This window comes from Vipera ursinii (genome assembly GCF_947247035.1).
Source record: "Vipera ursinii genome assembly, chromosome: 1".
NCBI classification, from domain to species: domain Eukaryota; kingdom Metazoa; phylum Chordata; class Lepidosauria; order Squamata; family Viperidae; genus Vipera; species Vipera ursinii.
The window spans coordinates 70602505-70666904 of record NC_139512.1 but is presented as its reverse complement, the minus strand read 5'-3'; the positions used below and the strand labels follow the sequence as shown (position 1 = coordinate 70666904).

General features: G+C 42.0%; 2 pseudogenes across 2 annotated transcripts; both read right to left on the bottom strand.

Moving 5' to 3' along the window:
* Nucleotides 1-35741: 35741 nt before the first annotated feature.
* On the bottom strand, nt 35742-44236 carry LOC310632458 (disintegrin and metalloproteinase domain-containing protein 20-like; annotated as a pseudogene). The gene is made up of 4 exons: nt 42080-44236; nt 40033-40215; nt 38926-39747; nt 35742-36049 (listed from the first exon to the last, which is right to left on the bottom strand). The product of its transcript is annotated as a disintegrin and metalloproteinase domain-containing protein 20-like (transcript).
* Nucleotides 44237-53152: 8916 nt separating this feature from the next.
* Nucleotides 53153-63753, bottom strand: LOC310632457 (disintegrin and metalloproteinase domain-containing protein 20-like; annotated as a pseudogene). The gene is made up of 4 exons: nt 61597-63753; nt 59556-59738; nt 58449-59270; nt 53153-53460 (listed from the first exon to the last, which is right to left on the bottom strand). The product of its transcript is annotated as a disintegrin and metalloproteinase domain-containing protein 20-like (transcript).
* Nucleotides 63754-64400: the final 647 nt, after the last annotated feature.

The following is a 64400-nucleotide window of genomic DNA, read 5'->3' as shown; positions in this document are numbered from 1 at the left end:
CCTGGTGTGCCAGTTGCAACCCTATCTGGACCAAAATGCCCTATGCACAGTCACTCATGTGCTCGTGACCTCCCGTTTAGACTACTGCAACGCTCTCTACATGGGGCTGCCCTTGAGGACCACCTGGAGGCTTCAGCTGGTGCAGAATGCGGCCGCATGAGTTGTGATGGGGGTTTCCCGATACTCCCATGTAACACCTCTACTCCGCGAGCTGCATTGGCTTCCGGTTGCCCTTCGGGTGAGATTCAAGGTGCTGGTGATGACCTACAAAGCCCTAAATGGCGAGGGTCCGGGATATCTGAGGGAACACCTGCTGCTAACATCAAGCTCCCTTCGTCCAGTGCGCTCCCACAGGGAGGGTCTTCTCAGGGTGCCGCTGGTTAAAGATTGCCGGCGGACAATACCCAGGGGGAGGGCCTTCTCTGTGGGTGCGCCGGCCCTTTGGAACCAGCTGCCTGTAGAGCTTAGGACTGCCCTTGACCTTCGCTCATTCCGCCGGGACCTGAAGACCTGGCTCTTCGAGCTTTCTGGCCCAGGCTGAGAATTTTTTAACTTTAACTGGAGTTTTTATTTTTTCTCAGGGAATGATGTAATCTTTTAAAATTGTTTTTAGCTTTTGTATTGATTTTCTTTTAAATATCCTGTAAACCGCCCTGAATCCTTCGGGAAAGGGCGGTATATAAATCTAAATAAATAAATAAAATAAAATAAACAAATTACTCAGCAATTTTTCATTGGTAAGATTTACCATTAGCATCACTGATGAAAAAGCCAAACTGAAGAATTTCCTGTAATGCCTTCTCTTGAGAGCCAAGGTCGGGAAACACAAGTGGTTGCAGCCTGCTGAATATATGATTATGCAATGAAACTGAAAGAAAACAGAATGAGAGAGAACAAAAACACATGAGGAAAAAAATTCTATACCCCTCTTTACCTTGTATGGAACAAAGTTCTGGACTGGTATCACATTGCCCAGAGTTCAGTATCTTTGGACACTTCCTGAATTTCACTTCATGCCATGGTCATCCTGAAAAAGTTTGGCAGATAGAAAAATGTGGCAAATTCTCTTGGCTGCGGACTAATCAGGGAATTCTAGAAAAAAAAAGGTACTGTGTTTTGAAACGTTTTCATATTCACTGCAACAAGAATGTTGAGTTTAAAAAAAATGGAAAGGAAAAGCAGGAAAATTGGTGCATGAACAAAGGGAATAAAAGTAATCTTGTTTAATATGAATTTTAGTTCACAGTAACTATTGAAACACAACCAAAACTGAGTGGTAGGACTTTAAAACTGCAATCAACACTGATATTTTCAGTTTTTATACACACACACACACACACACACACACACACGTGTGTGTGTGTGTGTGTGTGTGTGTAAATTTTAGATTGCTAACAAAGAATTAAAGGGAGACTGATATGCATTTCAAACTTATTTGTTTTCATCAGTCAACCATACCCTTCTGAGATTCGAACCTGGGCTGATTGCACATTAGGCAGTTCTTTTAACCTCTAGGCAACAAGCTCTATCTTACTTTTGGAACAATTTTTCTATGTTTAAATCCTTATTTACATCTTTTAAATATGATTAAATTAGTAGCTTCCTAGATCAATGAGCTTAGGAGTCCTAATGAAGTATTTAGTGCCAATGAACTATTTTACCTGTTACTGTCCCTCCTGTTCTATGTCTAGGTTTCCAGGCAAACAGTGGCTGCCAAAAGTAATTGAAAGACTGGATATGTGCTTTGGTAGAAAGCTACAAACAACTGTGCTAAGATTGACCAAATTCATTTTATTCATTGGTCTTTATTAAGCCATACAATTGACTGAATCTCCAGAGCTGAAAGCTTTAAACTGTACTTTTTAGAGCAAGAAGAACAATTTTGGATCCACTTGGCTTCTTGTAAATGAGGTTTCAGTTTGATGTGGATCAGTCTGGACAATGGGATTTCTCAAAATGCCAGCTACCCCTGAACAGCATTTGCAACGATAAATACAAAAAAACAAAAATGCCTTACTCTCCTTCACAACACCAATTGTTCATTTCAGTGAATATTGTTAGGGATTTTAGTAAAACAAATGTGCTTCTTGGAAAAAGAAAATTTATTGGATTGATAAAGTCTTGCATTTAAGTGTCTAGGTGTCTGGACAATTGCTAGAATTTGTGTTCTACAATATCTTGTTTTTATATTTTGCCTTATTTGCCACTGACTTTATTTATTTATTTATTTTTTGCTTCCTCCCAATCCATAGCACTTACGCTGTTTTCTTGACATAAAACAATGATGTTTTATTTAATATTATAAGCCGCTCTGAGTCATCTTGTGACAAGATGGGCAGCAAACAAATTGAATAAATAAATAAATAATCAATTTTATAAGTCATATTTCTATACATATTTGTTATCAGTTCAATTCATAATATTTAACGTGAAGAAATTCTTGCAGAATTTCCTACTTTGGGAATGTGTCGTTTATATGAGTTTATATTTGCAGTTAGCAAGTTCCCGTATTCCTTGAAAGCAGAAGTTGCAAATAATCATGGAAAGTCACCTCCAGCATGTCTTGTTTTTGCTTGATCAAATTGAACATTGAAGTGAAGTATTGCTGTAAGATAGCAAATCCAAGTATGTTTTTACAAGTATGAGTAAGTATTCCTGAGTATGTAGGACATATGGCAGCTGACAAGGATTTTAGTCAAGTTCTAATCATGGGCAAATACATAGGGACAACAAAATAAGCAATAATGCTTTCGAGTGTGTCAGTAGGAAGAAAGAGGCATTCACTTAACACAGCAGATGCTTAGAAATTGGAATTCAGCTTTCTGCTATAGAGCCCTCTAACTGTACCAACTAATTTATTCCCCTCCAGTTTGGTGTAGCAGTTAAGGGACCAAGCTAGAAATCAGGAAACCGTCAGATCTAGTATTACTTCAGGCACAAAGCCAGCAGGTTGACTTTGACCCAACATCTCTCTGCCACTCTTAGAATTAAAAAGGTAAAGGTTCCCCCACACATGCGTGCTAGTCGTTTCCAACTAGGGGCCGGTGCTCATCTCCGTTTCAAAGCCGAAGAGCCAGTGCTTGTCCGAGGATGTCTCCATGGTCATGTGGCCGGCATGACTAGATGCCAAAGGCTCACGGAACGCTGTTACCTTCCCACCATAGTGGTCCCTATTTTTCTACTTGCATTTTTATGTGCTTTCGAACTGCTAGGTTGGCAGAAGCTGGGACGAGTAACAGGCGCTCACTCTGTTACGCAGCACTTGGGATTTGACCCACCAAACTGCTGACCTTCTGATCAACAAGCTCAGCATCCTAACCCACTGAGCCACCGCGTCCCTACTCCTAGAATTAGGCAATAGCAAATCCCTTGAAAAATTCTTACAAAGAAAGCTGCAAGGACTAGTCCTTACAATTGCCAGGAGTCACCCATAGAAAATAGTGATAATATTATTCCATTTTCAGGATTGAAATCGTCTGGATGGATTCTATGTCTGCAACAGAGCAGACAAGGGAATAAGAGTTCTAGCCCCTGCCATTGGCCTGCCTGCTGCTACCAATGAAATTATTTTGGTTACAGGTTACATTGCAATTTTGAGCACTATTTCACCTTCTCTGGAGTAGGAGTATATACATTGGTGGCTGTGCTTCATTCTTCATCATTTTCTCTAATTCTTCATTATAATTCTAATCTAACAGATTAGATGTGAATGGCCATTATTTTTCATAGCAATGAGAATGTGTACCACAAGGAACATTAACTTCCTTATCGGCTAAAAGAGGAATAGGCAGCTTTGGTATTCAGAGCTCCAGTCTACAATTTGGCAGTTGTGTCAAGAAATCTACCAAGCTTTTGTTTTTATAAGCACTACCTTTAGTGTTCCAATCAGTAACAATTTGTTGAAAAGAAAATGCTGTTGAATTTGTTCTTGACTTGGTAAGAATACCATTGCAATATAGTAGAAAATTCTACTGCATTCTTGCATTTAATTACACCAATTAAATATTGATTCAGTTCTTCATGACAACTAATCATACAAGGAAAACTCCTTATTCAAAGAGGAGAGTTTCTTTATTAATTCACATCTGGAAAGATGTTGTTCCAAGAATAAAAGAAAAAACATATTTTTTTTCACCAACCTTTGATTATACCTACCCCATGACATTCTTTTTTACAAGAGATCAAACTAAATATGTTCTACTCAAGCTTAAGTCAAAGTTCATACTATCCAAGGCTGGGCAAGGTCTTTAAAATCTAACATCTTATTATGGTTGATTTTCAATCAAGAGGGCTTCCAATCTCAATAAAGTATTTAAATCAAATGTTTTAACTTTTTCCAGAATTTAAGCTACTTGGTAAATAGACACCAAATGCTCTAAGGATAATACGTTGTACACTTCCAACTTATTTTCATGGCATTTCATGATTATGTGAATTCTTATGAAAAAGTAATATTGTACATTAAAATGTCTGTTCTAAAATCAGCTGTAGATTATGTTTTTTATTTTGCAATTTTCACATTAGCTCTTCCTACATTATTTAAACCTAAATGTCCAAAGTACAGAACTGATATTCCATCCATAATAGATGGGTGGGAGTAAAATGTGTCCAATGTAGATGATTGCATAGCTTTATCCAATTCACCAATATGAGGAGAATGTATGCCAAGTATTTCAAGCTTCAGATTTTCTCTGCTAAAAATGGTAATTACTTAATTCATAACCTCTATTTCTTTTTCTTCCCTAATGTCACTCTCACATGGTTTTCTTCAAAAGTACCTTTTTATTTAAACCTAATATTATTTCCACAACTTGAAAGGAAGATTTATTATCTTTCCATTGATTCTCTCTCTGATCTGTGAAATTTGTACTCTTGATCTCCTTTGATACTCTCTCTCTTTCTCAATAAACATTAATAAATGTTGATGTATTCATTTGCTTCTTTAGATCTGTGCTTCCTTGAATTTGTAACTCATCATATTTATATCCTTTGAAAGCATTTATATTTGCATTCATTTTGTTCCCCTTGCTTTTGTATTCTTACAAGTCATAGGTCCTTATCCCTGATGCTGCTTTAAATAAAGACTGGAAGTTTATAAATACTTTTGTTCCACTTTATTATTCCATTGTCTTGTCATTTCAAAAAGATACTGAGTTAGCTATGGGTTCTTCTGGAGGGCTTCACACACACACCCAAGAGTCATCCTAAAGAAAGAATAAGTGAAGTCAGATTGGATGATACCAAAGACATGTAGGACACCACTTTACAGATATGCACACATATTCAAGCATCCCATTTACATACCATTTTGTTGCTTTGTCCTGATTCCAGTGAAGTGGTGATAAAAGCATAAATGTAATGCTGTGCCACTAGCAAACAGATGACTGGAGTGTGAGGCATTGTGACTCACTTCTAGTCCCAAATGGCTCACAAAATTCCAGAAAATGTAACAATCAACTCTCACAAGTTAGCTCTAGCATGCCACTTCTTATTCTACACAATACATATATATTCATATTTACTCACTTTTGCAATAAGCAATATCATTCATAGTGCAGAAAAGTAGTAAGAAATTGGAAGACACAATTAAAACACAGGATAAAAAATAAGAAAGATTGTTATTGCACATCATCACTAGTCATTATTTTCCATTATATTATACATTTTATTCTTTAAGCTTCTGTTTTCTCTTTTGTGGGATATCATCCATTTCATTCAAGTATTGATTGCATTTTCAATCTTATCCTTTCACTTGGGATGAACCCACCCACCCACACACTTTCTACACATTTGTTTTGAAATTGACTTTTCATATGTTTATTTTTGCAATTCAAAAGTTATTATTCTCATTCATTTTTACACAACTGCTTCTCTGCATTCCGCTGTGTCATTCCCACTCTTCCATTCAGATAACAGAATAATTCCGCCATTTCTCCATTTGAATTGTGCGTTGCATATTTTCCCAAAATCTCGTATGTTTTCCCCCATTATTTTTATTCAATAGACTCTATTATCCATCTATTACTATTATATTTTCATATGAGGTCATAATTTCTAGCATACATTTAACTGCTCTTTTCCATAATGCAATTTACAGCTTCAGTTCCCTATAGGTATTCATCAATTTTACTCCACAGCTTTCAGATTTATTCAGATATATTACATCCTTTAGTTTTTGTCTCTGTAGTTTCCTGTAACACATCAAGGTATTTGTCTTTCATTTTATATGCTAATTTATTGTGGGCACTTGAGGGCACTCCTTTTACCTTAACCTTTTAGCCTTCTGAATTTTTTTAACTTTGATTTTCACTTTTAAATTATACGTTTGTCCATAACTCTGTGTTTTTTACCCATGAGTTTATATTGTTTCATTATGTCCTTGTAAACCACCCAGAGTCACTTAGGTGGTTTGGTCAATCAGGTTTTTTATGAAGCACTTCTTGATAACTTGAAAAATGGACCGTTTAAATTATCTTAATTGCCTCTTGGCATATGCAGCGTTCTTTATAAACAGAAAAGAATATTCCCCACCAATTTAGATACATTCTGCTCAGTATGTCTTACCTGCAAGCAAACCTTGTTTATCCCAAGCAAGTTCCTGCTATGCCATGCAAATTAATCTCTAACCCAAAGACTACCTTAGAAGTTATAAGTTAGTTGTTATTCAATCAACACAGTCCATATACTATATACTCATGATGCCTCTTTTCCAGTTTAACAATATACTCAAATCATTCGAGAAGTCATTTTAGATTTGCATACAAATAATTATTTCCATATGCATAGCTCATGCAGCATTAATTGGTGCATATAGCTCATTAATCATTTCTATTTTACCCACATTAAGCATAGAAAAGTGATATTTTGGAAAGTTGAACTTTTGTAAACATTAGAAATATTTTCTTGGGAGGAAAAATAATGGGTGTTTTTTTTTTTCCTTCCAGGCTTCCTAGTCAAATCATACAGTTTTTTTTACAAAGATTAACAAGCAAGGCATGTTTTAAAAATGCTTGTAAAATAATAGTGGTGCCAGATATATTAAAAAAAACAGAAACATCTTTTGTACTTTGCATTAAAGAAGTTATTTTGTATAGATGTTCTAGCCTTAAATTGATTTGATTGATTTATTGTGTGCCATCTAGTGACTGCATAGATAGAATTTGTCCATGACAATCTATCCCGAACCTGCTATTTCAAGTCTTCCAATGGTGCACTCATTGCCACCATAAATGAACCCATGCAGCTTGCTGCTACTTGTCCTCTTTCCCTCTTTCCTCCCATCTTTCCCAGTATTAGGGCTTTCTCCTGAAAAGGAGAAAAGTCCTTGCATAAAATGTCTGAAGTAGGATAATATGGGTTTGGTAATTTATTCCTCAAATGAAAATTGGATTGATTTTTTCAATAAACTATTAGTTTGTTTTCTTGGCTTTCTACAGTTTGCTCAGAAGTTTTATAAGAAGTCTTATTATAATTTGCAAATATGAATATAACAGAGTAATAAAAATTATGAAAATTTTAAAAAATAAAAAGTGCAACAAAAAAGAAAATTAAAGAGATCGCTCCTCTCTCCTTCTCATACAGCTATTGTTGTTGTTGTTGTTAGCTGCGAAGTCGTGTCCGACCGATCGCGACCCTATGGACAACGTTTCTCCAGGCCTTCTTGTCCTCTACCATCTTCTGGAGTCCATTTAAGCTCACGCCTACTGCTTCAGTGACTCCATCCAGCCACCTCATTCTCTGTCGTCCCCTTCTTCTAGTGCCCTCAATCTTTCCCAGCATTAGGCTCTTCTCCAGTGAGTCATTCCTTCTCATTAGGTGGCCAAAGTATTTGAGTTTTAGTTTCAGGATCTTGCCTTCTAAAGAGCAGTCAGGGTTGATCTCCTCTAGGACTGACCGGTTTGATTGCCTTGTAGTCCAAGGGACTCGCAGGAGTCTTCTCCAGCACCAGAGTTCAAAGGCCTCAATTCTTTGGCGCTCAGCCTTTTTTATGGTCCAACTTTCACTGCCATTCATTGCAACTGGGAAGACCATAGCCTTGACTATACGCACTTTTGTTGACAGGGTGATGTCTCTGCTTTTTAGTGTGCTGTCTGGATTTGACATGGCTTTCCTCCCGAGGAGCAAGCATCTTTTAATTTCTTGGCTACAGTCCCCATCTGCAGTGATCTTGGAGCCCAGGAAAATAAAATCTGTCACTACCTCCATCTCTTCCCCATCTATTTGCCAGGAATTGAGAGGGCCGGAAGCCATGATCTTGGTTTTCTTAATGTTTAGTTTCAACCCAACTTTTGCACTCTCCTTCTTCACTCGCAACAAGAGACTCTTCAGTTCCTCTTCACTTTCTGCCATTAGAGTGGTATCATCTGCATATCTTAGGTTGTTGATATTTCTTCCAGCAATCTTAATTCCAACTTTTGATTCATCTAGCCCTGCCTTTCTCATGATGTGCTCTGCATATAATTTAAATAGGCAGGGCGACAGTATACAGCCTTGCCGGACTCCTTTCCCAATTTTGAACCAATCAGTTGTTCCGTGCACAGTTCTCACTGTTGCTTCTTGGCCTGCATATAGGTTTCTCAAGAGACAAATAAGATGGTCTGGTACGCCCATCTCTTTAAGAACTTGCCACGGTTTGTTATGATCCACACAATCAAAGGCTTTAACATAATCAATGAAGCTTCTTGTTGCAAAGTTTAGGCTTAAACTGAAGAAAGTAGGGAAAAGCACTAGGCCAGTCAGGTATGAATTAAATCATATCCCTGTTGAATATACAGTAGAGGTGACAAATTATTATTATTATTATTTATTAAATTTATATACCGCCCTTCTCCCGAGGGACTCAGGGAGGTGAACAGGGCATATATAAATAGCAAATACAAAAATTAAAAAGAGAATTAAATAATCGCCCAGTAAAACAATACAGTATAAAAACCCATTAAAAGCCCTAAAATCCCCCCATCAGGCCAGGCCAGCCAAATAGATTTAAGGAATTAGATCTGATAGACAGAGTGCCTGAAGAACTATGGATGGAGGTTCGCAACATTGTACAACAGGTAGCAACCAAAACCATCCCAAAGAAAAAGAAATGCAAGAAAGCAAAATGGCTGTCTGAGGAAGCTTTGCAAATAGCTGAGGAAAGGAGGGAAGCGAAAGGCAAGGGAGAAAAAGAAAGATATGCCCAATTGAATGCAGAATTCCAGAGAATAGCTAGAAGACATAAGAATGCCTTCTTAAATGAACAGTGCAAAGAAATAGAAGAAAACAATAGAATAGGGAGGACCAGAGAGCTTTTCAAGAAAATTGGAGAGATGAAGGGAACGTTCAATGCAAAAATGGGCATGATAAAGGACCAAAATGGCAGGGACCTAACAGAGGCAGAAGAGATTAAGAAGAGGTGGCAAAATTACACAGAAGAACTATACAAGAATGAGCTTAACGTCCCTGATAATCACAATGAGGTGGTCACTGACCTTGAGCCAGACATCCTAGAATGTGAAGTGAAGTGGGCCTTAGATAAGCTGAGCAACAACAAAGCTAGTGGAGGTGACAGTATTCCAGCTGAGCTATTCAAAATCTTAAAAGACGATGCAGTAAAAGTGCTACACTCAATTTGCCAGCAAATTTGGAAAACTCAACAGTGGCCACAGGATTGGAAAAGATCAGTTTACATTCCAATTCCAAAGAAAGGCAGTGCCAAAGAATGTTCAAACTATTGCACCATTACACTCATTTCTCATGCTAGTAAAGTTATGCTTAAAATCCTACAAGCTAGACTCCAGCAGTATGTGGATCGAGAACTACCAGAAGTACAGGCAGGATTTCAAAGAGGCAGAGGAACTAGAGATCAAATTGCCAACATACGCTGGATCATGGAGAAAGCTAGAGAGTTCCAGAAAAACATCTACTTCTGCTTCATTGACTATGCTAAAGCCTTTGATTGTGTGGATCATAACAAACTGTGGCAAGTCCTTAAAGAGATGGGAGTACCAGACCATCTTATTTGTCTCTTGAGAAACCTATATGCAGGCCAAGAAGCAACAGTGAGAACTGGACACGGAACCACTGATTGGTTCAAAATTGGGAAAGGAGTCCGGCAAGGCTGTATACTGTCGCCTTGCCTATTTAACTTATACGCAGAGCACATCATGAGAAAGGCAGGGCTAGATGAATCAAAAGTTGGAATTAAGATTGCTGGAAGAAATATCAACAACCTAAGATATGCAGATGATACCACTCTAATGGCAAAAAGTGAAGAGGAACTGAAGAGTCTCTTGTTGCGAGTGAAGAAGGAGAGTGCAAAAGTTGGGTTGAAACTAAACATTAAGAAAACCAAGATCATGGCTTCCGGCCCTCTCAATTCCTGGCAAATAGATGGGGAAGAGATGGAGGTAGTGACAGATTTTATTTTCCTGGGCTCCAAGATCACTGCAGATGGGGACTGTAGCCAAGAAATTAAAAGACGCTTGCTCCTCGGGAGGAAAGCCATGGCAAATCTAGACAGCACACTAAAAAGCAGAGACATCACCCTGTCAACAAAAGTGCGTATAGTCAAGGCTATGGTCTTCCCAGTTGCAATGTATGACAGTGAAAGTTGGACCATAAGAAAGGCTGAGCGCCAAAGAATTGAGGCCTTTGAACTCTGGTGCTGGAGAAGACTCCTGCGAGTTCCTTGGACTGCAAGGCGATCAAACCGGTCAGTCCTAGAGGAGATCAACCCTGACTGCTCTTTAGAAGGCCAGATCCTGAAGCTAAAACTCAAATACTTTGGCCACCTAATGAGAAGGAAGGACTCACTGGAGAAGAGCCTAATGCTGGGAAAGATTGAGGGCAAGAGAAGAATGGGACGACAGAGAATGAGGTGGCTGGATGGAGTTACTGAAGCAGTAGGCATGAGCTTAAATGGACTGCAGAAGATGGTAGAGGACAGGAAAGCCTGGAGGAACGTTGTCCGTAGGGTCGCGATGGGTTGGACACGACTTCGCAACTAACAACAACAACAATCAAGAAATAAAGCAAAAGAAATCTCTCCCCTCTTATATACAAATCTTTAAACAGTTATCATCCAGTCCTGTTTTTTTTAAAAAAACCTTCCATTGGTAGCTATCAAAAACCACAATTTATATATTTTTTCCTTCCATATATCTTTTCAAAGTCCATCAATTAATCTCATCAAATTATGTCTCGTGTGTTAATTTCTTATCATTTTCTCTTTGCCTCCTCTCAGGAATATCTTCACTACGTTCCTTTTATAAATCCAATATAAGAAAGCTTTCAAAGTTATTCTTCTGATTTATTATTTTTATGTCCCTCTTAGTTATTAAGACAGCTGGTTTCATTTGTGAATCCATTGTGGCATCTTTTTCCCTCATAATCTGGCATTTTCAAAACCACAGCATATTTTCCCCTATCTCTCTTGTATTCTGGCTTTTTTTTAAAAAAAATCCCATTTTCAAATTCACATTGAAGTCATCCTCAGTCTCTATTTTGTCCAATAAAATCTGTCTACTTCTATAGCTTCTGTTAATTCCATTGTTATAGTGGCAGACAATCTTGAAAGAAATTTCTGAGTACATTGTTCTCAGTCAGTCTTAATTTATTCTATAGTCAAATAATATTGTTCCATTTTATTAATAGCTTTCTTGTCCTCTAATTGTTTGATAGTTCTGTCTGGTTCCTCTGGTTAACCTTCAAAGTTCCCTCTTATCTTATGCTTATTTTCCAACCAGCAAAACTTTCCCACTGGGGGATTTCTTACAATTAATTTCAAAATCTTCATACACACTTTTATAAAATATTCCAATATCTAAGAGGCTGCCACAAAGAAGAGAGGATCAATCTATTCTCCAAAGATAAGGAGCAACGGATGGAAACTAATCAAAGAGAGAAGCAACCTGTCAGGAGAAATTTCCTGACAGATAGAACAATTAATCAGTGCAACGACCTGCCTCCAGAAGTAGCTCCAACACTGGAGATTTTTAAGAAGAGACTGGACAGCCATTTGTTTGAAATGGTATAGGGTTTCCTGCTTAGCAAGGGATTGGACCAGAAGACCTCCAAGGTCCCCTCCAAATATTTTTTCAAGTCCCATCTGGCTCCCAAATTGAGGCTAGAATCAACATTTTAGTCTCCCCTTTGCTGATTTCAAAAATCAAAAATGTTCTTATTAATCTGTAAATATAAACTTTAGAAATTTCTTAATGTTTAAAAAATCGGGAACAAAACATTTCCTAAGGTGCTTAAGAAAGGAAGTGGATGAATCCAGTGTCCAAATGAAGGCACTGAACTGTAGCTGAGGCAGAATAATTTTCCTCCAGCTCCCAGAGCAAACATGTGCACAATCCTAATTTTCTCCTTGAGGAGAGGAGTTCTGAGGAGATGATCCCTTCACCGGCACCTCTTTTCACTACAGCCATTGGATCTGTTCTCAAGGGTCTTTTGAGAACCACACTATAAAAATGCTTTCAAAAGCAGTTTGATATTAGATCTAAGGCATAAGTGCATGCTTTGTTTATTCTGGGTGTGAGTGGTTTCAAAGGATTGTGCATGTAATTTAACACAGTCATTAATCCCCAGCATTAATTAACTGCAGCTAATGCAATATATGTAATATTCATTTTTTATTGATTATAGTTATTTCAGATCCCCCTTTAAAATAATTTGCTACTCCTCCCATCTGTAAAAAATCTGTGATTTTTTCACCTGCAGAAGATACAGCCTCTTCCTCTTATTTTACCAACTAACCAACCACATTCCCTGAATGCAAAAGTCAGAGTGCTTGTACTGGAAGGATCTGCGGAGATTTCTGGAAGTGGATGCTTTGTCGTCTTTTCTCAGAAAAAGTCAGGAAATTGGACCTAAAAATTAGAGAAAATAAGAATTAGGAAAAGTGGGGGAAGCAACCACTAATGGTGTGGGGGGAAAACTGAAGGCTGTAGTATAAAGAAGGACAGAAGGAAGAAATAGAACACCAATGCCTGAGCAAATATGTCAAGCACAAACCTTCACATCCAGAAACTGAAACTAAGCAGGATCTGTTTATATCAGGGGTGTCAAACTCAATTTAATTGAGGGCTGCATCAGCATTGCGGTTGCCCTCAGCATGGCCTACTGGGTGGGCGTGGCTAAAGTGTGTATGGCCTACTGGGTGGGCATGGCCAGCTCTACATCGTTCGCATCAAGGGTGCCTATGGGGCCCTGGGCAGGAGTGGGACATATCTGAGGGTCTCTGGCAGAAGAAGGGTCTCTGGGCCAGGGCCAAGGCAGTGGGGGCCGTTCCCTCACTCTTTTCAGGATGGCTTCACGGGCCACATGAAACCACTTTGTGGGCCGGATCCGGCCCCCGGGCCTTGTGTTTGACATGTCTGGTTTATATCTTTCTCACACAAAAATAATATATGTCCTTAATCAAAATATATGTCTGAAAAGTAGTGACTAGACTCATTCTGATTTTTGGCTACCATGCAGACTAACATTCTTCCCTTCCACAATACATGATACGCCAGTAAAAAGGTAAAATCTTGTTGATAATATATTTCTGAACTTCTATTTTTCAAATAGCTTTAAACTATGGAACCTGAGGTACTGTAAAAACCATTTGAATAAATGAGCTTGTTCTATATATGATTATAGATGCTTTATTAGACAAATATGTCATATGGTGTTTGCAAGAAGCATTTAGGAACTTTGAGCAACTAAACAGAGAGTTGAATGAAACCACCAAACATCTATATTATATTCAGAATTCAGTTAAGTGTGTGGATAAAATGCATTTTATTTGCTTAGTTATTTACATACTTATACATTTTTAATGCCACCTATTTCAGTGCTGCTCCTATGAACATTGTAATTTTAATGGTTATCGCATATTGTGTCAGCATAAAACAGAATTTGTTAATTATTCTATGTTTAAGTTTATAGCAGAGTTTAATCCTGGAAATCATGTTAATGAAAGCTGCAAATAGGGGTGACTATATTCCCCGAGATGCTAGAGAATATAGTATGATCTAGAACAGATCTAACTTTTCTGAACTCCACTTTTCTTTGCTCAGAATGAATTCAGATTCAGACTAATACAGAAACTTGATCTGTAGATGTATACTACACATTTTTGCTAACTTGGTTCAACAAGATTACAGGATAGAAATTGGCACTCATCTTTTTATTTCTCTTCAAGACTGGAATTTTTAATAGGAATAAAGTCCATTCATTGATATATACATTTGCAATTTACCTTTATCAACTGCTATGCATTCAGTCTCAACCTGCAAGTGTTTATTTGCTTATTTGGTTTTTTATGTTGCTCATTTCACTGTTCAAAACAATGTTGGCATGATTTGAACTATTGATTTTTTTTAAAACAACAACAACAAAAACATTCTCTTACTATCTCCCTTTCTCCCAATTCAAAATGAACAAAAATATAGCACAGGATTTTATAATTTTACAAAATATAAAATATTTTTATTCTATGAAAGGAGTATTACTTTAAAAGGGGGAAAGATAGCCATATCTTGACTTGCAAAATATATATTATACACTGGAACTGTATTTAAAAATGTACATATCTGGGTTTGTGTGTGATACATTCTGTAATGGCTTCTATGTTTTTTGTAATCGTTATTGTTTCTGGCTATTTTCTCTATTTCTCTATTTTGGTTCATCCTTCTATTATGAATTTTGTGATTTTTTTTTAAAGATTCTCTTGATGTTTCAAGCTAATCTGGGATATGGCAATAAGTATAATAACATTTTTATTTTATCCAGCTAAATGTTTTAAATCTATAGCTATGGTCTGAAAGAAAGTGAATCCAATCTAGATAAGAACTTTGCAACAAGAGATCCTTTGTTCCAATTTAGAACTGTTTTTGCCAGCTTCAGTCAAATCATAACCAAACTGGCCAGATAATGGGATTCATTGTTGGCTTTGTTCTGTAACTGAAAAAAAAATGCCTCTAAGGAAGCACTTTTAAGTGTCTTCCTTCCAATGAAAGGATAGAAGTAACCCACTGTATTAAAAACTCTTTTTGCATTTGTGCATTCTTTGCTTTGGATTTTTGAGCAATGGGTTGTCAGCCCTGCATGCCTTTAATGGCCTTGCTGCCTAAAGCTTTCCTTGTCGCTCTTAGCAGCAGGCATTCTGCTCATGTAGCAGCCACTAGTTTTATTCCTTTGTTCTTTCCTGTTGGATGTTACTATTCTTTGGGCTGCTTAATGGCAATTTTACTACAACACTCTATAGGGAAACATATCTCCCAACATTTCTTTAGCCTTGTGCAGGGGGAAAAAAAACAAATTTAAGGGTGTTTTTTTCCCCTCCACGTTTGCCCAGTAGGAGTTTCCTGCTTGCTTTGTATGTCCCAGCTAATTCCCACATATTCAGGGTATGACTTGATTTCCAGGAGTCTACCTAATGAGCCATCACATGGAGAAGCTAATAGCAAAGCAGCCTTATGGCCTTTGCCTGTTGGTGTGCTCTCACTTTTGTACTTGCCGGCCTTGGACTGGGACGGAATAGGATAGCTTTCTTCAAAGAGTTGAAAGGAGGTTATGGAGAGAGAGAGAGAGATGGAGACATATTTACTATTTTTCCACATAGCAGGAAATGGAACAATAGATTTAAACTACAGCAAGACAGAGTCCGATTCAGTGTCGAGGGAAAACCCTTTCCAAATAGTGAGAACCATTCAGTAATGGAACCAATTACAACTACTTACTCAAAAGACTGGGTTTGTTAATTATTGGACAACTATGTATTACATACTACGTATTATGTACATTATGTATTTTGTATTATGTAAGTGTTAATTTGGATGTTTGTAGCAAGCAGGGAGTGAAACTGAGTGGTTTTAATGGCTCCTCCCCACTTTACGAATCTGTGATTCCAGCTTTGATTTTACATAACTAAAGTGCATGTTTAGCCATCTGTCAGAACTTGTCTGCCTCTCTTTCATCTATCATTTCTCCCTGCTTGAGCATCGGCTAACAGCTGGAACAATAGCCCGCAGCTCAAACTTACATATAGCATTATATTGTGTGGTTAGTTCATTTTTAAGTGGAGTGCTAAATTCATTGTCTTTGGGATATCCTAGTCAATGTTGGAAAGAAGCCCAAAGCAGACCTGAGAAGCAGTGCACGTGTGTGTGTGTGAGAGGGTGTGCAACTGAGCCCGAGAGAGAGATGTTACTCTGTCTGCTCTAGGCTATTCAGGATGATTCAGATCTTCAAATAGGGTTTGAGTTTGGTGGTTGGCTCAAAAAATCTGGTGGATACATGGCAAGAATCTGCTTGAAAGATCACAATTCTGTCCCTCTGTCCCAAAGAGAATGTCCCTGAAGGACAGTATCCAGTGACTGGAGGATAAGGGGCCTCTCCGCCCCAACCTAAAATAATCAATAGGCTGACCACACTCCCTAGGGATTATTTCACTGTGACACAGAACAAATAGTTAATGAATTGTAACACTTAGTGGCAGCAAAACCATGTTAGAATCCCAACATTTTTAAAATATTTGTCCAGATTTTGGTATCACAAGTATCATAAACTAGTCTCGTGACTGTTTCTTTGCCACCGTAGAAATAGGTGAGAGGCCCATGAGAATCTCCTCACCAATTCCTCAGTCTTCCCAGCAACACTAAAATAGCTTTCTACCATTGTGACTGTGTAATAAACACACATTGTTATGTAAACCAACATAGTTTTGTTCTACCTCAATTTTTATTGTGACTGCTGTATCAGATAACACAGGGGTGTCAAACTCAATTTCATTGAGGGCCGCATCAGCATTGCGGTTGCCCGCAGGGGGCGGGGTGGGTATGGCCAGGGTGGGCGTGGCCTACTGGGTGGGGATGGCTAGAGTGCATATGGCCTACCAGGTGAGCATGGCCAGCTCTACATCATTCGCATCAAGGGTGCCTATGGGGGCCTGGGCAGGAGTGGGACAGATCTGAGGGTCTCTGGTGGAAGGAGGGTCTCTGGGCCAGGGCCAAGGCAGTGGGGGCCGTTCCCTCACTGTTTCCAGGATGGCTTCGCGGGCCACATGAAACCACTTCGCGGGCTGGATCCGGCCCCCGGGCCTTGTGTTTGACATGTCTGAGATAACAGCACAGTTAACTACTTTTCTTGTTCTGTGTGACTTCATCAACATTCATAAATGAAAAGTATTCATAACTTATTCAGGAATCTCTGCCCATAATAGCCAGTCAGGGAATGCCATAAGCAGGACAAAATTTAACCGGACTTCCTACTCATGTATTCAGAATTACAAGAATTTGTGGAGATGAAATCATTATGACTAGGGGCTGGTCATTTCTTTATTCTCTGGATTTTCCATTATGTAAACTGATCTGACATCATACTGCAAAATCCTGTTTCTTTGACAGCATTCTATAAGTTCTTAAATCTCAAAGTAATTAGATTCATGATGGTAACCAATCTGAAAAATGGAAGAAAATATCTACAACACCTTTCAGAAAAACTTAGAAATAAAATTTGAATTGAAATCACATACATTTTCCTTAGTAACAACTCCAGAAAATGTCCAGCAGAAATGGCTTCTCTATGTAGGATACATCAAACAACAGGGCATGTTTATATATTTGGAATAGAATTCCTAAACCAAAGAATTAAGACACTAATGAAAAACAATAGACAAATCTATTAGAGAGAAGCCATAATCTCCAATATTTAAAAAGTACAAATACTTAAAGCAGTTAGTCATTGTGAACAGTGGAGGAAAAGTGTCTGCAGAGATTATTAATCATCCAAATCACGGTTGTCCCAAAGGTACTTTTTTCAAAAGGCAACTGGATTTTCTTGGGTTTTTTTTCTTTGAAAATATTTTGCTTCTCACCCTAGAAGCTTCTTCAAGTCTCCATTCAAACTTCTTGGATGCAAAACATTTTCAAAAGGAAAGAAAAACGAAAAAAAAGTCCAGTTGCCTTTTGAAAAAGCACCTTTGGGACACTGCAAGGGAAGAAGAAAATGTGTTGTTGAAAGTTTCTCCTAATGATGTTTTAATGTTTTGTTGTTGTGGCTTTTAGCATTGTATTCTTTTCTATCAATATTATTTATCTTTTATCATTGGCTTAAAGCAGATTTTCCCAACCTTTCCAGGTTGGCGGCCTGGGGGTGCGGGAGTGGTAGAAAAAAGGGGATGGTTTTGTGGGAGGGGCAGGCATGTATGCGTGTGCACAAGAGAAGCCTCATGCAAGAGAAGCCGTGAACAGCCACAAAAGTGGGGCCCCGAGCCCCCATGATGCTGGTGCAAATGAGGCCCTGAGTGCCTGTGGCGCTCACAAGTGGGGCTGCACACTTGCACACACCAGCCAGTCATTCATGCAGCCCAGCTGTGGACCAGTAGTGGGCCACGTCCCACAGGTTGGGGACCCCTGGCTGAAAGAATGTACACTGGCTATATGCTTGTCATAAAGATTTTTCAACACCAACAATGAAATACAATTGGACTTACTTTCATTCCTTTTTCACAATATTCTCCTTACCTGGAGAGACTGTGTGTTCTTGGATTCATACTCAAGCATATTTGAAGATGTGTAGCATCTGTAAATACAATTTAATAAACTACATTGAAGCAGTTACTTGGAACTGTATAGTGTAATTCATTATTAATTGCTTAAAGCTGAGTTCTATAAAATTGCAAAAGTTTTTGAGATAATTTATTTTCTGTAATGGTGATTTGTCATGTTTTATCACACATATTTTGGTGTCACTCTGTTGCACATTATCTATAAGTCTGAACATGAATACACATAAAATATAAGTCCAGGTTCTAAAGGTTTATATAATGGGTTTTATTTTTCTTTCTCCTTTTCTACCTAGTCAAATTATCCTTCTACTAAGAACTCCAAATTATGTAACAGACTAATTTTAAAATTGAAATTGGCTTTCTCAAGAATGCACACAAACTATTGCAAGATCTTTAATTTGCTGAGCACCATTATGTCTAATGCAAGCTGGCTAGTTTTCTTTAATATTAACAAGAGTCAAAGGTGGCTAGAAAAGCAAAATAATACCAAATAATAATACAAAACCCAACCAAATGAATTCCATTTTATAGTTGTGTAATATCAATGTGTAATATTTTCCTTAAAATTAAAAAATACACTAATTGTAGTCTGAATTACAATATTTAAATTGTTCTCAGAAAATATGTAGACTAAAAACTCCAATAAGTGTAAGCAATACTCCAGATTTCAGGTCAACATCTCTTTCTGTAATTATTATGACAATATTCTAAATAGGTTTTCAGATTTAGGGAATTTTAAAAAGCAACTCTTCAGTTAAGTGAGTAAGGATGTTTGAAGAAAAACTGATAGAAGTGCCTTTTGGGCATTGTAGACACAAATATATACAAGAAATAATGAGAGAAGGAACATTTAGTTACTATAATTCAAGAAACGCTGCTTGGATACCTTTAAGTATTATTTCCAATGGGTTTTGCATAGACCAAGAATGTCCTATCAAGGGCTCTATTTAACACAATTCTAAATCCATTAAAACTGTAAAATTTCTATTCTATGGAACTTTAGCATAAAAACTCAATAAAATAACCATAGTATGTCTCATGCATTGTCTTAATTAAATCTAGAGTTTCTCCTTTGCTTATTAATGTCGCCATGTAACGCCCATATATACACAAGTTCTTGCTTTCTATGTACTTTCTATATAGTTTTATAGAATGTGAACCTTGAAAGCTTTACATCCAAAATGTCCCAGTCCCAAAGGCCCAGATGATCTTTCCTGGAAACTTCATGTAGACATCTCAAAATACATGACAATTTTCCCCTTAAGTTCTAGACAGAGCACTACGGCCTCAGCAAGCTGTTGGTGATGGTTTGTTCCCCAAGCTTTACTATTTGGCTTCCAAACATTTTGGCACCAGGCTAGGTAACATCTTCAGCAGAACATCTGTTGAAGTGTCTTGTTTCAGTTCTCCTTTGCCACCCCAGCTCCAAATATTTTCCATAACCTCAGCAAGCTCTCCTGTGAACGTTTCATGTAATTTTCACTCAACTCATAATAAAAGAGTGTCTTCAAACCTTATGTTAGCTAAGTGTCAGCATCATGGTGTATCTGATCAAGAATTTTGAAAGGATGGGTCAGATTGAGAATATGAAGTTTTATGGTGGATAAAAATTCAGATTTTCTCAGAGAAAACTAGTAAAAGAGCTTGAATGCCTTTGGTTCAAAATGAGGGATGAGGCAGAGTATGAACAAGAACTGAGAAACTGAGACCCACAGAACGGATGGATGGAGTCATGAAGAAAACAAAGACAGAGTCACTTGCAAGACTTAATTGCAACTCTTTCCGTACGTGTGGTTTTCCTTTGATAATTCATGTCAGAATGCAGTTCTTCAGTCCATTTTGAAAATGATGTCTATCCTTCTTAAAAATAACATTAATCCAATCCAATAAAACGTTGGAGTACAATTATGCAATGGACTACATTTGTCTGTGATAGGACCTGAAATTCTTCCAGTACACATCTTTCTTTCTCCCTTTAATTTGGATAAATATGGAGATATCTTCTACTTACAGCAACCTTAGAACAATCCTTTTTTTTTAAAAAAAGCATCATTATAATCCAATTTTCCATCTCATGATAAAGAAAACAACAACAACACACACACACACACACACACACATACACACACACACACACACACACAAATATAAATAAATAATTAAACATGGCTTCTGGTATGAGTTGGCCTAAATGAAGAATCTGAATGTTTTCCACTGCTTACTAATCAAGCTGAATCTTCATTCCCCTTGATGAAGACAATCTCATGGACCCAGTTAAATGATACACTGTTCTTATGTAGCTGTGTTTTGATTAGGCACAGATCCATTTAATTAACAGTTTGTTTGATCAATTAGAAAATGAACCCTAAAGTCACCTACTTTCTTAGATCTGCTTTGAACAAGGATTTTAATCTTAGTGATGGCTCTTAAAGAAATGAAGAGGAAAGAATGTAATTAAACCATTAATGGATGAGGGAGGGGAAAAGTACTAGCTAGGTATGAAACAAGGCAAGCAAAGTAGACTTACAACCTAAATATATAGATTTCTAAATAAAGCAGAGATCCAAATGGCTCATGAGGTTTGAGCCTCTAAACTGAACCTCTACTATTAGTCTTCCAGTAACTATTTTTACAATTACAAAGAATTGATTGTTTCCTTTTAATGAAATCACTGGTGAAACTCCCATTGACTTCATCATTGGAGCAGAGTTAGTTGCTAATGAAAAACATTATGCAAACTTTATTCTTGACCCCAAATATTTTCACTCTCTGTGACCTCTCTCTCTCTCTCCCTCTCTCCCTCCCTCCCTCTCTCTCTCTCTCTCTCTCTCTCTCTCTCTCTCTCTCTCTCTCTCTCTCTCTCTCTCTCTCTCTCTCTCTCTGTCTCTCTCTCTTCATGTGTGTGGTGCATTTTTAACTTAGGCATTGAGATAAAATAATTTTGTTTTCTTCCCTGAATATGTACCAATACATGTACTAAACGTTGTCTCAAGCCATGCTTTCTTTTTTATTAAAAAAATAAAATCAAGAGAAGCAGTGTGTGATTCCAATTAACTTCAGTATGAAATGTGTGGTAATGAAGCACTGAAAAAGAAAAGGGAAGAACTATAAACTTTTCTAAATCAAGCAGATTTTATCTTTTATTTAGTCCAATGTACACAAGGCTTCATTCCGGAAAGGCACAAAAAATGTTCTTAGGCACTTGCAGCAAATATCTCCTTTGAGTGCAAAAAACCTGTGTAATTAGTTGTCATGCTTAAGGTTTTTTTTACCACTTGCATTCTATATTTACTTAATTCAACGCATTGTCTGGGTCAGGTTCTAGCTTGCTAAAGGTTTTGGATGCTCATACTGTGAAAAAGAAAGCCCGTGATGAAGACAGAAGTTCTTGATGGCAATTTTCCACTTGTGAAATCTCGAGTTATGATTGTAATGGAGCCTGCCCATTCCATTCATAAGTCAAAAACTCATGGGAGTGAATCTCGTACCTCGAACGAGATTACTCCCTGTTCGTTAAGATGCATGTGGCTCGTTAAGTGCACATGAGGTGGGGAAGGCCATGGAGGGCCTAATGTTGGAACACTAACACACTAACACACACACCACACACACACACACATATACATATACATACATACATACATACATACATACATATATAGTTATATATAATATACATATATAGTTATATATAATATAACTTTGTACCCTTTTGAATGTTTGGAGGTTCTGATCTTTGCTACTAAAGCTTATCAAAGCTTCATGTGGGCCCTACAGGAGTCTACATGAATAAATAACACAGATGTGTTGTTTATTTCATATACATATACAAATGAGTAGTGAATACCATGCAATTTCATTTTCAAAGCAATGTACAGATAATGCAGTTTCCATTAAAGTGCAATGAAATTGTACAATGTTGCATAGGATTTTAATCTAAGAACTACGTGTATTTTCTTTGAAAGCATCACTGAAGAGTTTATACTCATTTGCCATCTTCGAGTTATGGAGTTATTACTATGGCACATGTAACAGGAATGTCGAAAGACTATATCAGCTATTTTAAAGCTACACCAAAAATCTTGTTGAAAAATTGAGAATGATCCATTTTAGAAGCAGAAGAAAATAATTTGTACCTGAAAATTCCTTGCTGAGGTGTATTCACACTCTTTTTATAGGATGCATGTACAGTATATCTGGAAACACACTTTTTTTTCTCCCCAACTTATTGTGGCCTTGACACTGATACAACCAATCTTTTTTTTAAGGAGTCCAGTGTAATATTGCCTACTGTTTGCCTGTAGTGTTGGAGCATTTTATTAAGCTGGTATTTTTATTTTCCCGGAAAGTGATATTGGCAGGTTCTAGAATTCCCTTCCCACAGGCTATCTGCAAAGAATGCTCTTTGCTGTGCCTGAAACTATGTCTTGAATAAGTGCTTCTTTATGCACCGCTGGGAAGGGCTTCCTGTTACCAAGCTGAGACAGGAGAAGCACTCAGCTCAGAGTCAAAATTAAAGGCATGAAAGGAAACACCATTTTGACTTTGAAACATTGGGGCCTCCGGACAACCATTTTGAGTATTTTGATCATGCAACAAAACACGTTGGCTAGGAGAGTGTAAATTAGAGATGAACAAAGAAATGGATATGTTCCTAGAATTTTGTCTCAAGGCCAGATACTGTTTTATTCCAGGTGTGAATCAAATTTTGTGGGTGTTTTTTTTTAAGACATAAGGTTTCTAAGTCTGACTATTCTGACTTTCTATTCTGTTGTCAGGGGCCACTTCAAGGTTTCTAAGAAAAACTGGTTACATACAACCAAAGGTAATTGTCTAGAAGTGTTTTATCTGTACATCACTACAGCCTACAGCAATTAGTATTACTAATTGGAAGTAATATTAATCAGAGAGTAACCCCTGACTCTGTTATGCTAGCTATGGTCATTTTTTTCAAGACATGAGGCTTCTAAGTCTGACTGTTCTGAGTATTGTAATTGGGCTGTTGTCTTCTGGCTTATGATTGGATTGCTTTCCCTTCCTTCCCTGTCCCCAATCTTACCTAATAAATATTTTTGTTCCTAATGCCATTTGTTTAGATGGGATGGTATTGGTAGCAGAGGTATCTAGTAGAGTGGAGTGAAGAGGGGAAAAAAGTTGGCAGTCACAGCCACGTGATTGAAACCTCAACCTTTTTCTCAAAACACTTAAGAAGTGGGACTTCAACTGTCATAGCCACCATGTTGATTTTTTTTTTAATCCTCCCATTTGGAAAATCTTGTGTGGGAGTGGGGCGTGCAGATAAAAGCTGTCATGACCAGACAAAAAAAGAAGACGTCAGTTACTGCCTTTTAAAACATTGTTTTGGGATAGTTAGATTTCATGAGAGTAGATTCCATATGTGTTGCAAAAGAAGCACTAGTCTAATTGCATTTTGTTGTACTGTTTGGCTTTTATATGTGTTCTGTTTGGTCCTGTTAATATTGAATTTCAGGCTACATGTAAAAAATGCAAAACTTCTCATTTGTGAATATTTGTTGGGCTTTAATATGTTTTCGCAAATCCTTGTGTTTTGATATTCTTTTGATATTCTTGTGTTCTGTGCATGTGTCTTGATGTCACACCAGCCTTTTTTTTTCCTGACAGTAGACACTTCTGTATGCAAGCCAAGCCATCAGCAAAGAGCAACATAGCTGTTTTGCTGCATTGTGCTTAGTAGACAGGCTGCAACACCAACACAGAGATATCAAATCTGTTGCTTTAATCTTGCTAAGTAAGTGAGGTGTCAGTGCCTACAGAAAAATTGGCCAAGGAGGTTATATTTATTTTTATTTAATTTATAGCACTGGAAAATATCACGAGAACAGGAGAAAGTACAATTTGTGTCTGCCTGCTTGCTAGCCTGGCTTTTTTTTCCCCCCAAGCCAGAACTTGTTTCTCTTCAGATCAGGATATGTTCTGATTAAAATAAAACTTTAAAAGATTAGCTAGTTTCTTTGAATCTTAATCTGTTGAATGAACAGTGCAGAAGGTTTATTTAAAGGATTTTAGAAGACCTCTGTTTTCTTTTGAAAAGAGGAGGAGATTTCTGATCATAGGCTCCAATCGAAAGAGTAGACACATTTTTCACCAGTTAAGAAGAACGTTATGTGTTCCATTGTAGCTTATGGTGATTTATTTTAATGTTTTAAAGAATGCTTTTAAATAATTCCATTAGACATGATAATCGGGGTAATGAGTACACTATATGGCCAGCAAGCATTTTGAGTGTGATTTCAACTCATTTTGAGTAATTAATTAGAGTTGACCATATATATAAAAGTTGGGATAATTATTACTATTATTGGCATGATACACAGTCATCCAGATGTTCAAAATGGATTTAGCATTTTTATCCACCTATCCAGTGCTTCCCAAGGACCTGGGATAGTCAAATGTGAATCTTTGAGGATTTTAAAGGTTTTGCCATAGGATGTAAGCTATTCCGAGTAAAGCACCTATTAGTATTGGTACCATCTTTGCTTTCTTTTGAAACAGTGATTCGATTTCTATTTGAAAGTCTTGCATTTTGTTCTCTTTTCTTCTATTCTGCTTTCTTCGGGTATTAAAATATTTCAGCACTAAGAATTAGCTTATTTTATTCTAACCTAATAACAAATGTTTCCTAATTTTTGTGCATCCTTACTGTATACCTTAACTGGGCAGGGCCACATTTGAGAATATCTTTGGATAAGGCTTAATCTTAACAGACGTACAACAGGCTTTAAGAGATGAATGCAAATAAGTATTATAAATAGCTTTTTTTCAAAACAATCTCTCATTTTCCACACCTGTGTATAACTTGCAATTTAATCTTTACATGATATTAACTGCTTGACAGCATAAATGTTATAATTATATGGTATTACTGCAAATAAAATGCATTACCACTGTTACTTTTGTAACTACTGTAGTAGACAGGATTTTGAGATGTACCTTTGCTGGGCTGGTCTTTTTAAAACTACAATAAAACTGACTGATTGACAGGAAAAAAAAATCAAAATTAACCTCCTTATCTTATATATCTTCAGTGCACAGCATGTTCACTCACTTTAGCATTTGTCAGGGGCCATCTCAAGGTTTCTAAGAAAAACTGATTACATACAACCAAACTCTACAAAACCATTATACACTAATGAAATCCTGTTATCAAACAGTACAGATGGGAAACTTCTGGACAGCTCTAGAAACCTTGAATAAAAACAAAGAAATGAAGCTGAAATGTTATATTCACGGAGAGGCCAAGATATTTGCTCTTATATTTTTTTCATTGCCTACGTAGTTTCAATGCCCTACACTGAAATCTCTGATGGCCATATAGGTTTTTTTAAAGCAGCTTTGGAAAGCCTACCATTCTCATTTGTTTCTGAGAAATAAATATTCAAGCAAGCAAACAAACAAGCTTACATCTCCCGATTATTCCACCAGAGTTGCAAAATCAGGAAAAGAACTTAAAACTGTTCCTATCAGAATGTTAAAAATCTTTGCCAGCGTAATGAGGGGATTTGCATAATCAGGCACCTCTACATGCTTTTAGGATTATAGAATGCTCAATATTCATGGTTGCTTTGAATGAATTTCACATATATTGAATTTCCAAGAACCTGTTCCTTCTTTCTTTCTCCTATTTCTGTTAACTTTATTGTGAAATAAAATAACAATATAGACAAGAATTCAGATAATTCAGTAAATCTTCTCCAGGTCCTTTGTGTAAATACTGTATAACCAATATATAAAATATTTATTCTGTCTGTCTTTCTACTTAGCTATCTTAAAATGCCTGTGCTATATTATCTATATAAATGTCCTCTCCAGGTCCATTATAAATCTAATGCCCTTTGATATTATCTCCATCTAATAATGTCTGTATTATGCTATCTATATAAGTTTAGGTCATTTATTTTTAGTAACACCCAATACAATTAGCAACCTGTTTTAGAAGCATCAGAAGTAAGAACAGAAGTAGATGGATTTAGAATGGGGGAAAAATCATGTAATTTTAAGCGAAAGTAAGAGGTTAGAGTAAATATGTTGTTTAGAGATGGAATAAAAAATGCTTTGCATCTTCATGAACAACATACAAATTTTAGAGTGCTAAATTATTTAAAATTTCTACCTTTCCAAATATTGTAACATAATTTCAGATAAAAAATTCATACAGAAAACAATACATTAAGGCACAAAGATCAAAACTATCATCAGGGTGGGAAATTGTGATAGAGCAAACACCTCCCCCAAAATATCCAAAACAAAACAAAAAACTAACAATCTAAATCCCCCAAAACCCCACCCCCCAAAAAACCCAAATTGAGAAATTTTCCCATGCATATGCTGATGTATAAGTCTTCAGAGTGTATTATTTTAAACATTGAATGCAACATTTTCCTCAGGTGTGCAGCTTACCAATCAGAAAAGAGTCACAAGGCTTATTTTCATAATTCCTCAAGAGAAATTTGGCTTCATCAATAAATGAAGTAAATGTAATTATGTCTATTATGACCAAGGCCTACAAGCTGCAACTGGCAAAAAAAGAGTAGCTTCTATCCTATTAGATCCCACTGGTGATCCCACTAGCTCCACAATCTATCCCACCAGACATTTGGCTTGTTTCCAAACCAGCCACTCAGCTACCCAATCTTTCCACAAAAGATACTGCTGCATGGGGGCCTGTTGCAGCTTGTAGGCCTTGGTCCACTCCCCATTCAGCCACCCAAGGGTTTTGTGGGACTCAGCCCACAAACTCCATAAAAAAAGGTGACTCCTTAAAAAAAGCAGTGCACTTACAGGCTAGTGACAATAGTAGCTGCTTGCAGAACAACACAAGGTTTCCATGAGGTAGCCTCTGTAGGAAAGCTGAGCCTCCTATTGCATTGTATTAGCCAGGCCTCTCTACCAAAAATAAAAAATAAAAAAAATTGGGTACTGCTGTGCTCTAGTACTAGGGAGTACTTGTGGTGAGTGCTGCAAGTCCCAACCTGTAACAGGACCTTGCCCGCTGGTAGCTTCTGGGTAGAGATAGATAGATACAGTGATGGGACTCAAATATGTGAAGAACCGGTTCAAAAAATTAGCTACTGGTTCTGGCAAAGTGGTGCAAACTGGCTGAATCCCATCACTGGGTGGACAAATAGACGGACAGATGGATGGATGATGGATGGACAGCAGACAGACACATGACAGATAACAGATACAATTTTGTTATTCTGTGTATGAGAATGTTCGTATGTACACACATATGACACAATGTACTTGGAATCATACCCTGAATTAGGGCATAAATAAATGATAATTGATCGCCTTGCAGGACAGCCTTGCGAGCTTGAAGCTTACGAGTATCTTGCAAATTAAGGACCCTCAGGATTGCTGCAGCAGTTTTGAAGATAATGGAACACTTTTGTTTTTTAATGCTCAGCATCTACCGTTGTTTTGTTTTTTTTACATTGGCTTCTGTTAGACTATGTCAGCTGGAAAAACACTGCAAAACACAGAAGCATCATAAATAACTAGTGTAACCGCTTCAGGGTCTATGTTAGGAATGTTGCTTCATTTCTCATAAGAATAACAGATCTTGTTACAATAGAAAGAAAACACAGAAGTGTTCAGTAAAGGTAAAGAGATGAAGAATGGACATAGTATTTCTGACAACAACTATAATTTTGCCTTCTAAGTAGAGATCTCTATACTAATACTTCATAGGAAAACAGTGATAAAAAAACCCCTCTGTTTAACTTTGCTGTTTAATACATGTTCAGTAATGCATCAGCAAAAGCCTTATTCATTTAATGCAGAATCATATTTCTTCTTCCCCAGGGGGCTAAGAGTAGGATGTTAAATATTAAGTAAGATGGTTTTGAGATGAAAACATTGTCTACTAACTCAAAATTCATCCCGAACTTAATCTTACTCAATCTGAACTTGCAGCTATATCAAGACTGGCTAACATTATTTCTGTGTAAAATAGGGAAAAAACCCACACATGTCTGTTAAATATTCTGTTCCATAGGTTCTCATGTCATGTAGAAGCAAACACAGGTTGTGTATAACCTTTCATAGTAAATGGCAATGAATTCTCATGTTGTGTATGTAGGCAAAGGTTTGCTGTTATTTTGTTTTGTTTTGTTTTTTATTTTGCAACTGAAAAATATCCCTATGAGAACCTGAATGAAAGAGCATATTGTACAAATAAATGACTTCCTTTACCAATCAGGGATCTGCAGAACCTTCTGCACTCTCCTTTGAATGAAAGCAATTTCACTGCATAATAAAATTCATGCAGCTTCAAACAATCTTTATATAAATATCTTGCATAGGAGCAATCTTGTGCCTGGAAAAAAGGAAGACTGTGAATTAGCCTTATGACTTCTGCTTATTTTGCTCCTCGGTTATATTGTCATAACAATCCTGTGATTAGGAAAATGTGTGTATCTCTGATATTTCCTAAATAGTAATGTTTCCATGCCAAAGTCTAAGCTTTTTATAAACGATACAGATAGGTGTCCCCATTCTGAATGACCTCAGCCTAGAATGCATTTTTCCCTTGCTTGCTTGATCTACCAATTTATTATTTTCATTATTTCTTGCATCACAGAAATATCCTTTGACACACAGGAGAAATTAATAGTTTGTGACTGCTCTTTTAATGTCCTTTCATCACCACTCAGAGTAGTTTTATTGTCCTTGCTGTAAAAAGAAAGGGATCACGCAAGGTATGGATTGGCAGATAGCCAGCTTTCCTTCCTTCCATCTTGCCGAGTGGGGATTTCCAGCCTTTTGAACATGTATGCATCCCAACTGATCTGTTATCATCTTCAGTACATACCATAAATCCCTGAATCAGTTGTATCATTACACAGAATACAATTTGCACTGCAGCAACTGGTAACAACACATAAAGATTTTACTGGATTTTGCATAGGAGGCTAAATTTTCTTGCATTGGATCAGTCCAGTGTACCATTAAGTCTTACTGTATAAATTGTCTTTGGCCGTAGCCAAACATTGTTGGTTTGAACGAATAAATACAAATACATAGCTTATATGCAACATTTAGGGAACTACTTCTAACACCATTAATACACAGCTTCTAATAAAATTGGAATTATACACAGCATAAATGTAAGTATGCATGAGTGACTGGATGAGAACTGACAGTGTCTATGAAGATTCTCAGTCATCCAGATCATAGTTGGCTTTTTTCAAAAGGCAACTGGACTTTCTTTGTTTTTCCTTGAAGACGTTTTGCTTCTCATCAAAGAAGCTTCTTCCGTTCTGACAGAAGCATATGGCTGAGTGTTAGGAATGTGACATGTGTTGTATGCATATTTTCCAAGTACATATTGGTGTTTAATCTGCAAACAGCAGTCTCTTATTATTTAAAAATCTTTGAAATCAACAGTTCTTTTCTCTCTCTCCAATCTTACTATGTCTGATTAAAGAGTCCTCCTCAAATGAGAAAGACCTCCAATCATGTAATTATCACAGATAGTCTCAGCCATAGCAACATTTATGCGGCATCCAAATCTGATACAGCTGACTCTGGCACTTTGAACCAGATTCATGTTTATCCAGAGCATAGGAGATCACTAACTCCATGTCAAAAGGAAGGAACTAGAGGAATATTGTTACAAAAGGAAGCATCTAACCCAGGCCACTTTCTTGAAAGCTTGAGACTGAAGCTGGAAATTTGGATTAATCAGTGCCACTTGTACTCAAGCAGAAGATAAAGACTTCCTCTAGTCAAGTTGCCACTTAGATGCAGCCAGATGTTAGAATCACTCTTTGAACAATCCAATCTTCTATTTTGTTTTAAACTACCATGCAGGTTGTTATAAAGTTTTCTTGTCCCTGGAGATTTAATCCCTTCGAAGTAAATAGATGTTCTTGGATCAGTCTTACCTCTTCATCCTTCTCCTGGGTCAATACCTCTCCTCTTACCTAAGCTACAGTGGGAGATGAATAGTCAACCATTCACAATAATTTGTATGCTATCTACTCATCAGCCTTAAGGCCAAAACATATTTCAAAGACCCTACCAAAGACAGCTGTTTTTACTCTCCTTTTGAAAGATAAATGAGTGTACAGGTGAAACTCGAAAAATTAGAATATCGTGCAAAAGTTCATTTATTTCAGTAATGCAACTTAAAAGGGGAAACTAATATATGAGATAGACTCATTACATGCAAAGCAAGATAGTTCAAGCCGTGATTTGTCATAATTGTGATGATTATGGCTTACAGCTCATGAAAATCCCAAATCCACAATCTCAGAAAATTAGAATATTACAGTACATGCAATCAATAAAACAAGGAGTGTACATAGAACAATATTGGACCTCCGAAAAGTATAAACATGCATATGTACTCAGTACTTGGTTTGGGCCCCTTTTGCAGCAATTACTGCCTCAATGCAGCGTGGCATGGAAGCCATCAGCCTGTGGCACTGCTGAGGTGTTATGGAAGACCAGGATGCTTCAATAGCGGCCTTCAGCTCTTCTGCATTGTACAGTCTCATGTCTCTCATCTTTCTCTTGGCAATGCCCCATAGATTCTCTATGGCAGGGGTGTCAAACTGCCGGCCCATGGGCCGGAGCATCACAGAGAAACTGCGCCCATGCCATTTTCGGCAATTTTTTAAAAAAATCCCATTTATATCCCGCCCTTCTCCGAAGACTCAGGGCGGCTTACAATCTAAGCACAAATCAATGTGCTTAGCAATAGGAAAAAGCAATGGGAAAAAGTTCTGATACATCGCGTGACGTCACGTGACATCGCGAGTTTGACATGCCTGCTCTATGGGGTTCAGGTCAGGTGAGTTTGCTGGCCAATCAAGCACAGTAATCCCACGGTCATTGAACCAGGTTTTGGTGCTTTTGGCAGGGTTGGCAGGTGCCAGGTCCTGCTGGAAAATGAAGTCAGCATCCCCATAAAGCTCGTCTGCAAAAGGAAGCATGAAGTGCTCCAAAATCTCCTGGTAGACGGCTGCGTTGACCCTGGACTTAATGAAGCACAGTGGACCAACACCAGCAGATAACATGGCTCCCCAAATCAACACAGACTGTGGAAACTTCACACTGGACTTCAAGCATCTTGCAGTGTGTGCCTCTCCATTCTTCCTCCAGACTCTGGGTCCTTGGTTTCCAAATGAGATGCAAAAGTTGCTCTCATCAGAAAAGAGGACTTTGGACCACTGAGCAACAGACCAGGTCTGTTTTTCTTTAGCCCAGGTAAGACGCTTCTGACGTTGTTGTTCAGAAGCAGCTTGACAAGAGGAATACGACATTTGAAGCCCATGTCCAGGATCTCTCTCTGTGTGGTGGCTCTTGATGCACTGACTCCAGCCTCAGTCCACTCCCTGTGAAAGTCCCCAACACTTTTGAATGGCCTTTTCCTGACAATCCTCTCCAGGCTGCGGTCATCCCTGCTGCTTGTGCACCTTTTTCTTCCACACTTTTCCCTTCCACATAACTTTCTATTAATGTGCTTTGATACAGCACTTTGGGAACATCCAACTTCTTTTGCAATTACCTTTTGAGGCTTTCCCTCCTTATGGACGGTATCAATGATGGTTTCCGGCACAACTATCAGGTCAGCAGTCTTCCCCATGATTGTGATTCCTACTGAACCAGACTGAGAGACCATTTAAAGGCTCAGGAACCTTTTGCAGGTGTTATGGCTTAATTAGCTGATTAGAGTGGGACACTTTGAGCCTAGAATATTGCACCTTTTCACAATATTCTAATTTTCTGAGATTGTGGATTTGGGGCTTTCATGAGCTGTAAGCCATAAACATCAGAATTATGACAAATCACGGCTTGAACTATCTTGCTTTGCATGTAATGAGTCTATCTCATATATTAGTTTCCCCTTTTAAGTTGCATTACTGAAATAAATGAACTTTTGCACGATATTCTAATTTTTTGAGTTTCACCTGTATGTAAGAATTTACAGGTATGTTATACTAGTGATTTGAATTAGGCCTTGAAGCTTGCCAGCAACCAATGCAGCTCCTGAAAGACAGGTGTTATTGTGCTATACAGGCTGAAGCTGATCAACAAGCCACATTCTGTGCTCACCTTATTCTAGAAAAGGAATCTCAGCAAGGGCAGGCACAGGGGAAAGAGAGACAGAAAAGTTAAAATATTTGAAAATGAGGATTCTATACTGTACATAGCAACAGAAAACGCAATAGATTTTGGAATGTAGGCGGAGTTTAAAGAATCAAATATAGACCACAAAAGCAAAGCAAAATTTATGAAATGTTATTATGATGACTCCTTATCCTGCAAGTTCCCAGGATAACTCCAAACAGCTTGATTACTGTTTTTATCCTATTGTTGTCTAGTTTATCTACAGCAGACATGTCAAACACAAGGCCCAGGGGCCGGATCCGGCCCGCGAAGTGGTTTCATGCGGCCCGCGAAGCCATCCTGGAAACAGTGAGGGACTGGCCCCCACTGCCTTGGCCCTGGCCCAGAGACTCTCCTTCTACCAGACACCCCCAGATCTGTCCCACTCCTGCCCAGGCCCCTATAGGCACCCTTGATGCGAATGATGTAGAGCTGGCCACGCCCACCCAGTAGGCCATACGCACTCTAGCCACGCCCACCCAGTAGGCCACACCCACCCTGGCCATACCCACACGGCCCCTTGAGGACAACCGCAATGCTGATGTGGCCCTCAATGAAATTTAGTTTGACACCCCTGATCTACAGGACTGAACTATGTATTTTTTTTCTGGTTAGCTGAAGGTGTGAATTGAAATGAATTAGTTCATAATTTGAGTGGGCAGTGAAGTAACCTATCACACCCGGAGAGGTCTGGATTTGTGAGAGCTCAAAACCAATAACCTGCTGAATCTTCAAATTGTAATTCAAGGTCATTTGATTTTTCTTCCATGCACAAGGTCATTTTAGCTACAAAAGGTATTGAGGCTTTTAACATACCAAATGATCTAGCCTTTGCCTTAATAGTTTTCACCCTTATTGAATTGAGGAGACAGACACACAGACACACACACACACACACAGAGACAGACTGACAGACAGACAAAGAGAAGCATGTCAGTCTGATCTTCAAATCCAGGGGGGCACCACAATCTACCAAAACATCAAATCTATAGGTTAGTTTTGGTATTTAGCTCTGAACACCTGGTATGAAGGATCATTAAACAATTGAAATTTTATTCACGTTTTCAGAGCTTTAAAAAGAAGCTCTTCATAGGGGAAGATATATGAATTTAATTGCCTAATCGGTTGATTTCACAATAGGAAGGAATGATGGTAGGAACGACTGACAGTAACTACGAGAAGATTTGGGAATGGAAGTCGTACGGTGACTACAGAAAATAATTCCTATACTTAAAATACTATTGTTTTTCAGATATTTTTTCCCAAAGCTTATATCTGATGAAATTTACAAGCATTGTGGGCTGAAAATGTAAACTTGTATTCTTTGCACAAGAACCCCTCTTGAAAAGCTGATAGGACTGAATTCTTTTTCATTTTTGAAAGGGTAGAGCAAGATACAAGGAAGAGCAAGAAAAATAGCAGAAGATCTTTTACATATATGTCATGTATAAAATAATATGTTTTTAATCTACATGAAACAACAAGAAGAATTATTATCTTGTTCAAAAAGACTGCATTGCCTATTACAGATTCAGTATATCACATATTGAGTGGGGTCAAAAACCTACTAAAATTAGATTCCAAAAATGAATGTTTGGGCCTCTTTGCTTCCTTTTTAACTTCTCTATGTGTCTGCTGATGGCTGACTTGTCTGAAAACCAGGTTTGCAAGAATTTCCTTGCACTTTGGGATATAACTTGGTCGAGGATGCTGACCATTTCCCCATTCAAATTATGGTCGAGTCTATCCATGTGTTTATAGGATTGAGGAGTTTTATTGTGTCATCTCACTGCTAGTTGGTGTTCATGGATGTGGTCTGCTAGTCTTCTGCTGTCTCTCCTTCATAGTGGCTGTCACAGTCATTCTACGTAGTAATTCCACACAGTATCAGTTTATGTTTGGCAGCCATAGGATATAACATTAAAACAGAAAGAAATCATCTTCTGTGTCACTTACTTCCATTTCATTTACATAGTGTGACATGTTTTGGATGTGACACCATTTCCCCATAATTTAAAAATGCATCAGTAGAGCACAAGGCAGCTCGCTATTAAACCTAGTAATATGGGGATCTTTGTCACCAAAGAGTCAAGACATGGCTTTTTCATGATGATAATGCGGGTGCTTACCGCAAGGAGGTTGAGGGTTTGGTGAACTAGTGTAAGGAAAACAGCCTAGTTTTAAATACTGGGGAAAAAACCAAAGAGATCATTGTCGATTTCAGCAAAGGCAGGCACAGCCATACTTCTCTGTGCATTAATGATTTACCTGTGGAGATGGTTACCAACATCAAATTTCTCTGTGTGCAGTTAACAAGTAGACTGGCTTGGTCTCTCAACAGTGTGACACTGGTGAAGAGGGCACAGCAGTGCCTGCATTTTCTGCGTTGCATGAGAAAATCACATCTTCCTTCCCCTGTGCTTTCCAATTTCTACAGAGGAATGATCGAGAGCATCCTGTCATACAACATCACAGTCTGGTTTGGAAGCATCACTGCTTCAGACAGGAAGGCAGTGCAGAGTGGTGAGGATGGCAGAAAAGATCACTGGCAGTTCCCTCCCTTCCATCCAGGACATAGCACATAAGCATTGCTTGAGTAGGGTCCGCACGTCTGTCTGGGACATTACACATCCTGTTTGAAGTGGCTTGGGTGTAAGGATCACACAGAGACAGCAGGCTTAAGTTGAATGTTTATTATGGTACCCAAGTGTCGGCTTCGCCGACTTCTGCTCTTTTTATAGCCAGCTGTTGGCCCGCTGGGCCAATCAGTCCTTTGTTTTCCTCCCGCCGGAAAGCTGGTCCAATCGGCTGCATCTGGTTTTGACAGCTTAGGAATCCTCATGGCGGCTGCGCTTGCGTAGTAGGTGGCCGGGCTGACAGCTGGGAGCTGTCAGCTGCTGCGCCTGCGCAATCGCCAGCAGCAGCTTTGACAGCTGTCAAACTGCCGCGTGTATTCCTGTCAGCCGTTATTTACCTCATACAACTGTTGTTAACATGAACTAGTAACAATAATACATTTAACATTAATATATAACACCCCTTACCCTTCCCCCGAACTGGTGTCTGCCCTGCCCCTCGGTTGCTGTTTGTTGCCTGCCCATTCATAGTCCTGTAGGTAGGCTGGTGGTTGCTTTGTTCGGCCGGAGCAATGAAGAGGTGTTTCTCTGCCCGGCTCCCCTTCCCCCTGTTCTGGCTGGAGAAATGGTGCCCGGTTGGTGATTTCAAGTTCAGGTCGTTGTGGAGCCCCTTCTCCTTCTGCTGCCGGACCTGTGAGTTCAGATAGGTTTCGGGGGCTCCGCTTCCTCAGCTGGTCGGTGTGTCGTCGGATGTGACCGTTGCGACCCGTGTCTATAAGATAAGACAAGGGTCCTGTTTGGTCTATGACAACCCCCTGGAGCCACTTAGGTCTGTCTGAATAGTTCCTTGCCCATACAGTTTGTCTGTTTGTAAAAGATCTTTGCAGGAGGGGTTGTTCTTCATCGGCGTTTGTTCTGTCAGGGTGCATCCTGTCGAGTCTGGTGATGAGCTGTCGTCCCCAATGCAGTTCTGCCGGTGATTTCCCTGTGGTTGTGCATGGGGTGGTGTGTTGGGCTAGTAAGAACTGGGCTAGCTGCCGGTGCCAGTTCCCTTTGATAATTTTCCAAAGGGCATCTTTAGTAGACCTCACCATAATTTCAGCCAGACCGTTAGACGAGGGATGGAACGGGGCCGACGTGACGTGCCTAATAGAGTTCCCCCTGGTGAATATCTGAAATTCACAAGAAGTAAATTGGGGCCCATTATCAGAGACCAAAACATCGGGGAGGCCATGTGTGGCAAAAAAGCCCCCTAAGCACCTGTACTGTGGCGGTCGTTGTGATGCTGTTGACCGGAACGACTTCCAGCCACCTGGAATAGCTATCCACCGCTATTAGGAATGTCTGTCCCTGAAAGGGCCCTGCGAAGTCTAAGTGCACCCAGGACCATGGATTCTTGGTTGTTTCCCATCTATGGATTGGGCTTTGAGGTAGGGCTGGCCTCGTTAACTGGCAGGGATAGCATCCTGCTACATAGTCCTCAATGTTTTTATCAATGTTTGGCCACCAAACATAGCTTCTGGCTAAGGCTTTCATCTTTACAATTCCTGGGTGTCTCTCGTGTAGTGTGCGTAAAGTTTGGGCTCTGTGCTTTTCTGGAATCACTACCCTGTTGCCCCATAGGATGCATCCCAAATGGGATGACAGTTCCTGTCTTCTCGTGAAATATGCCTGGAACTCTTGTCCCGGGCATGTGGCTGGCCATCCTGCAGTAACCCACTGCAGTACCCTGCAAATGGTCTTTTCTTTGGCTGTGGCCGAGGCAATATCTTTTGCTGATAAGGGGCATTCAGGTAGTTGTGAAATCGCCAGGATGTTTCCAGCAGGGGCTGGGACGGGGTCTTTGTCCGGCAAGGGAAGCCTACTGAGTCAGCGTGGCCCAATTCTTTCCCCGGCTTGTGAACTAGTTTGTATGTGTATGCTGATAAAAAGGTCGACCATCTTAATATTCTAGGTGACAGGATTTGGGGCGTTAATTTGTCCCATGTGAAAATGCCTTATAGGGGTTTATGGTCAGTGAAGATGGTGAATTGTCTGCCATACAAGTAATCGTGAAACTTCTTCACGCCTCCCTGTTAACGCCTCCCTGTCTATTTGGGCATAATTCCTTTCAGCCTTAGTCAGAGTCCTGGAATAGAATGCTATCAGCTTCTGTATTCCATTTCCCTTTAAGTGACTCAGGACTGCACCTATTCCGTACGGGGATGCATCGCAAGCGATGCATAGGGGCAGATCCTCTCTGAACAGTGTGACCGTGGAACTGTTACACAGGATGTTTTTTAGGTTTTGAAAACTGGTGTCATGCTGTGACGTCCAGATCCATGGGCTTCCCTTATCCAGCAGTCTATGTAGGGGTTCGGCTATGGTCGCTTTATGGGGCAGAAATGCATGGTAGACGTTTAACAGTCCGAGGAAGGCTTGCAACTCCTGTTTGTTTTTGGGTGTGGGGGCTGCTTTGATGGCCCTGATCTTGGAGTTGGTCGGATGAATCCCCTGGGCATCTATTCTGTAGCCGAGAAATTCCGTGGAGGAAACCCCTATTGAGCACTTTTCCTTTTGAAGTTTGAGACCCACTGTTCTAAATCTGCTCAGAACAGCTGTCAGTCGGTCTGCCAAATTTTGTTCTGATTCTCCAGTGATGAGGACATCGTCGAAATAGGGGCAAACCCCAGGGATTCCCTTTAAGTTTTTCTCCATTATTTCTTGGAATATCCCTGGGGCTGCCGATATGCCGAATTGTAGCCGCTTTACTTTAAAAGCCCCATGGTGAGTGACTATGGTCTGCGCATCTGCGGTTTCCTGGGTTACAGGGAGTTGCAAATACGCCTGTGCCAAGTCTAACTTGGCAAAGATGGCGCCGGAATGGACGGAAGAGAGGACGTCTTTTACCGCGGGGACTGGGTAAGCGTGTGTGTTTAAAGCTCGGTTAAGGGTAGCCTTATAGTCGGTGCAGAGCCAAATTTGGCCGTTCGGTTTGATTGGGGTAACTATTGGAGTTTCCCAGCTTCCCCCGTCCATAGGCTCTAGGACTCCTAAATTGACCAGGCGGTCCAGTACGTCCTCAATTTTCTTTTTGAGGGCGAATGGAACTCTCCTGGCCCTGATTCTTATGGGTGGAACCTTGGGGTTTAGTTTTAGGGAAATTGGGGGGCCCGTATATTTCCCCAGTGAACAGTCGAAGACATCTGCAAATTGATTGCAGACAGCATCGAGGCTTGCGGCCTGTGTGGTGTTAATTCCTGTTAAGCTGATGCCTAAGGCTTTGAACCAGTCCAGCCCGATTAAGCTGGATCGGTCCCCTTGAGTGACTAAAATGTTAAGGGGTCCTCAGAATTGTTTAAATTCAATGAAAATTCAGGCTCTCCCTTTCAATGGGTTTTTTTGGTAGTCCACCAGGTAAATCTGGGGGTGTTTTAATGGAATTTGCCTCCGGTTGTGTTGGCAAATTTTCCTGAATGTTTTCCTTGAAATTAGGGAAACCGAGGAGCTGGAATCTACTTCCATCTCGCAGGGGACCCCTTGTATGCGGGCTTTAATTTTTACTTTTGGGTTAAGTTGATGGCCCTCTTGCAAACTCTTGTCCCTGTCTACCACCTGTACTAGGAACCTGGGGGGGCTTTTTCCTAGAGGCTGGTGGGGGTCTCATACCTGGGGAGGTCGCCTCAAGCTCATGGAGGTTCTTGCAGTTCCGGCTTCGGTATACGGTTCTGATGTGCCCAGTTTTACCGCAGTTATGGCATTTGGCATTGCGGAACCGATAGGAGGTTCTGGGGTGGCTTCTCCCGCAGCTGGCACAGGTGGCTCGCAGTTCTTTAGGGTTGTTCTTCGGGTAGTTGTTCTTCTTGGTTCTTGCCCCTTCCCCACGATTGTTTTGGTGTGTTTGAAGTCTTTCGAATCGCCGTTGAATGGCGTCCACGTCGGTCAGATCCTCTAATTCCCCGACGTAACTGTGGGCTATTTCATCCTGATGCACTGATCCGTGTTGACCGTTCCCCGCTTGTGCGAGGTCTCCTTGGTGGCTGTCCTCGTACGCCAGAATTTCCCTAGTGACTTCGGCTAAGTTTAGGGAGGGCTTCACAATGATTTTCTTTTTGAGGCGTTCGTCCTTAAGCCTGATAACCAATTGGTCCCTGATCCGGTCTTCCAGATCCGGAAATTGGCACCTTCGGGCGGCATGCTGGACTCCTGCGATGAAGTCGGTCGTGGATTCGTCTGGCAGCTGGCGCCGATGTGCAAATTGGACCCTCCAGTATATCTCCGAGTGTGTTGGCATAAAATGCTTGCTGAGTTTTTCTGTCAGCTCCGCGTAGGCCACTTCCGCGACCAGCTCCGGACTGAAGAGTCCGACAGCCACGTCATATACGGCCGGGCCACTCAGGTACAGGAGGGCTGCCGCCTTGGACCGGTCCTCTGTGATCTTGCTGACCAGCAGGAACCCTTCGACTTGGCCCAGATGCGATTCCCAACGTTCTGGGTGTCAGATGTCAAATTCTCGGATATGTCTGAGGTTGGCCATGCTGTCTCGGTCCTTATTACTGCTTCGCCTTGATGTGGGAAGTTATAACTTCCTAGTCAGTGACTTCAACCGTGACTTGCTCTGAGCCGCTGGAAAGTTCCCCTTCCTTGGCTAGTGACTTCAGCTCAGTGAAGCGAATCCCACCTTCATCGCCAGTGAAGTGGCTTGGGTGTAAGGATCACGCGGAGACAGCAGGCTTAAGTTGAATGTTTATTATGGTACCCAAGTGTCAGCTTCGCCGGCTTCTGCTCTTTTTATAGCCAGCTGGTGGCTGGCTGGGCCAATCAGCCCTTTGTTTTCCTCCCGCCGGAAAGCTGGTCCAATCGGCTGCATCTGGTTTTGACAGCTTAGGAATCCTCGTGGCGGCTGCGCTTGCGTGGTAGGTGGCTGGGCTGACAGCTGGGAGCTGTCAGCTGCTGCACCTGCGCAATCGCCAACGGCAGCTTTGACAGCTGTCAAACTGCCGCGTGTATTCCTGTCAGCCGTTATTTACCTCATACAACTGTTGTTAACGTGAACTAGTAACAATAATACATTTAACATTAACATTAACATTTAACACAATCTGTTTTCCTTGTTACCTTCTGGGAGGAAGCTCCGTGATATCCGAAGCAGAACATCCAGAATTCAGTCACAGCTTTGTTCCATACAATATTAACCTTGTGAACTCTGAAGCTTCTTCCTTCCATTATGTATTCAAGATGGACAGTGAATAATATTTATATTACTTATATGTAAGGGTGTAGGTCTATACATATGTTGTATATAGTATGTTTTAAATGTGTGTTATGTAAGCGCACACTAAGCAACTAAATTTCATTTTTAATGTGTGCCATTGTGCCCATAGGAAAAAATGACAAGAAAGGTTATCTATGTATCTATTTTTGAAGAAGAAAAACCACAAGCTGAGTTGTATAGCGATGGATCAAGGAAGGAACAGATCTTTGTGCAAGAACATCCACTACATTCAGAGCTGGTGGGTTTTCTTCTTTGTTAATAGTCTGGATCTCTGATGAACATAAGCACAAATGTCCAACCTTGGAAGCAAAAGGGTGGTTTGTCCAGTTAAGATTGCCATTAAGGTAGAGAAGGGAGAGGGGATGTCCTCATGACTGTTTGTGTGGTGTATTTGAACTTGCTTTGGGAATAACTCATCTGGGGAAAGTGCCTTATAGGGGTCCTGAGGAGGAAAGAAAAAGGAAGGAAGGAGCAATTCAGTTCTTTTTTTGTTGTTGAGTTACCTTTATAAATAGATTGATTCTTCCTTCTGGGTGAGGGCTAGAGGAGGAGTTGGTGGTATTTATTTATTTATTTTTATTTTATTGCATTTATATACCGCCCTTTCCCTGAGGACTCAGGGCGGTTTACAGGGAGTTAAAAATCAACCATACAAAAGTTAAAAATCAATTAAAAATATTAGATCAACCCTGTACTATTAAAAACCCCAATTAAAATAGTAATAGTAAAATGGTAGATGAATGAAAGGCTCCTCTACCAGATGAAGAGAAGCAGGGCAGAGCGTCTTTGAAATTTGTTTATATGAAGGTGTTGTACTCTCTCTCTCTCTCTCTCTCTCTGTGTGTGTGTGTGTGTGTGTGTGTGTTTGTGTTGCAGTATGAAGGAGGTGGTAGATGGGTACACTGATGACACTGAAAGTGTTAATAAATGTGTTTACCTGGCTACAGAGTAAGCCCCCTTCAATCTATCTGTAGCAGATTTTTCAGGCAATGTCTTTGGTGAGACATGAGGAAAGCCTTCTTCGGTTTTTCATCAATCCTGGAAAGAAATGTTCTGACTTTCAGCAAGAGAGACAACAGGTTTAATCTATTACGATGACTGACTGGACTAATTCTTAGTGAGAATAAAATATTCTAGCAGAAAATGAAGAAAGAGTAAAGGGGCTAATGGATTTTAATTCTGCTTTCTTGCTACTACAATTTCCTGCATGTTGATAGGAACTAGGAACCACCACACTGGGACAAGCAGCCTCTGGATTATCTCTTCCTTCCAATTTGAACATGGTGTTTTAAGATACAAAACGAAAACAATTTATTTGACTTCACAAATGAGAGATTTCCTTGACTTATTCTTGGTGAACTTTACTTTACATAGATAGGGGTGATGCTGGTGGTTCTTCCTCTTCGAAGAAGGCAATTTCCAAAAAGAAATGTGTCTGAGAGATATCTTTAAAATAATAAAATTTGGAATGTCTTTGTTTTTCAAATTGACTGTTAAATCCCATGATTATATTGGATGTGTTGTTCATTTTTACCGAAGATGAGTTACACTGGTGTTCCTTCATCTTTTGATTTCCAAATTGTTTTCTCAGCCCATCCTTGAACCAGATAACAAAGGCAGCACAAATAATTGTGAGAAAAATGCACACAGTATTGCAGTTATAGCTGACATTTTCATATTAGCTTTACCCTGTACCGTAACTGGAGGTGGCCCACTGTCTATGCTACCCCCATAGCCCTTATTGCTACAGTCTGGAGGGGCCCATCCAACATCACAATGACAGTGTTTCAAAGTGTTACAAACTCCCTGATTGTGGCACATTGTGACATTACAGTCATATTTCAGAATGGAAACATTGACACAACTACCCTCAATACACATCATGTTATTGCCGCAAGGAACACCATCTCTCACTGCTCCAATATCATCCACCTTCATCCCAGGGTGGTAGTCAGTGCCCCAGCATTGATTCATTCCGGTGGAAGTATGAATTATTGTACTGTGATCCTCCAGAGAAGGCATTTGTATATTTTTACACTGGATACGGCCACACAGGCTATCCTCAGGATTACATTTCTTGTAAATTCCATGTTTAAGCCCACAGTTGCCAAAGCGATCACCCTTATTATTCACTTCTCGGAAACATACTTCAGAAGCGACTGTTGCTCCACTACCGAATATCATTTTGCACTGCATATCGTGAGTTGTGCAGTTCCCATGATAGCAATACACACCTTCATTGCACACGGCACCATCTTGCACATGCACATCTTCTGGACAGTGCTCTGAAGTCCCATTGCAATATTCAGGAAGATCACAACTACTAATCTTCTCTCTGCAAACAGTTCCTTGTGGACAATATTGGCAGTTACCACAGCACATACCGAAGGCACAAACAGCAGCAGGGCGCAACATACAATTAGCTTGACAGCAGGGATCTGAATAGCATTGTGTTTCTGACCCACAGTCACACTGCTCTCCATTTTCCACTATTTTGTTACCACAGAATTCAAATTTAAAAGTTGTGTTAGTGTCTGGTGGGACAAATAAACAGTCAGTGTTTCTACGGTGGAAATAATCCTTATAACTGCAGTTACTAAATTTATCAGTCTCTGATGCATATGGTGCCATAATGCAATTTAGCTTTCCACAGTGACATAATTGACCATCATGTCTCATTCCAAGAACGTGTCCCAGTTCATGGGCAAATATTTCAGAAATCAAGAACAAACTGCGCATTTTATAGGTTTCGATGGCACTTGCCCAATGACTGCTACATATAGTTCCAACGTATGCAACGCCTACGGTTTTCCCAAAACGCTTATATGCAAATAAGTAACCAACATCATTTTTTAAAATTTTAAGCAGATGGTTTCTTCTCCAATTATTAAACAATGACAGTGTTCTACTTGATTCAGAGGTAATGTTTATGGGGTTGTTTTGTGACCAGATCACTAATCCTGCTATTGACAAATGAACAGAAAGGGAGTCATAGAATGTATTTGCAGTGTGGACAATATCTAGAACTTGCATAATAATTAAATATTCATTTCTGTGAAAATGCAAATATAGTTCATGATCAATCACAATTGCCACTTTAACATATCTCGTATGTGGCCACCAGGATTTTCCAAAAATATTTTTGTTTCCAAGATTCTCTGTTTCAGGAATTATGTCCTCTTGATGGCTCTGCTCTTCCTGCCCTACTCCACAAGGCATCCGTACAGCCCCTTCCTCTACTTCTAACCGAAACACCACATGTTGAAAGGTAGAAGATTGCTGGACTGGTTCAATTTCATAGGTCTTATTTTCGATTTGCAAGAGACCTCTCAGTCCTCCTGAACATGTACTGAGGGTGACTCGAGAAGAGGACTTTCTCTGTATAAATCCATGGTAGAAACAATCGTCCTTGATAAAAGGGTGATCCACCTGGAGATCTCCTGCTGTATCATAGGTGAAGACAGGAAAGACCTTAGGGATGAAGTTCCTTCTTTGCCTGAGGAATACCACATGGGGATTCCCTTCAATGGGCAGGAGGTAGCTGACATCCTGGGGTTCCTCTTGCCCATACTTGGGAGACAGCTTCCTTGGGATGATCACGTCGTAAGAGGCATATCGGAAGCCCTGAGGAGGTGCCTGTCTAGAAGCTGCATGTTGGATGATCTTAAGCAATATCACAATTAAAAATGACAGACAGGTCCTCATTTTCGTAGCACAAGGATAGTACCTCACCTTATTCTAGAAAAGGAATCTCAGCAAGGGCAGGCACAGGGGAAAGAGAGAGAGACAGAAAAGTTTAAATATTTGAAAATGAGGATTCTATACTGTACATAGCAACAGAAAACGCAATAGATTTTGGAATGTAGGCGGAGTTTAAAGAATCAAATACAGACCATGAATTATCTCGGTAATGAAGAGGGAGACGATGGCTTCAATTCAAACATTTATTTGATTCAGCCCGGATGGGGCAAAACTGTACAACAAGCCTTTATATAGGCAACTGTCAAACGAGTTAACAAATCAGGGACAGGCGTTTTCCTGCTGAGGGGGCCGTGCCCAATAATCAGCTGGCAGCTTTTGACATTCCCCGAGTGATAGCGCATGCGCCGCTGAGCTGGGGAACCCTGTCAGCTGGTTGATGCTTCAGCTGGGAACTCGGGTAAACCTAGCCGGCGTTTTGACAGCTAGCGGCTGTCAGTTGGCTGGTGAATCTGCGCCTGCGTGACTTTGACAGCTCGCGGCTGCTGCCGCTTTGACAGCTTGCATCTGCTGCCATTTTGAGAGCTCGCGGCTGTTACTGCGCATGCACGGCTTTTGACAGCTGTCAGTGTCAAACAGAGGGGTGTGCATGTGTGTTGGGGCTCGCGGCCTTTTGACAGCTGTCAGTGCGGCCACCTGGAGCGGCCTTTGACAGCTGTCATTCCTGTGAGGGATACACTACACCCCTTTCCCCCCCTTGAAGAAAATAGTGGAACTGGAACAGTTTTAACTATGGCCGAATGTATGTCAGTGTGCCCCCGGCCCACTCAAAGTCCGCCCGGTAGGCAGGGGGTCGTCTGGATCTTGTGCAGTGACAGAGTGGTGGCTCTTCGTCTGCCGCGGGATTCTCCTTGGGGGGCAGGGTTTGTGGATCGGGGGTGTTTGGGGGTTAACAGGGTGATCGGTGCTGGGTCGGTCGGTATCTTCTGGCGTTGGGCCTGGAGGGTTGTTGAGGGGTGCCCTGGGGCGCAGTTGGTCTGTGTGCCTCCGAAGGGTGAGCCCTCCGCCGATGTTTATAGTGTAAGAAAGGGGGCCGGTTTATTCAAGGATAACCTCCTGAGTCCATTTATCCCTTCCCCCATAGTTGCGGGCCCAGACATTTTGTCCCTGTGTGAAGGTCCTTGACGGCGGGGTGATGGTTTTTTTCGCTGCAGGTCTGTCAGGGTGGAGCCTGTTGAGTCGAGTCACCAGCCGGCGACCCCAGCGGAGTTTTACCCAGGGGATTTACCGGTGGTAGATACAGGTGTGGTGTCTTGGGCGAGGAGGAATCGGGCGAGTCGGAGGTGCCAGTCCCCGGTGGCGAGTCTGCGGAGGGAGTCTTTGGTAGTCTTCACCATGACCTCTGCAAGGCCATTGGTCGACGGGTGAAAAGGGGCTGATGTGGCGTGTCTAATACAATTGCTCGACGTGAAGATCTGAAATTCACGGGAGGTAAATTGAGGCCCGTTGTCAGTGATTATCATGTCGGGAAGACCGTGCGTTGTGCAAACCCCCCTTAGAGCCTGGATGGTGGCACTTTTGGTGGTGCTAGAAACCGGGAGAACCTCCAACCACTTAGAGAAACTATCTACCGTATATACTTGAGTATAAGCCGACTCGAGTATAAGCCAAGACCCCCAATTTCACCCCCAAAAACTGGGAAAAGTTGTTGACTCGAGTATACGCCGATCCACCGTTCTGCAAGCCTCCGCCGCCGGCGGAGGCTGGATCCGCGCTCTGCAAGCCTCTGCCGCCAGCAGAGGCTCGATCCGCCATTTTGCAAGCCTGAATACACAGGAATACTCTGTGTGGCCGCGGCTCTCGGGGAAGCCCTGGCTGTCCGCTTCCTCGCTCCACGCTGCCATTCGGGGCCCGCGCGTTCCCCGGGCAAATCGCAGCGCCCAGCAGGCGAGGAAACACGCCCGCTCCAGTCGCCCCCCCTTCCCTCAGGAGACGCAAAGCAAGTGACCGCCCGGAGCTTACCGAGGACTTGCACGTGGCCGAGGCTTCGGTGCTTCCAGGATCGCGCGCACCTCTCCCAAGCCGCCGCCGTCCGGAGACCTGCTGAAGTTTGGGGAGGTTTGGGGAGGTGCGCACGCACCTCCCCAAACCTCCCCAAACATCGGCAGGTCTCCAGACCTCCGCGCCCTGCCTGCCTGCTTCTTTCCGCTGCGGAAAGAAGCAGGCAGGCAGGGCGCGGAGGAACGGAGACCTGCCGATGTTTGGGGAGGTTTGGGGAGGTGCGCGCGCACCTCCCCAAACCTCCCCAAACATCGGCAGGTCTCGGACGGCGGTGGCTTGGGAGAGGTGCGCGCGATCCCGGAAGCACCAAAGCCTCGGCTGCGCACAAGTCCTCGGTAAGTTTTTTTGTTGACTGGAGTATAAGCCGAAGTGAAATTTTTCAGCCCAAAAAGTGGGCTGAAAAATTCGGCTTATACTCAAGTATATACGGTACAATGATAAGAAAGATTTGTCCCTGGAAGGGGCCAGCGAAGTCGACGTGGATGCGGGATCAGGGGTTTTTTGTAGTTTCCCATTTGTGAATAGGGGAATGGGGGGGGCGCTGGCCTGGTTTGCTGGCACAGGTAGCAGCCAGCTACGTGTGCCTCGATGTCTTTGTCAATTGAAGGCCACCAAACGTAGCTGCATGCCAAGGCTTTCATTTTTATGACACCCGGGTGACCGTTGTGCAATGTTTGGAGTACCTTGGGTCTGTGACATGGGGGAACTATCACCCTGCAACCCCATAGAATGCAGCCTAAATGGGTGGTGAGCTCGTGGCATTTTACAAAATACGGCTGGATGGTGGAGCTGGGGCAGGTAGATTGCCAGCCTGACGATACCCAGGCTAGGATTCTGCTGAGCATCGGGTCTCTGCTGCTGGCGGACACAATGTCCTTGGCTGTCACTGGGCATTCTGAGAGCTCCTGCATGGCTAGTATGCGACCTGCTGGGGCTGGGGCTGGGTTTATTTGAGGCAGGGGCAGCCTGCTGAGGCCGTCTGCATTGGACATCTCTTTTCCAGGTTTATAGATTAACTGGTAAGAATATGTGGAGAGGAAGGTAGTCCATCGCAGCATGCGAGGGGACAATATTTGGGGGGGTTTGATGGTCCCATGTGAACAACCCAAGGAGAGGCTTGTGGTCCGTGTAAATGGTGAAGGGTCTGCCGTAGAGATAATCATGGAACTTTTTAATTCCAGCTACTATGGCCAGTGCCTCTTTATCTATTTGGGCATAGTTGCATTCAGCCCTCGAGAGGGTCCTAGAGTAATACGCTACTGGGGCTTGAGTGCCATTGCCAAATGTATGGCTTAGGACCGCTCCGATTCCATAAGGGGATGCATCGCAAGCGATGCATAGGGGTTTGGATTCATTGTAGTGCAAAATGGTGGTATTGCTAGACAGTAATTGTTTAAGTTTTATAAAACTGTTGTTGTGAGCGGCGGTCCACTGCCAGGGTGCTCCTTTGTCCAGCAATCTATGGAGGGGCTCTGCTATTGTCGCTTTGCCAGGTAGGAAAGCGTGATAAAAATTCAGGAGCCCCAGGAATGCCTGGAGCTCTGTTTTATTCTTGGGTGCTGGGGCGGACCTGATGGCTTGGATTTTCGAATTGGTAGGGTGAATGCCTTTTCAGTCTATCCTGTACACTAAGAATTCAGTGGAGGGGACCCCGATAGAACATTTTTCCCGTTTTAGCTTTAATCCGGCTGCCCGGAACCTACTCAGAACTTCATGCAGCCTGGCTGCCAGCATACATTTGGAGTCGCCCGCGATGAGCACGTCATCGAAAAGTATGGGCATACTCCGGGAATCCCTTTTAAGGTCCGTTCCATGACCTGGAAAATCCCAGGTGCCACGGATATGCTGAATTGGAGGCGGTTCACTCTGAACGCCCCGTGATGAGTGACTATAGTTTGGGCGTCTGCAGTCTCTCTGGTGACAGGGAGTTGCAGGAATGCATGTGCTAGGTCTAATTTGGCGAAAACGGAGCCGGAACCAATTTCTGACAGGACATCCCTGACAGCGGGGACAGGGTACGCGTGGGGGTTCAATGCGCGGTTGAGGGTGGCTTTATAATCCGCGCAGATCCTCACGTCCCCGTTTGGTTTGACAGGCGTCACTATGGGAGTCTCCCATGTTCCGCTGTTGGTGGGCTCTAAGACTCCTAGGGCGACTAAACGATCTAACTCCTTATCTATTTTTTGCTTCAGCGCAAAGGGGACTCTTCTAGCTTTAATTCTGATTCGCCCAACCTCAGGTTTGAGTTTAAGGTCGATGGGCGGGCCGTTGTATCTGCCTAATGTTCCGTCGAAAACATCTGCAAAGATTTTGCAAATGTCTTCTAACGACTGAGGTTGGATGCGGTTTGTCCCTTCTAGGCGAATGCCTAATGCTTCAAACCAGTCCAACCCGATAAGTCTGGTCCGGGGATGTTTGGTTATCTGGGCTAAAAGGTTCCCTTTGAATTTTTTGAATTCAATCTTTAGGCTGGCCTGTCCCTTTAATTCTATAGGGGCGCCCTGGAAATCTGCTAGCAGGACCTTGGAAGGTTGCAAGGGAATGCGGCGTTTGCTTTTAAGCGCTATTTTTTGGAGTGTGTCCCTTGATAGGATGGAGACGGAAGACCCTGAGTCGACCTCCATCTCGCAAGGGACTCCCTGAATTTTGACCCAGGCCTTGACCTTGGCACGAATGAGGTGTGTGGCAGTGGGTTTGGCTTGGGAAAGTACGGACCCTACAGACCCTTGGGGATGGCGGGGGGACTTGGTCCTACCTGCGGGGATCTCATCAAGTTCGTGGAGGGTCTCCTGGTTTTGACTGCGGCATGCTGAACGGATGTGGCCGGTCTTCCCACAACCGTGGCATTTCACATTCCTGAAGCGACAGGTGGCTCTCGCATGGGCCCCGCCACAACTTGCACATCTGGCCCTGTTGCCTGCCAGAGGTTTCTTCGTGCTGGGGCCCGCTGGTCTGTTCTGTCCGCGGTTTCCTTCTCGACTGGCGGCCATCCGGTTGAATCGGGAGAGGATTGTGTCTACTCCGGAGCCGGGCTCAGGAGGTCCTTGGTCAGCTTCCCGGGCTTGATGGACCGAGGCGCCGGGGTTGTCGCTGAACGCCGGGGGATCTTCACGGTGGCTGTCCTCATATGCCATTATGTCTAACGTGAGCTCTGCGAGGTCCATTGTGGGTCTTGCCACAAGTTTCCTCTGGAGGCGTTCGTTCTGGAGGCCGGAGATGACTTGATCCCGGATGCGGTCCTCCAGGTCTGAGAAATGGCATTTCCGAGCGGCGTGCCGGACCCCAGCAATGAAGGCAGTGGAAGGTTCCCCCGGTTGCTGGCGACGGCGGGCGAAATGGAGTCGCCAATACAGCTCTGATCGCCTGGGCATGAAATGTTTGCTGAGGCGATCTGTTAGCTCAGCGTACGGCACTGTAGCGACTGGGTCCGGGCTGCAGAGTCCCACGGCGATGTCATATACTGCCGGCCCACTGAGGCATAGGAACGCGGCGGCCTTGTGGGGGTCCTCGGTGATTTTATTCACAACGAGGTACCCCTCGACTTGGCCCCAATGCGACTCCCAGCCTTCAGGGTGGCGGACGTCGAATTCTCTAACATGCCCGAGATTAGCCATGTTGGGTCAGCGGTACCGTGGCACTAAGAAGGTTAACCTGCCCTCAGCCAGTGACTTAGCTCGTGACTTCAGCGATATCGAGCGGCTGGGACGGCTTCCCTTCTTGGCCGTGACTTCAGCTCAGTTGTACCACGATCCCATCCTCGTCGCCAGGTGAGTTATCTCGGTAATGAAGAGGGAGACGATGGCTTCAACTCAAACATTTATGTGATTCAGCCCGGACGGGGCAAAACTGTACAACAAGCCTTTATATAGGCAACTGTCAAACGAGTTGACAAATCAGGGACAGGCGTTTTCCTGCTGAGGGGGCCGTGCCCAATAATCAGCTGGCAGCTTTTGACATTCCCCGAGTGATAGCGCATGCGCCGCTGAGCTGGGGAACCCTGTCAGCTGGTTGATGCTTCAGCTGGGAACTCGGATAAACCTAGCCGGCGTTTTGACAGCTAGTGGCTGTCAGTTGGCTGGTGAATCTGCACCTGCGCGACTTTGATAGCTCGCGGCTGCTGCCGTTTTGACAGCTTGCGGCTGTTACTGCGCATGCGCGGCTTTTGACAGCTGTCAGTGTCAAACAGAGGGGTGCGCATGCGTGTTGGGGCTGGCGGCCTTTTGACAGCTGTCAGTGCGGCCACGTGGAGCGGCCTTTGACAGCTGTCATTCCTGTGAGGGATACACTACAGACCATAAAAGCAAAGCGATATTTATGAAATGTTATTATGATGACTCCTTATTTATATAGTGCAAGTTCCCAGGATAACTCCAAACAGCTTGATTAGTGTTCTTATCCTATTGTTGTCTATTTTATCTACAGGAATGAACTGTGTATTTTTTTTCTGGTTAGCTGAAGGTGTGAATTGAAATGGATTAGTTCATAATTTGAGTGGGCAGTAAAGTAACCTATCACACCCGGAGAGGTCTGAATTTGTAAGAGCTCAAAACCAATAACCTGCTGAATCTTCAAATTGTAATTCAAGGTCATTTGATTTTTCTTCCATGCACAAGGTCATTTTAGCTACAAAAGGTATTGAGGCTTTTAACATACCAAATGATCTAGCCTTTGCCTTAATAGTTTTCATCCTTATTGAATTGAGGAGACAGACACACACAGAGACAGACTGACAGACAGACAGACAGAGAAGCATGTCAGTCTGATCTTCAAATCCAGGAGGGCACCACAATCCACCAAAACATCAAATGTATAGGTTAGTTTTGGTATTTAGCTCTGAACACCTGGTATGAAGGATCATTAAACAATTGAAATTTTATTCACGTTTTCAGAGCTTTAAAAAGAAGCTCTTCATAGGGGAAGATATATGGATTTAATTGCCTAATCGGTTGATTTCACAATAGGAAGGAATGATGGTAGGAACAACTGACAGTAACTAAGAGAAGATTTGGGAATGGAAGTCGTACGGTGACTACAGAAAATAATTCCTATACTTAAAATACTATTGTTTTTCAGATATTTTTCCCCAAAGCTTATATCTGATGAAATTTACAAGCATTGTGGGCTGAAAATGTAAACTTGTATTCTTTGCACAAGAACCCCTCTTGAAAAGCTGATAGGACTGAATTCTTTTTCATTTTTGAAAGGGTAGAGCAAGATACAAGGAAGAGCAAGAAAAATAGCAGAAGATCTTTTACATATATGTCATGTATAAAATAATATGTTTTTAATCTACATGAAACAACAAGAAGAATTATTATCTTGTTCAAAAAGACTGCATTGCCTATTACAGATTCAGTATATCACATATTGAGTGGGGTCAAAAACCTACTAAAATTAGATTCCAAAAATGAATGTTTGGGCCTCTTTGCTTCCTTTTTAACTTCTCTATGTGTCTGCTGATGGCTGACTTGTCTGAAAACCAGGTTTGCAAGAATTTCCTTGCACTTTGGGATATAACTTGGTCGAGGATGCTGACCATTTCCCCATTCAAATTATGGTCGAGTCTATCCATGTGTTTATAGGATTGAGGAGTTTTATTGTGTCATCTCACTGCTAGTTGGTGTTCATGGATGTGGTCTGCTAGTCTTCTGCTGTCTCTCCTTCATAGTGGCTGTCACAGTCATTCTACGTAGTAATTCCACACAGTATCAGTTTATGTTTGGCAGCCATAGGATATAACATTAAAACAGAAAGAAATCATCTTCTGTGTCACTTACTTCCATTTCATTTACATAGTGTGACATGTTTTGGATGTGACACCATTTCCCCATAATTTAAAAATGCATCAGTAGAGCACAAGGCAGCTCGCAATTAAACCTAGTAATATGGGGATCTTTGTCACCAAAGAGTCAAGACATGGCTTTTTCATGATGATAATGCGGGTGCTTACCGCAAGGAGGTTGAGGGTTTGGTGAACTAGTGTAAGGAAAACAGCCTAGTTTTAAATACTGGGGAAAAAACCAAAGAGATCATTGTCGATTTCAGCAAAGGCAGGCACAGCCATACTTCTCTGTGCATTAATGATTTACCTGTGGAGATGGTTACCAACATCAAATTTCTCTGTGTGCAGTTAACAAGTAGACTGGCTTGGTCTCTCAACAGTGTGACACTGGTGAAGAGGGCACAGCAGTGCCTGCATTTTCTGCGTTGCATGAGAAAATCACATCTTCCTTCCCCTGTGCTTTCCAATTTCTACAGAGGAATGATCGAGAGCATCCTGTCATACAACATCACAGTCTGGTTTGGAAGCATCACTGCTTCAGACAGGAAGGCAGTGCAGAGTGGTGAGGATGGCAGAAAAGATCACTGGCAGTTCCCTCCCTTCCATCCAGGACATAGCACATAAGCATTGCTTGAGTAGGGTCCGCACGTCTGTCTGGGACATTACACATCCTGTTTGAAGTGGCTTGGGTGTAAGGATCACACAGAGACAGCAGGCTTAAGTTGAATGTTTATTATGGTACCCAAGTGTCGGCTTTGCCGACTTCTGCTCTTTTTATAGCCAGCTGTTGGCCCGCTGGGCCAATCAGTCCTTTGTTTTCCTCCCGCCGGAAAGCTGGTCCAATCGGCTGCATCTGGTTTTGACAGCTTAGGAATCCTCATGGCGGCTGCGCTTGCGTAGTAGGTGGCCGGGCTGACAGCTGGGAGCTGTCAGCTGCTGCGCCTGCGCAATCGCCAGCAGCAGCTTTGACAGCTGTCAAACTGCCGCGTGTATTCCTGTCAGCCGTTATTTACCTCATACAACTGTTGTTAACATGAACTAGTAACAATAATACATTTAACATTAATATATAACACCCCTTACCCTTCCCCCGAACTGGTGTCTGCCCTGCCCCTCGGTTGCTGTTTGTTGCCTGCCCATTCATAGTCCTGTAGGTAGGCTGGTGGTTGCTTTGTTCGGCCGGAGCAATGAAGAGGTGTTTCTCTGCCCGGCTCCCCTTCCCCCTGTTCTGGCTGGAGAAATGGTGCCCGGTTGGTGATTTCAAGTTCAGGTCGTTGTGGAGCCCCTTCTCCTTCTGCTGCCGGACCTGTGAGTTCAGATAGGTTTCGGGGGCTCCGCTTCCTCAGCTGGTCGGTGTGTCGTCGGATGTGACCGTTGCGACCCGTGTCTATAAGATAAGACAAGGGTCCTGTTTGGTCTATGACAACCCCCTGGAGCCACTTAGGTCTGTCTGAATAGTTCCTTGCCCATACAGTTTGTCTGTTTGTAAAAGATCTTTGCAGGAGGGGTTGTTCTTCATCGGCGTTTGTTCTGTCAGGGTGCATCCTGTCGAGTCTGGTGATGAGCTGTCGCCCCCAATGCAGTTCTGCCGGTGATTTCCCTGTGGTTGTACATGGGGTGGTGTGTTGGGCTAGTAAGAACTGGGCTAGCTGCCGGTGCCAGTTCCCTTTGATAATTTTCCAAAGGGCATCTTTAGTAGACCTCACCATAATTTCAGCCAGACCGTTAGACGAGGGATGGAACGGGGCCGACGTGACGTGCCTAATAGAGTTCCCCCTGGTGAATATCTGAAATTCACAAGAAGTAAATTGGGGCCCATTATCAGAGACCAAAACATCGGGGAGGCCATGTGTGGCAAAAAAGCCCCTAAGCACCTGTACTGTGGCGGTCGTTGTGATGCTGTTGACCGGAACGACTTCCAGCCACCTGGAATAGCTATCCACCGCTATTAGGAATGTCTGTCCCTGAAAGGGCCCTGCGAAGTCTAAGTGCACCCAGGACCATGGATTCTTGGTTGTTTCCCATCTATGGATTGGGCTTTGAGGTAGGGCTGGCCTCGTTAACTGGCAGGGATAGCATCCTGCTACATAGTCCTCAATGTTTTTATCAATGTTTGGCCACCAAACATAGCTTCTGGCTAAGGATTTCATCTTTACAATTCCTGGGTGTCTCTCGTGTAGTGTGCGTAAAGTTTGGGCTCTGTGCTTTTCTGGAATCACTACCCTGTTGCCCCATAGGATGCATCCCAAATGGGATGACAGTTCCTGTCTTCTCGTGAAATATGCCTGGAACTCTTATCCCGGGCATGTGGCTGGCCATCCTGCAGTAACCCACTGCAGTACCCTGCAAATGGTCTTTTCTTTGGCTGTGGCCGAGGCAATATCTTTTGCTGATAAGGGGCATTCAGGTAGTTGTGAAATCACCAGGATGTTTCCAGCAGGGGCTGGGACGGGGTCTTTGTCCGGCAAGGGAAGCCTACTGAGTCAGCGTGGCCCAATTCTTTCCCCGGCTTGTGAACTAGTTTGTATGTGTATGCTGATAAAAAGGTCGACCATCTTAATATTCTAGGTGACAGGATTTGGGGCGTTAATTTGTCCCATGTGAAAATGCCTAATAGGGGTTTATGGTCAGTGAAGATGGTGAATTGTCTGCCATACAAGTAATCGTGAAACTTCTTCACGCCTCCCTGTTAACGCCTCCCTGTCTATTTGGGCATAATTCCTTTCAGCCTTAGTCAGAGTCCTGGAATAGAATGCTATCAGCTTCTGTATTCCATTTCCCTTTAAGTGACTCAGGACTGCACCTATTCCGTACGGGGATGCATCGCAAGCGATGCATAGGGGCAGATCCTCTCTGAACAGTGTGACCGTGGAACTGTTACACAGGATGTTTTTTAGGTTTTGAAAACTGGTGTCATGCTGTGACGTCCAGATCCATGGGCTTCCCTTATCCAGCAGTCTATGTAGGGGTTCGGCTATGGTCGCTTTATGGGGCAGAAATGCATGGTAGACGTTTAACAGTCCGAGGAAGGCTTGCAACTCCTGTTTGTTTTTGGGTGTGGGGGCTGCTTTGATGGCCCTGATCTTGGAGTTGGTCGGATGAATCCCCTGGGCATCTATTCTGTAGCCGAGAAATTGCGTGGAGGAAACCCCTATTGAGCACTTTTCCTTTTGAAGTTTGAGACCCACTGTTCTAAATCTGCTCAGAACAGCTGTCAGTCGGTCTGCCAAATTTTGTTCTGATTCTCCAGTGATGAGGACATCGTCGAAATAGGGGCAAACCCCAGGGATTCCCTTTAAGTTTTTCTCCATTATTTCTTGGAATATCCCTGGGGCTGCCGATATGCCGAATTGTAGCCGCTTTACTTTAAAAGCCCCATGGTGAGTGACTATGGTCTGCGCATCTGCGGTTTCCTGGGTTACAGGGAGTTGCAAATACGCCTGTGCCAAGTCTAACTTGGCAAAGATGGCGCCGGAATGGACGGAAGAGAGGACGTCTTTTACCGCGGGGACTGGGTAAGCGTGTGTGTTTAAAGCTCGGTTAAGGGTAGCCTTATAGTCGGTGCAGAGCCAAATTTGGCCGTTCGGTTTGATTGGGGTAACTATTGGAGTTTCCCAGCTTCCCCCGTCCATAGGCTCTAGGACTCCTAAATTGACCAGGCGGTCCAGTACGTCCTCAATTTTCTTTTTTTTTTTTTTTTATTGAAAAGTTTTATAAAATACAATTTTCCTTTACAAAAACCCCCCTTCCCCCTCCCTCCTCCCCTCCCTACCTCCCCCCTATCTCCCCCCCTCCCCCTCCCCCTCCTCCCTCCCCTACCTCCCCCCCTCCACTTCCCCTCCTCCCCCCTCCCCCCCCCCGACTTCCCAGAGCAAAATACAAGGTATATATCTAAAAGGCAATCATAAACAATCATATACTAACAATTATAAACTCTAAAATCCATCACCCTCTAGCTTGTATATAGTAAACCAATCCTTAATAATACTAAATATATAAAAAAAACTAAAATAAAAGAGAACTAGCATCATTCCCATCTATGTTCTTCCACAATTCACTATTACCTTAACATATTCTCATTTGCACATTAATAAATAGTTCTTACACAAATTAACCCACATTAACCCACAAAACTTTCTTCCTCTTCCTCTGTAGTAAGTTGTCCATTAATTCCAAATTAAAAAAAAAAAAATCTATTACCATACATAACATCCCAAAACTTTTAAAAAACACAACTACCACTTAACTATAAATATTTTGTGGAAGTTCCATAGATTTCTACTGGTCCTATTTTTTTTTCTTTTTTGAGCGTTTTAAGGCAGCACGCGTCACCCTCTGTTCTCTAAGATCATCCAAAAGAGTTACAGCTTGAACTCCTCCTGTACCCTTCTCGTCTATCTGTGCATCTTCATCCTCTTGATGTTCTCCTTCTCCAGATCCCTCTGCAGCTTCCAGAAGTGTTGATGGGGTTACTTTCAAAACATTATTATAAAAATCATGCGCTTGCTTCACATTACTCAAACAGTACCTTTTGCCATCATACATGAAGCTCAACCCAGCTGGGATCTCCCATCTGAACCTTATATCTCTTTGCTTGAGCTCTTGCACAAGAAATATAAAATCCTTCCTTCTCTTTAAAATCTTTGGAGGAATTTCTTTTAGAACCAAAACTTGTTGACCAGCAATCACAACTTTGGTATCGTAGGCAGCTTGTATAACTTCATCTCTAATTTCCCTTTTTACAAAATAAACCACCACATCTCTAGGCAACTTTCTCTGTTTAGCAATCCACGAATTCACACGAAACACTTTGTCCATACCTTGTTTTAATTCAGATGCTGGATGGTTCAATACTCCCTCAAAAGCCTCAGAAACCAGCTGCTTTAAATCTTCCTTAATATTCTCTTTTAGGCCTCTAATTCTCACAGCAAACTGCATCTGGTAAAATTGGGCCAAGCTCTGTTCACTGTCGATTTTGTCTTTTAAATCTTCAATTTCCAATACTTTTGCTTCTAATAAAGCATTCTTTTGAATCAAGTCTTGCACTTGATCATCCAGCACCTCCACACATTTAGCAACTTTTTGCACTGAGGACAAAATGTCTACCTTCATTTCTCTAAGTTTCTGTTCCATCCTTTCTTCCATTCTCTGCTCCAATTTCTCCAATTTCTCCTCCATCTGTAGAAATTTAACACCCATTGACTCCAAAATTAATTGGGTATGTTTTTCAAGATCCTTCGATGTCAATACATCAGGAGAATGCAACGCCTGCAGCAATGATTGTTGTTGCACCGGAGAATTTCCAGCACTCCGAAAAGTTCTAGGGGGAGGTTTAGCCGCCATCTTTTACTTACAATTGTGACGCACTTTCACTTTAAGTTTTAAGCAAAGTCCATCAAGCTTGAGAGTAAAATAAAATCTTCTTCATCTCTTCATCTTTCCCTCTTGTACTGCTCTGCCTGCTCTTTCCCTTTCATAGTCTCTCCTTCAAGCAGGGATGGTCGCAGACGCCTGGCTCTGCTCCATTAGCAGAGACGCTGGTCAGCTGGGAGCAGCCCAGGCTACGGGGGAGTTCAATCCTTCAGCCGCCCAAGCTCCAAGCTCAGGCGGCCCCGGAGAACTCAACCCCCACCTGGGGGCTCACCCCCTCCTCTTCTCCCGAGGAGGGGGCTTCAGATTCGCCCGAACAGCTGATCGGCGCTGTTTCGGGCGAAAAAGCACCAGCTGAGCCGCGGGCAGCCCGGGAAGGCTCCCTCCGTCGCCGCGGAGCCACCGGAAGTCCCCGTCCTCAATTTTCTTTTTGAGGGCGAATGGAACTCTCCTGGCCCTGATTCTTATGGGTGGAACCTTGGGGTTTAGTTTTAGGGAAATTGGGGGGCCCGTATATTTCCCCAGTGAACAGTCGAAGACATCTGCAAATTGATTGCAGACAGCATCGAGGCTTGCGGCCTGTGTGGTGTTAATTCCTGTTAAGCTGATGCCTAAGGCTTTGAACCAGTCCAGCCCGATTAAGCTGAATCGGTCCCCTTGAGTGACTAAAATGTTAAGGGGTCCTCAGAATTGTTTAAATTCAATGAAAATTCAGGCTCTCCCTTTCAATGGGTTTTTTTGGTAGTCCACCAGGTAAATCTGGGGGTGTTTTAATGGAATTTGCCTCCGGTTGTGTTGGCAAATTTTCCTGAATGTTTTCCTTGAAATTAGGGAAACCGAGGAGCTGGAATCTACTTCCATCTCGCAGGGGACCCCTTGTATGCGGGCTTTAATTTTTACTTTTGGGTTAAGTTGATGGCCCTCTTGCAAACTCTTGTCCCTGTCTACCACCTGTACTAGGAACCTGGGGGGGCTTTTTCCTAGAGGCTGGTGGGGGTCTCATACCTGGGGAGGTCGCCTCAAGCTCATGGAGGTTCTTGCAGTTCCGGCTTCGGTATACGGTTCTGATGTGCCCAGTTTTACCGCAGTTATGGCATTTGGCATTGCGGAACCGATAGGAGGTTCTGGGGTGGCTTCTCCCGCAGCTGGCACAGGTGGCTCGCAGTTCTTTAGGGTTGTTCTTCGGGTAGTTGTTCTTCTTGGTTCTTGCCCCTTCCCCACGATTGTTTTGGTGTGTTTGAAGTCTTTTGAATCGCCGTTGAATGGCGTCCACGTCGGTCAGATCCTCTAATTCCCCGACGTAACTGTGGGCTATTTCATCCTGATGCACTGATCCGTGTTGACCGTTCCCCACTTGTGCGAGGTCTCCTTGGTGGCTGTCCTCGTACGCCAGAATTTCCCTAGTGACTTCGGCTAAGTTTAGGGAGGGCTTCACAATGATTTTCTTTTTGAGGCATTCGTCCTTAAGCCTGATAACCAATTGGTCCCTGATCCGGTCTTCCAGATCTGGAAATTGGCACCTTCGGGCGGCATGCTGGACTCCTGCGATGAAGTCGGTCGTGGATTCATCTGGCAGCTGGCGCCGATGTGCAAATTGGACCCTCCAGTATATCTCCGAGCGTGTTGGCATAAAATGCTTGCTGAGTTTTTCTGTCAGCTCCGCGTAGGCCACTTCCGCGACCAGCTCCGGACTGAAGAGTCCGACAGCCACGTCATATACGGCCGGGCCACTCAGGTACAGGAGGGCTGCCGCCTTGGACCGGACCTCTGTGATCTTGCTGACCAGCAGGAACCCTTCGACTTGGCCCAGATGCGATTCCCAACGTTCTGGGTGTCAGATGTCAAATTCTCGGATATGTCTGAGGTTGGCCATGCTGTCTCGGTCCTTATTACTGCTTCGCCTTGATGTGGGAAGTTATAACTTCCTAGTCAGTGACTTCAACCGTGACTTGCTCTGAGCCGCCGGAAAGTTCCCCTTCCTTGGTTAGTGACTTCAGCTCAGTGAAGCGAATCCCACCTTCATCGCCAGTGAAGTGGCTTGGGTGTAAGGATCACGCGGAGACAGCAGGCTTAAGTTGAATGTTTATTATGGTACCCAAGTGTCAGCTTCGCCGGCTTCTGCTCTTTTTATAGCCAGCTGGTGGCTGGCTGGGCCAATCAGCCCTTTGTTTTCCTCCCGCCGGAAAGCTGGTCCAATCGGCTGCATCTGGTTTTGACAGCTTAGGAATCCTCGTGGCGGCTGCGCTTGCGTGGTAGGTGGCTGGGCTGACAGCTGGGAGCTGTCAGCTGCTGCACCTGCGCAATCGCCAACGGCAGCTTTGACAGCTGTCAAACTGCCGCGTGTATTCCTGTCAGCCGTTATTTACCTCATACAACTGTTGTTAACGTGAACTAGTAACAATAATACATTTAACATTAACATTAACATTTAACACAATCTGTTTTCCTTGTTACCTTCTGGGAGGAAGCTCCGTGATATCCGAAGCAGAACATCCAGAATTCAGTCACAGCTTTGTTCCATACAATATTAACCTTGTGAACTCTGAAGCTTCTTCCTTCCATTATGTATTCAAGATGGACAGTGAATAATATTTATATTACTTATATGTAAGGGTGTAGGTCTATACATATGTTGTATATAGTATGTTTTAAATGTGTGTTATGTAAGCGCACACTAAGCAACTAAATTTCATTTTTAATGTGTGCCATTGTGCCCATAGGAAAAAATGACAAGAAAGGTTATCTATGTATCTATTTTTGAAGAAGAAAAACCACAAGCTGAGTTGTATAGCGATGGATCAAGGAAGGAACAGATCTTTGTGCAAGAACATCCACTACATTCAGAGCTGGTGGGTTTTCTTCTTTGTTAATAGTCTGGATCTCTGATGAACATAAGCACAAATGTCCAACCTTGGAAGCAAAAGGGTGGTTTGTCCAGTTAAGATTGCCATTAAGGTGGATAAGGGAGAGAGGATGTCCTCATGACTGTTTGTGTGGTGTATTTGAACTTGCTTTTGGAATAACTCATCTGGGGAAAGTGCCTGATAGGGGTCCTGAGGAGGAAAGAAAAAGGAAGGAAGGAGCAATTCAGTTCTTTTTTTGTTGTTGAGTTACCTTTATAAATAGATTGATTCTTCCTTCTGGGTGAGGGCTAGAGGAGGAGTTGGTGGTATTTATTTATTTATTTTTATTTTATTGCATTTATATACCGCCCTTTCCCTGAGGACTCAGGGCGGTTTACAGGGAGTTAAAAATCAACCATACAAAAGTTAAAAATCAATTAAAAATATTAAATCAACCCTGTACTATTAAAAACCCCAGTTAAAATAGTAATAGTAAAATGGTAGATGAATGAAAGGCTCCTCTACCAGATGAAGAGAAGCAGGGCAGAGCGTCTTTGAAATTTGTTTATATGAAGGTGTTGTACTCTCTCTCTCTCTATCTCTGTGTGTGTGTGTGTGTGTGTGTGTTTGTGTTGCAGTATGAAGGAGGTGGTAGATGGGTACACTGATGACACTGAAAGTGTTAATAAATGTGTTTACCTGGCTACAGAGTAAGCCCCCTTCAATCTATCTGTAGCAGATTTTTCAGGCAATGTCTTTGGTGAGACATGAGGAAAGCCTTCTTCGGTTTTTCATCAATCCTGGAAAGAAATGTTCTGACTTTCAGCAAGAGAGACAACAGGTTTAATCTATTACGATGACTGACTGGACTAATTCTTAGTGAGAATAAAATATTCTAGCAGAAAATGAAGAAAGAGTAAAGGGGCTAATGGATTTTAATTCTGCTTTCTTGCTACTACAATTTCCTGCATGTTGATAGGAACTAGGAACCACCACACTGGGACAAGCAGCCTCTGGATTATCTCTTCCTTCCAATTTGAACATGGTGTTTTAAGATACAAAACGAAAACAATTTATTTGACTTCACAAATGAGAGATTTCCTTGACTTATTCTTGGTGAACTTTACTTTACATAGATAGGGGTGATGCTGGTGGTTCTTCCTCTTCGAAGAAGGCAATTTCCAAAAAGAAATGTGTCTGAGAGATATCTTTAAAATAATAAAATTTGGAATGTCTTTGTTTTTCAAATTGACTGTTAAATCCCATGATTATATTGGATGTGTTGTTCATTTTTACCGAAGATGAGTTACACTGGTGTTCCTTCATCTTTTGATTTCCAAATTGTTTTCTCAGCCCATCCTTGAACCAGATAACAAAGGCAGCACAAATAATTGTGAGAAAAATGCACACAGTATTGCAGTTATAGCTGACATTTTCATATTAGCTTTACCCTGTACCGTAACTGGAGGTGGCCCACTGTCTATGCTACCCCCATAGCCCTTATTGCTACAGTCTGGAGGGGCCCATCCAACATCACAATGACAGTGTTTCAAAGTGTTACAAACTCCCTGATTGTGGCACATTGTGACATTACAGTCATATTTCAGAATGGAAACATTGACACAACTACCCTCAATACACATCATGTTATTGCCGCAAGGAACACCATCTCTCACTGCTCCAATATCATCCACCTTCATCCCAGGGTGGTAGTCAGTGCCCCAGCATTGATTCATTCCGGTGGAAGTATGAATTATTGTACTGTGATCCTCCAGAGAAGGCATTTGTATATTTTTACACTGGATACGGCCACACAGGCTATCCTCAGGATTACATTTCTTGTAAATTCCATGTTTGAGCCCACAGTTGCCAAAGCGATCACCCTTATTATTCACTTCTCGGAAACATACTTCAGAAGCGACTGTTGCTCCACTACCGAATATCATTTTGCACTGCATATCGTGAGTTGTGCAGTTCCCGTGATAGCAATACACACCATCATGACACACAGCACCGTCTTGCACATGCACATCTTCTGGACAGTGTTCTGAAGTCCCATTGCAATATTCTGGAAGATCACAACTACTAATCTTCTCTCTGCAAACAGTTCCTTGTGGACAATATTGGCAGTTACCACAGCACATACCGAAGGCACAAACAGCAGCAGGGCGCAACATACAATTAGCTTGACAGCAGGGATCTGAATAGCATTGTGTTTCCGACCCACAGTCACACTGCTCTCCATTTTCCACTATTTTGTTACCACAGAATTCAAATTTAAAAGTTGTGTTAGTGTCTGGTGGGACAAATAAACAGTCAGTGTTTCTACGGTGGAAATAATCCTTATAACTGCAGTTACTAAATTTATCAGTCTCTGATGCATATGGTGCCATAATGCAATTTAGCTTTCCACAGTGACATAATTGACCATCATGTCTCATTCCAAGAACGTGTCCCAGTTCATGGGCAAATATTTCAGAAATCAAGAACAAACTGCGCATTTTATAGGTTTCGATGGCACTTGCCCAATGACTGCTACATATAGTTCCAACGTATGCAACGCCTACGGTTTTCCCAAAATGCTTATATGCAAGTAAGTAACCAACATCATTTTTTACAATTTTAAGCAGATGGTTTCTTCTCCACTTATTAAACAATGACAGTGTTCTACTTGATTCAGAGGTGATGTTTATGGGGTTGTTTTGTGACCAGATCACTAATCCTGCTATTGACAAATGAACAGAAAGGGAGTCATAGAATGTATTTGCAGTGTGGACAATATCTAGAACTTGCATAATAATTAAATATTCATTTCTGTGAAAATGCAAATATAGTTCATGATCAATCACAATTGCCACTTTAACATATCTCGTATGTGGCCACCAGGATTTTCCAAAAATATTTTTGTTTCCAAGATTCTCTGTTTCAGGAATTATGTCCTCTTGATGGCTCTGCTCTTCATGCCCTACTCCACAAGGCATCCGTACAGCCCCTTCCTCTACTTCTAACCGAAACACCACATGTTGAAAGGTAGAAGATTGCTGGACTGGTTCAATTTCATAGGTCTTATTTTCGATTTGCAAGAGACCTCTCAGTCCTCCTGAACATGTACTGAGGGTGACTCGAGAAGAGGACTTTCTCTGTATAAATCCATGGTAGAAACAATCGTCCTTGATAAAAGGGTGATCCACCTGGAGATCTCCTGCTGTATCATAGGTGAAGACAGGAAAGACCTTAGGGATGAAGTTCCTTCTTTGCCTGAGGAATACCACATGGGGATTCCCTTCAATGGGCAGGAGGTAGCTCACATCCTGGGGTTCCTCTTGCCCATACTTGGGAGACAGCTTCCTTGGGATGATCACGTCGTAAGAGGCATATCGGAAGCCCTGAGGAGGTGCCTGTCTAGAAGCTGCATGTTGGATGATCTTAAGCAATATCACAATTAAAAATGACAGACAGGTCCTCATTTTCGTAGCACAAGGATAGTACCTCACCTTATTCTAGAAAAGGAATCTCAGCAAGGGCAGGCACAGGGGAAAGAGAGAGACAGAAAAGTTTAAATATTTGAAAATGAGGATTCTATACTGTACATAGCAACAGAAAACGCAATAGATTTTGGAATGTAGGCGGAGTTTAAAGAATCAAATACAGACCATGAATTATCTCGGTAATGAAGAGGGAGACGATGGCTTCAATTCAAACATTTATTTGATTCAGCCCGGATGGGGCAAAACTGTACAACAAGCCTTTATATAGGCAACTGTCAAACGAGTTAACAAATCAGGGACAGGCGTTTTCCTGCTGAGGGGGCCGTGCCCAATAATCAGCTGGCAGCTTTTGACATTCCCCGAGTGATAGCGCATGCGCCGCTGAGCTGGGGAACCCTGTCAGCTGGTTGATGCTTCAGCTGGGAACTCGGGTAAACCTAGCCGGCGTTTTGACAGCTAGCGGCTGTCAGTTGGCTGGTGAATCTGCGCCTGCGTGACTTTGACAGCTCGCGGCTGCTGCCGCTTTGACAGCTTGCATCTGCTGCCATTTTGAGAGCTCACGGCTGTTACTGCGCATGCACGGCTTTTGACAGCTGTCAGTGTCAAACAGAGGGGTGTGCATGTGT